At 42.5% G+C, this 72,089-nt stretch overlaps 1 long non-coding RNA gene across 1 annotated transcript; it reads right to left on the bottom strand.

Moving 5' to 3' along the window:
- Positions 1–4,293: 4,293 nt before the first annotated feature.
- On the bottom strand, positions 4,294–26,882 carry LOC128346150 (uncharacterized). Its single transcript, XR_008316808.1, has 2 exons — positions 26,670–26,882; positions 4,294–4,617 (listed from the first exon to the last, which is right to left on the bottom strand). It is a non-coding gene; the product is annotated as an uncharacterized LOC128346150 (long non-coding RNA).
- Positions 26,883–72,089: the final 45,207 nt, after the last annotated feature.

Here is a 72,089-nt window from a genome sequence, read left to right on the forward strand (position 1 = left end):
TCCGGCGCTGGACTTTTCTAAAAGATTCTTGGAGCGGCAGAGTTCCTCCCTGCTGCCCCTGCCCCTGTCGTTGCCACATACATCATTGTGATGTATGCAGTGCACGTGCCGGTGGCAACAACGGGTGCGTGCGCGCTTCTACAGGCACATGCGTGGCACCAGCTTTTTCTGCTTGTTAACTTGGAAGACAACGATGGGGGCAGGGGCGGCAGGGAGGAACTCTGCCACCCCAAGAACGTTTTAGAAAAGTCCAGCGCCAGAGGGGAAAGAGCAGCCTCCGTGGTTCCGTGCACATCCCTATTCTTGCTTTCTGCCCTCTGCTGCAGGCTCCATGTGGCTTCTCTCTCTCCTCTATACTATTAAGACAGAAAGCTCAGGCATACAGACTTTCTATCCAAGAATATAACTTGACAGAATAGGCACAGCTCAGACTCCTGTGGTCCAAATACCTCATTGATAAAAGATTGAATTACCGTACCCATTCAGAGAAATAGTATAGACACTGTGGTCTGGAAGGTATGATTCCTAAAGTATGGTTGGCCTGACTTTGTTGGATGTAGTAAGGGAAATGCATTTTGCATAGGAGCAGAGGCCCTTTCCTGCCTGTAAAGTCCCAAGTAATGCTAATGCAGCTGGTGATTTGGTAGATATGTTCTCTGACATGGGATGGCGTATAGCTCTGTAGCCTGGATATGGCTAGGGGGTACTCGGTCCCACCAAGTGTACATCTTTGCCGACCTAGGAGATTTTTTGAATTGGCTTTGAATTTGTGACATGACAATGACAGCCTCAATTTAAAGAAAGACAGTTTGTTTTGAAGAACAAGAACTGCAGTTAAGAGCATGGCAGATGGTGCCAGTGCTCTCTCCAAAAGTGAAGTAGGAAGAATTCAAATGTCTGCTCACTTAAGATTTCCCCTACTCAGGGTGGATTTTTCATTATTACAGTTACCCTCTGATAATTTAAGCAATTTCTTTTTCCAAAAAACCCTCCCTGTGCTTTTTGTGTATAACCTTGTGTTACAGTTTTAATTGTGTTCTCTACTCAGCAATAGAAAAACATGTTTGCCTGCAATAAGAAGTGAGTAAGAATTTGTTTCTTCTGAAATCATGATTGTGAGTAGACAGAACATGGTCGGGTGTTTCAAGAGTATAATAAAGAGGTAGCTTAAAGTGATCTGGAAAAATCTCTGCCCTAAGTTACCCACTACCTTTTAAAGCCCCCACTATATTCACAATTATAGTGTTTAGAAATTTTTTTCCTGGGAGTTATTCGCATTTGCTTCAGGCTTCGGGGTAAACATTTAGCGAAGCCACTTCGAAGTACACTTGCGGCATTGAGGGAAGCAGCCCCTCCCCTCTGTTCTCGGTTTTCTTTTGAAACAAGTCCACATGGCATGCTCCGTGTTTTTCTTCTAGACAATGGGTGGAGGGGGGTGGAGAAAGCTCCTGCAGAGATAGATCTGCATTTCTGAAGAGAGCATGCCTCTTATCATGCTAATTATTCTACATCAGTGACTCTTCCATTTGCTCCAGCATTTTCAGAAAAAGAAGCTTAAAACCAGCATTTTAAAAACCAGGACATAGTCGAGATAAGCTAGAATTCACATCACAAAGCATGGCTTGTGTGTGGAGTGGGTCCAAAAATCTCAAAGGGACTTCCAGGTAAGTTGGCTGGTGTGTAGACACACACAATGTCTTCTGAAGGAGATTCAGAGCAAAAGCCCTGTGTGTAAAGCCTCCTGGAGAACTTAATGAAGAAAACAGAGCTATAAAATCACTGCTGTGTATGCTATAGTTAGACTGAACTCTGCCTGGTCAGGGCTACAAGCACTCCAGAGCTGCCCCACTTGCCCTATAATTTCTGATTTTTTCTTGAATGTGTACACAGCATCATAAAACATTTTCAGGTTTTGCTTTCCACAATTATTTTCAGGAACTGAAAATTAGTCTTTCTTTTGCATGGCAACCAGTTAAAAAGTTTCCCCTTGTTTGACAGGAAAGACATTTGAAAGAGAAGTCAGAACAAGATTAGAAGGAGGGACCCTCGAGGAGGAGTTAAAACACACCTCAAGGTCTTTATTTCTTTGTTATCTTTCCAGAAAGAAACTATAGTGTATAAGGAGCTCAGTGGTAGAGCAGTTACTTTGCATGCAGAAGGTCCCAGGCTCAATCCCAGCCATCTCCAGGTAGAGCAAGAAGAGACATCTACCTAAAACCTTAGAGATGCCACTGCCAGTCAGTGTCGAAAATACTGAGCTAGATCGACCAGTGGTCTGACTTGGTATAAGGCAGCTTCCTTTGTTCCTATATAGGGTTGCCATGTTTTGGCTTTCCAAATCCGAGTGCCTAATTTGCATATTATGTAAATTGGCTTGAAAATAATTTTTGAGCAGAATAGTGACTGCACATTTTACTCCATAACTCCACTTCTACAAGGGGTAGAGCTTAGCTTTAAAAAAACAAAGCAGAAATCTGGGCAAATCTGGGTGAGCTATCTGGCTGAGATGCTTAAAATCTGGGTGAAATGGCAACTCTGTTTCTATAACAAGAGTGTGATGCAAGTGCAATCCTAAACTAAGATACCTGGTCTACCATCAAAGCCAAACTCGACATCCTTATTTTTTTATTAAACAAGAATATGGCAGTTATTCAATTCCTGGTGTTTATGTTGAATTTCTGTTAACTTGATTTTGACATACTCTGTTATATAAGTTTTATTTATTTATTTAACATGTTTTAATACTGCCCAAAACGCAAGTTCTTTGGGTGGTTTACAAGAGAATAAAAACAACCAATAAAAAGATTAAAATATTTCAACAGTTAAAGTTAAAACTATTAACACACACTTAAAACAGTATCTAATTAAAAGCCTGGGTGAACAAATGTGTCTTGACTGCAGTTTAAAAGGTTGTAAGAGATGGGGAGGCTCTTATTTCAGTAGGAAGTGTGTTACAAAGCCTCGGGGCAGCAATGGAGAAGGCCCATCCCTGAGTAGCCACCAGAAGAGCCAGTGGCAACTGCAGACGAACCTTTCCTGATGATCTCAATGGGAGGTGTGGCTCATAGCAAAGAAGACATTCTCTTAAATCCCCAGGGCCCAAGCTGTTTAGGGCTTTATAGGTTATAAACAAAACTTTGTACTTTGCCCAGAAACCTATCGGCAGCCAGTGTAGATCTTTAAGATAGGAGTGATATGGTCTCTCCAAGATGACCCAGAGACCAACCTGGCTGCTGCATTCTGGACTAACTGCAATTTCCGGATTACGTACAAAGGCAGCCCCACTTAGAGTGCATTGCAATAGTCAAGTCTGGAGGTGACCAGCAGATGTTGTACTACTGTTCTGAGGTCATTTATCTCAAGAAATGGACGCAGCTGGCATATCAGCTGAAGCTGATAAAAGGCACCTCTGGCCACTGCCTCAACCTGGGACACCAGGGAGAGTTTTGTGTCCAGAAGCACCCCTAGACTGCGTACCTGTTCCTTCTGGGGACGTGTGACCCCATCCAGAACAGGCAGATCAAAATCATCTCCAGAGTTCCGACCCCACATAATAAGTACCTCCATCTTATCTGGATGCAGTCTCAGCTTGTTACCTCTCATCCAGCCCATCACTGCCTCCAGGCAGGCATTTAGGGAGGTTATGTCTTCTCCTGATCATGTTGACATGGAGAAATAGATTTGGGTTAATGCATGGAAGAGGAATGAGGGGGAAAGTCCCATTCCCTTCCCCCTCACATGCTGTTCCAGCACTGAGAGAGGAAAAAATTGGCTTGTGCTCTGTGCCAGCAAAATAAAATAAAATAAATTGTGGTTGCCTCACCTAGCAAGGAAAGCTACAGAGCTGAATGGGGATGGCTGTGATTATTCACAGCTGGAGGCTCATGTGTCCAAACATGCACAAGTTCATGAAAAAAGAATGCAAAGATGTGAAGAAGCAGCACATGCGATATGTGCAAACAATACAAGGCACATACAGAACACATGCACCTCACCAACTCCAAAATTAACCAGCCACCACTGGGCCTTGCCTCAGAGGGGTGGAAATTAAAATTAATGCCTTCCCTGTTGATTAATTACACCTTGGATCAATGTGGCAATTCTCCATTTTTCTCCATATTTTTTGTTTGCTGGGAAGCTCACTGTAGCTTTTCTGTCCTAGTTATTAATTACATAATATTGCAAAGAACCTTGCAAGGAAAGGCAGTTTTTATCCTACTAAACTATAGTGAGGTCATATGCTACTAAAAACATTTAATCTGAGCAAATAACAATGAAGCCACATTAGCCGAGTAAACAATCACCACTTTGTAATTGTATTGTAATAATTTTTCATATTAAATTGTATTTCATTCCATGAATAGTTGCAGTTTGTTAATCATGACAATTTCCTCAGACAGTAGGGATCTGAAGGACCGAATTTAACTTCATATTTCTTTTCAGCTGCAAAAATCATAGCGCTAAAAAATTGGCACTGAAGTAATTTACAGGATATTAGGAAGATTTTGTAGGCATTTCCCCCAGAGTCTTTACTCTTTCTTTTCAAGTGCAAAAGTTGTCTCTTCTTCAGATGGTTAGTACTGTAAGTCAGCTAAATGGTTGCCTTGGTAAGACGGCCTGCAGAAATAACACAAAAAAAGAAAGTTACTTTTGACCTTCTGCTTCCAGATTTTCACTTTGCTAGGAGCAAAGTCGTCTTACTGATGAACATTGATCCTTTCGTGTGTGTGTGTGGGTGGGTGGGGGGGGAAATCCGTAAAGTGTTAAAAGCAGAGCTGGAAGTTTCTTTTCATGACACTTATGGTCTACTATTTTATTGCACAACTGAACAATTTCATCTAGGTTGCATATGTCAATTAACTAAAAACAATAATTTTGATTTTATAATTATGTTTATATTTGTGCTACATTTCATTTCAGCTTTAATAAACCACTATTTTTAAGCATCATCTTCTGAGAGGTCTAGCACTTCCAGAGTTTATTGATGATTTGGGGGAGATTGGTCCAATTTCTGCCACACCAGGAGGCTTTACACACAGGGCTTTTACTTTGAATCTCCTCCGACATGGAGTGTGCCAGTCCACATATTAGCTGTATTTTCCCTGAAGTCCCTGCGGGCTATCAGGGATCAGTACAGACAGTACTCTGTTTCCCTCCAATCAAGGCTGCACATTCTGGCTTAGCTTGAAGTATGTCTGGCTTTAAACAATCCTCTAGTTTCAGCAGCTTTGGGGTGGGGAAATCTGATGCTTCTCGTTTGACGTGTGGAGTGGCCATGCCAGTAATTCAGAGTTTTTCAAAATTCAATGAAGGGGAGTTTACATAGGCTTTAGATATGCAGAATGAATGTAACCTGAGCCTTTTTGTCTGAGCTGATTCCATTAACCTGCAATTTTCTTCATGACACAGAGAAAGCAAAGCTCTGATTTCTACTTTAAACTTCCCTCCCTGCCTCTTAAATCATCTGGGGGGTGTGGTGTGTGGGGGAGCATGAGGTGATGAAGACAGTCACTCACAAAGGCAAAGGTTAAGTGTTCTGCTGTTTGATCCAGCTTTTGGCAACTTGTCATGCTGTCTTCCGCACCTCTGTAGCTGTCAAACTAACAGGAACAAAAAAATTCTCTCACTCTCCTTTCTGATGTGATTTGTGATTGGTTGGAGGAAAAACCCGGAGTTAGTCAGTGGGAGCACACAGGAAAAAGATCACGGGCAATGCGGGGAGGAGCCCACAGCTATGTGGACAGTCCATCTAATCCCCTGAATTAAACTGCCTCGAATCAGCTCTGAAGCAGATTTGTTCTTTGGATACCCTGGGGCATAAAGCCATGTGTGAATGACCTCCAGTGATCCCAGAACATGTCAGACAGGAAAACTATATTTTGTAAAACTCATAATTCTTAGTTGCTTTGAATTTTGAGATGAGGGGTGCACTTTTTACAGCTTTCATTACTCTAACAAAACGACGAGCGGTGTCCGATACCATCGACCATGGTATCCTTCCGGACCTCCTCTCGAGTATGGGAATCAGAGGTAAGGCATTGGAGTGGCTCCAGTCCTTTCTTGGAGGAAGGGTCCAGAAGGTGGTGCTGGGGGACTATTGCTCGGCTCCGTGGCCATTGGCCTGTGGGGACCTGCAGGGTTCGGTTTTGTCCCGCATGCTACATGAAACCACTGGGAGAGGTCATTCGGGGACTTGGACTGTTTCCAGCAATATGCAGATGAGACTCAGCTCTATCTCTCCTTGTCACCTGATCCTAGGGAGCCAGTGGATGTCAAGAATCAGGGTCTGGAGGTCATGATGGGTTGGATGTGGGCTAATAAACTGAGAATGAATCTGGACAAGACGGAGGTAATGCTGGTCAGTAGGAGAGCCAATCGGGATGAGATTTTACTGGTTCTGGATGGGGTTGCACTCCCCTTGAAGGAGCAAGTATGCAGCTTGGGGGTACTACTGGACCCAGCTCTGCTTTTGGAAGCTCAGGTGGAGGCAGTGGCCAGGGGTGCCTTTGCACAGCTTTGGCTAGTGCACCTGCTGAGTCCCTTTCTTGAGAAGGCAGATCTGGCCACAGTTACCCATGCCTTAGTCACGTCACTGCTGGATTACTGTAAAGTGCTCTACATGGGGCTGCCCTTGAAGAATATCCAGAAACTGCAACTAGTGCAAAATGCGGCAGCTAGGATTTTATCTAGAGCTGCCCATTGATATCACATCACATCAATTTTGAAAGAGCTGCACTGGCTTCCAGTTTGCTTCCAGGTCCAATTCAAGGTGCTGGTTTTGACCTTAAAAGCCCTTAACTGTTTGGGCCCAAGATACCTGAGGGAATGCCTGCTCCCAAGGGTTGCTGCCTGCTTGACAAGGTCATCTGAGGGGGCTCTGATCAGCAAGCTGACAATGAAGGAAGCTTGGCTGTCAAGCACAAGGGACAGGGCCTTCTCTGTTGCTGCCCCCAGACTCTGGAATGCTCTCCCCGTGGCTTTTCACTCCTCGGTCTCCATCACAGTTTTTAGAAAGTGTGTTAAATCTTGGCTTTTTACCCAGGCTTTTATATGATTGTCTCTACTGCTGCTTCTTTGTATTTTGTATCATTCTTATGCTTGTATTTTAAGTCTTTTCAGTAAAATTTGTTTTATATTTTAGCTTAATATTTTAATTGTGTCATTTTTACAGTCTTGTTTTTAATTTTTGTGTTAACTGCCTGGGGATTGTTTTAATGAAAGATGGTATACGCATTTAACAATAAATAAAATAAAATAAAATAAAATAACAATGGACAAAACAGACATGGAAATGCATAGCCTAATCAAGGATAATATCAAATAATAGTATTTGATTACAACTACACAAACCCAGCACCTATCTGCAGCATGAGGATCTTCCATCTGGCTACCAATAACCTTAAAGCCCAGTTCTATGCATCTTTACTTGAAAGCAAATGCCAATGTGGTCAATGCGGCTTATGGGAAGGTGTGCAGAGGACTGCAGTCTTGATCAGATGTACAACAGGAACTGGTAGAAGTAAATATGAATGTGCATGCACATTTAAGTTCCCTTCCCTTTTCAAGTCAGATTATAGGGATGTGAATGAACCAAGGTTCATGCATTGGTTCAGCACCAAACTGGTTCGGACAAAGTCCAAATCGGTTTGGTGATGCAGGGAAGGGATCAGGGAGTGGGATCTTTCTTTAAAAAGAGAGCTGGTCCTTACCTCCTCTCTGCTGCTGCATGCAGCTTCCTGCTGTGGCAGTACTTGCTCCAAGTACCTGTGTGTAGCGTCAGCACTCACATGGCGTCTGTGCATGCAGGGACACCATGTGTGTGCTGGTGCAGTGAGCGGGTACTTGGAACAAACACCGCCACAGCAGGAAGCTGCATGCAGCGGTGGAGAGAAGATGAGGACCTGCTCTTCTTTGCTTTAAAAATCCCTCCTGTGCTGAACCAGTGCACAAACCTCAGTGCATGACCTCAGTTTGTGCACATCCCTATCAGATGATAGTCCAGTCAGGTGACAAATATTTCATGGTGAAAGAGTAGATTCAGTGTTTTCAAGGTCTACCATATGTGCAGAGAAATATTTCTGAAGCCCCTGATAGTGCGGGTGTTTCATACAGGGCAGGTTTAAACAGCTGCCCAAAAGTAAGTATGGAGGGAACCAGAGATCCCTGGTGAACACACTCTCCTAACATGAGCTGGAAGCACATTTTGTGCTGTGAAGCCGCCCATGTTGGGTGGTGAATGCTGGGACCTCTCCATCAACCTATCATTCATAACCAGCATTTAAAGTTGGTTTGAGAATGTTGGAAGGTGATATTTATGTACAGTATCTGGTTCAGACCTTTGTGGGAAATTTGGGTGTGACAAGGGTGTAGCTTCCATTGAATGACAATTGGTCCCAGGCCCACAGAGGATGGGGGGCCCTCAAGGGGCCCTTTGGCCAGTCCCCCTTGCCAGGGGTGTAGCAAGGTTGGAGTGGACCCAGCTCATGAAGTAAAGAAATCTTAAATGAGGCTGAATAGTGGTAACAAAAACCATAGTAGAACAAAGGTTTTGTAAATTGTGGATGATGCAAGTCATTTAATGGTACTAGAGAAAGACATGCTGTTCTGGTAGCTCCAGGCCTTAACACCCACATCTATTTTGAAGGATGAATACAACTGAAGGAAGCCCGGGCGGATGCGTGGCTGGGGGGGTTAGTCATGTGACTTGCCTCTGGGGGCCCCCCCAAGGCAGTGGGCCCCCAGACAACTGCCTCCCCTTGCCCTATTGTAGTTACACCCCTGCCCCTTGCCCTCTCTAGCACCTGCTCCCGAGTCACCCTCACTGCCTGCCACAAGCTAAGCAGCTTAGGCGCTTCTTTCCAAGCAGCTGCTTCCATGCCTGCAGCCCTGCACTTGCGTATTCCATGGTGCAGGGCATGTGATTGTGACATTTTCTGTCTTTTCTGCACACCCGCCCAAAGAGAGAGTGTGAGGTGTGGGATGGCTGCGTGCATGCCAAACCTAGCAGCAGAGACTAGCAAGAAGCCTCCTCGGCTGATGTGCGCAGAAGAGTTGAGCTGCAGCTGTACCTTCTTGGCCTGGAGAGAGGAGCATGGCAGTGCTGCTTGGAAAAGCAATTGATTGCCTCTTTCCAGCTTCAGATTTGTCTAAAGGCAAGGAGAGGTATTCTTTGCCTTTTTTTCTTCCAGGGAGAGGACTTCAACTCTCCCTGTCCCCTCCCTTCAACTCTTCCCGGCCACACCCTCAACACGAACCCCAAAGATTGGTGGATATAAAGTAGGGATCAAATTCAGAAGCAGCAGCTTCACGGCGATACTGTAAAGGGCAAAAGTAGGCTGCTATCAATCTCCCCCTCGTGGTTTCCCGTCCCCCACACCCCGCTTTTTGTTGTTGTTGCCGTAAGAAGCATCCTCCTCCTCCTCCTCCTCCTCCAAACAGAATTCCTTTTCATCTAGAAACATGAAACCTCACTTCAAAGAAAGTCCTCTCTAGTAGAAAAATGAAGACGTGCATGGAACGGACTGCCTCATGGCAGGGCGAGGGAGTCAGCCGAGCCCAGCTCAGTTTCTCCAACCATGGCATAGTTGTGTGCTGGCCCAGGTTGCTTCCCTGGGCAACACAGACATGCTCAGGATGGCATGGTGGCCAAGGAGAAAGACAAGGGGAAGGTGTAGGAGAAGAAGCAAGAGAAAGAGAGAACAAGTGTGACCCAGCAGGTAGGAGGTGCGCCAGCAACCCCAGCCTGCCTCCCAGTCATCCTTACCCCCGGGGTGGGGAGCAGCTATTGTCTTCTGAGTTTGGTCCCTTCCTAACCTGATACTGAGTTGTTCAGTACTACCATATATTCCCTTGACTCACTCTTCCTAAGTTTCAGCAACTCGTGGGTCTCTTGTTTCATGTTTCACGCAAGGGATGCTCTTGTTTCTCTATTCCCTAAAATCAATCCTCCCTCCCTCCCTTTCTTCTGGGGGGGTTCAGCTCTCTTAAAAACAACAACAACCAAGCACTTAAGAGTGTTCAAAGCTCCACACATAAATTATCTTTTGCAATCCAGCAACCCTCAAATTATATTAGGAGGCAAGAGGTTTCCCAGGCAATTGTATTATGAAGGCTGCAGGGCAGAGGGGAGATTTTGCTGAGAAGGGAGAGCAAGAGGTCCATAAGTTTTTCCCCTCCCCACCTCATAATTCAGACTCTGTTATTATCCTAATAACATCGAAAGAGAATGTACGCCTTACATAAGAGCAGGAAGCTCACTGCCAAGTTCTACCCTCTCCCCACTGATGACGTGAAATATTTATTCTCTCATCCCTAAGGGATGAATGTCCCAAACTAAATGATCCTCAGCTTCTGTCAGCTCCCCACCCCACCCCCGCAAGTCAGTTTAAAAGTCAGCTGCTATGTGGCCTTTTTGATGTTAAGCATCAATAGCCTGGCTAATTAGCAGAGCTAAAGAAGCTATTAAAAATGGGAAGGTTTCCTTTAAATAGGAGAATCCTTGCTCAAGTGAGGGAAATAAAAAGGTGCACAAAATCTGGCCAAAGCGACTATAAGCTGACAATAAGGCAAGTGAAAAAATAATTTGAGAAGAATATTCCTAAAAACATTAAGATAAATTAATTATTTAATCGCATTAAAAACAGATGTAAAAAGATGAATGAAGAGGGCTTGCGGAGAAGATTAATAAATCCTTGTGTTTGTGTTCACTGTGGAATATGTTAAGCAGATACCAGCTCCTCAACCACTATTTTCTGAAGGATGTAGACAAATAGAGGTGGCATGATGAAATTTTAGAGCTTTTTGACAAATTAAAAATTAACTGGTGCCTGGGTTCTGTATTATCCTGGGTAAACTGGTGGAAACCATTATTGAGGTTTGAACGATTAAACATGCAGAACAAGCTATGCTGAGGAAGAATAAGCATGGCTTCTGCAAATGGAAATTCTGCCTCACTTGACTTGTGAAATTCTTTGAGCACGTCAATAAGTATGTAGAGAGGAGTAATCTCATTAACACTGTCAAACAACTTTGATGAAGTCCCTCAACTTCATTTTGTCTGCTGAAAACCCAATGCCCTCTAGGGATGTGCACAAACTAGTCCAGAGGTCATTGTAGAGGCCTCTGAACTGGTTCAGATGTGGCACAGTTTGGCGGTTTGGTGCTGGGGGGTGGTTCTTTAAGGGCGGGGGGTGCACTTACCCCCCCCTGCTGCTTTCCCCCCATTGGTTGCTCCTTTAAAAAAAGCAGTTTTGGGGGTGGCAGCGTACCTCCCTGCCACCCCTACCCGTTTTAGGTCGGAAGTGGCCAGAAGTACCGTGCGCATGTGTGCACGTTGGGCGCGCGGGCGCGCATGATTTGCATGACGTGTCCATACTCGCACTATACTTCTAGCCACTTCCAGCCAAAAACAGGGGCAGGGGTGGCAGGGAGGTATGCTGCTGCCCCCAAAACTGCTTTTAAAAAGGAGCTCTGGAGGGGGGAATGTGGTGGGAGGGGGAAGTGCACCCCCCTGCACTTAAAGAACCTCCATCCTGGCGCTTAACTGTGGAGGCACGGTTCCGTGCACACCACTAGCACTCTCCCCACATACATTCCACCACCCTCTCAGTGCCTCCAGTCTGGCTCTTGTCAAGTTCACATCACCAAAAAAGGGGACATTGGGGTGGGGAATGGTACCAAATAGAGGGCTGCCCTCTATAATAGAGGGCATATGTCCCCCTAGAAGGGAGGGGTGTGCTGAGCAGGGTCCTCCCTGGTTTGCATTTGAATGGGAGACTACATGTGAGCACTGGGTGCAGAAGTGGCAAGCAGGGCCTCCGCCAACCCGCAGCAAGGGATCCATTTTAAAATCTCATCTCCAGGCCCACATCAACCTTGCTATGCCCCTGGGGTGTGAGAAGGCTAATTTTCTGCATATTTGTTAGAACTGTGGCTGTCAGAGGGCGAGGCAAGCATAGTCAAGGGGGTGGAATGCTGGGAGAAGGCGTTTAAGGTGGTTGGAGAGAAAGAGAGAGAAGGAATAAGGGACAGAGGAGAAAGGAGAAAAGCCATCATGTTTGGAAACCATCTGGAGACCAGCATGTGACAATTGTTGAAAAGCTTAAAAATTGAAATATGAACACAATTTGTTCAATCGTCGCCTTCTCTGATACCTTTTAACCAAAAAAAAGGCATCCTTTACCATGGCTTTCAGCTGCCACAAACTGTCCTACGATCAAGAAGTTTCAAAGTCTTGATAGTTTTGAGGAAAAGACTGGATATCAACTACCATTAAATCCATTGATCATATTATTCTGTAACTTTCCCTCAACAATATTTTCTGTAGATTGAGAGTTGCTCACATATTTATTAACTGCTACAAGATTTATTATAACAAGAAAATGGAAACTTGCCCCCCTCCCCCGCCGGGGATGATTGGTTGGTTAAAATAATTTTATTTGAATGTGGGAAGGTAGACAGCAATACGATAACTTTGTGCTGGATTGGAGTCTTTTTATTAATTTCTGGAATAGCAAGATACAGGATCACAATCAATCTTTTCTTTCATTTTGTGTAATTTAATATAGTTGAAATAGAACTATGTTTTTTCTTTTTCTTGGCTAACCAAAGATATTTATGTTTGTATTTATGAGAAAAATTTTTTAAAAATGCAGAGAATGTTGGGAGGTGGAGGGATCCTGACATTTTACACCTGCCATGGGTGGCTTCACACTTCACAAAATGTGTGCTATTTGTTACATCCAGTTCAAGCTGGGGATGTGCGCTTACCGGGAACCTTGGTTTACTTCCGTACTTACTTCTGGACAGTCATCTGAACCCAGCCAAAATTGGCATAACATTTGAAAACTCTTTACGATATGTATTAGTTCTGTCATGAGCTGCTCTCCATGCTATTGCCAGCTGCTGACTGGAATGCTGGTGTGGAGTTGCCCATCTGACTGGGTCAAATAACAGAAGGTACTTTCAGATGAGATGACCACTACACAGAATTCCACCACACAACCGTGCCCACATTTAAATAATCTCTAAGATGCATTTCCGTGATTTCTGCTGTATCAGTCAATGCACTCATGAATTATTTTTCGGGGACAGTGTTTCCTTGCCCAATCAGGTCTTGCTGCCTGTTGAAAATTATTATTATTTAATAGAGTTAAAAATGGGCTTCAGTGTGGTGGTTAGCAGTGACCATGTCTATAGCGAAGGCATATCATATTCTGTATATATCTGCAGCCCTCCGTCAACACACCTGTAAGTATTTAATGCTTTCTCTGCTCAGCATGCCATTTGAATCAACTGTAATTATTGCCATATTACTGATAATTTGTCAACTTTATTACAGCAGGAAATAATTATCCATCATAAATGTTTGATAGTGCAAATATGCCAAAAGGATAAATAAATGTGGTTTTATTACCAAGCAATAAACCTATAATGAAGACTATGCAAATATATAATTTTCTAATATACTTCTGTCATTCTCTAAATGACATCAAATGCAATAAAGCTATCAAAGAGCTCAAAACCTTAAAGCATAATAAACTAGATAAAAATATTTGATATAGTGATAGTTTAGCATTTGTTCTGGCTAATATAGATTTATGTTTTCTATCTAATCTCTGTTCCTATCTGATTTTAATCATATGAGCTACCCCTCAAATGTCACCAGACATTTCTTTCCTTAGAATGGGATGCTCAGAAGATTTGTCATAAAATGTACATTCGGTATGACATTATCTTGCACTATTAATATCCACAAAGTTGCCTTCAGCAGTTTGATGTCTCAGACCCAGAGGACTACATAGCAATAAATCTACTTTGTTTTCTTTATTGGCTTGCTTAATTAAAGATAGATGCATGGTCTAATTTTGGGTTGAAAGTTGATGTTCTCTAAGATAGGTATTTCTGTTGTACAAATTCACTTTGACCATTCAAGAGACAAACACACTTTAATAGGTGGCCACAGTTATTGTTAGCAGTGGGGACATATTATCAGTTTTTATGTAGTATGTACTTGGTAAGCATGATCAATACTAGTATAGTGTACTGGATAAAAGGATAACACTAGATGAAAACATCCTTCTTACATTATGCTGTAAAAATGATGTAATTGTTAGAAGCGCAGTCACACTGGAGACATTTTGTTGGTTTTCAATAGATATATATAAGATATTTTGCTGTATATTTTGCTGTATATTCTGCTTTCCCATTCAGCAGGAAGCTCAAACCTCATTCATGTTTGGGATAATCATTCAAGGTTTGAAACAGGATGCCACTTTTTTGCTCCCCGCTTTTCTACTTGTTCTTTGACTTTGCTACCACCTTGTCTGCTACCATCACTCCTTGTGGGGTGCTACTAGACCTGTTCACAACCATTAAAATCAAGATAGGAGCTGAGTTACCCCATTTTTCATAATTGTGAGAACCCACAAAACTCCCTCTAGCCCAGGCTGCTCAAAGCAGGGTAACCCAGCTTTTGTGCCCTGCTCTTAAACAAGGTTGGAGGAGAGGAAAACTCTCCTACCTTGCTTTTCTGGTGTGGATCCACTTGTACCCAGTCATGGGGACGCAGCAGGCATTGAGACAATAGAGAGCTGTGGCTACAGGGGCTGCCACCCATGGATATGCCACTCTGCAAAGCACAATCTATGATCCTGCAGCTGGAGCAGCTTCAGCAGGGCTGGTTCTGCCTCCTACTCCTTCATGGCTAGTCAGAGGGCAGCTGCTGATGTCATGAGACTTTGCAGTCCGCAGGCAGTGCAAAGCATGCTGGGAAGGCATGGAAGCCTTTCAGCTCCCAATTCAAACAATGGATGCCACACTTGGCTTAATTCTGTTTCCTAGGTTTGCTGATTCAAACAAATGTTCTGCTTGTCTGCTGCTACTGAGCTAAGAGCTCTCCAGGCCTCCAACCCCCTCTCCCCCCGGCTGTGCAAACAGGCCAAATCGAATCTGTGAGCCCTTAGCTCAGTTGCTGTTAGGTCACACAAACTTGAAGGTCAGTACTGTTTGTGGAAGTAAAAACTTTATCTTTGACACCTCAAAAGAGGAAGAAACCATAACAGGTTTCCCATCACTGTACTCCCTGGCTGTGTGAACTGGCCTAGGTCTAATCAGCCTGTGCTTTACTTCAGCATGCTTTTTTAAAAATGAGATTTTTGGCAATTAGGCAGCAACAGTTATTTTGCTAAATCTGTGTACTCTGTAATTTAATTTGACACCACATGCATGTCTGATTGATATTAAAGTTTCCTAAAACAGCATCCACACTGTATGAAGGAGATGGCTGGAATTGTAAACAGGCCTTAGATTTTGTTTAGCACAAAGCAAATAATTTTTTCTATGCTTCATTGTTATGCATTTAGCACATTCTTGCTGGTTTGCATTCCAGTCTCCAATCATCTAAGGAGGAGGTGATTGTGGGCACAAATCAGAACACAGAGAATGCATACTGATGAAAATTTCCATATGATAGCATCTCATTGAAGAGGGACTGTGAGAATCCATGGAGTGATCTTTAATGCAAATCATGAGACTTTTGATATTTATTTATCATACATTATAGCCAGGTGAGGTGTTGGTGCTTTTATTTGTGTCTGACAGCAAAGTCATATGAATGTAAAGTTTGCTCCCACAGTTCCAAGAGATGGGAATGGAAGAGACTAATAAAATAAGGATTCTGTACAAACCTTTTGTTCAAATCTTGATTAAGAAAACAAGTGATTTAGGAGGAAAGAATAATTCACAGTTCAGCTCTGTCAAGTTATCACAAAGGCAGTACAGGCAACTTATGAAAAAATAATAATTCACAATTCAGCTTTGTTTTGGGTTCTGTTTGGGGCTGAATGCACCAGTTCAAATATTTGGTTGAAAGAAAATACAAGATAGCCTGGGGCAATGACCTACATATCACTGACTAATTTATTTGTTTGCATTTATTTTCAAAGCTTCTATCCCATGCATGATCCTAGCACCAGTACATCTAATATTTAAATGCCAAACAATGTGAATTCATGATAAATATGAACTTCTGATAAATAATTAGTTGAGTTTCAAGTGAATTTCCAAATACTTCTTTCAAAATACATTATTATATGGAAGGAATCTCACTATGTCTGATAGACCAAGAAATACTTTAAAAAATCAACTCTGCTGTAAAATTGAGCCAAATACTTGTGAGGGGTTAGGTATCTCTCAGGTGTAGGTTCTGCTACCAAATAAGATCTTTGCTCTGCATCCTCCTGTTGTCTGAAGTCTGGTTGGTATGTATGTGGAATTTTCTTGAGTGATCAGGCTCTGTAATTCCCTTCCTTGGGACAGGGGTGTCATAGGAACATCGGAAGCTGGCATATACTGAATCAGACCAATGGTCTATCTAGCTCAATATTGTCTTCACAGACTGGCAGTGGCTTCTCCAAGGCAGGAATCTCTCTCAGCCCTATCTTGGAGAAGCCAGGGAGAGAACCTGGAACCTTCTGTTCTTCCCAGAGTGGCTCCATCCCCTGAGGGGAATAACTTACAGTGCTCACACTTCTAGTCTCCCATTCATATACAATGAATATGGGCAGACCCTGCTTAGCTAAGGGGACAAGACATACTTGCTACCACAAGACCAGCTCTCCTATCTACCCCTCTCCAAGCAGTTGAGGAATCCCCTTTTCATTTTGCTGAACTGTCACCCTGCCAAACCGAATAACCCATAATCTTCAATCCCCCAAAACACTTCCCCCCACAAACATCTTTCCTCTCCCCTCAAGAAATGTAAGTGATGCTTCCCAAGCTTTCTTGCTGTCTGTACCCTTGCAACGTCCACCTAAGCACCTCCCTATTACTTTTTAAAGACAATAATAAATATGGTCTTGTTTCAAAGGGCCTTCATCATCAGCTCATTTACTCAGTAGTGGCTGGTGCAGGTGCCACTGAGGGAGCAGTGGGAGGCACCTTTAAGCCTAAATTAGAAGATGCTTACCTCCACTCCGGCAGCACCTGCAAGCTGCTCCAAGCTGCAGTGTGCCACCCAGCACTCCTTGCAGTGGCGGATCGGCTCCTCCAATCCCCTGGCTTCTGTGGAGTCGATTCCCCACTGCTGCCAGGTGAGTGGTGGAGCTGATCCCCCACTGCAGGGAATGCTAGGCAGGAAGGTGTCGCTCAGAGCAACTTGCAGGTGCTGCTGGAGCGGAGGTAAGCACCTTCTCCTTTATGCTTAAAGATTCCTCTTGCCACCTCCAAGCCCCATGGCACCTGCAGCCGCTACTGCCCTGACTTGTAGATTCCCATTTGGCTCTCTGCCTGATTGCATTTGTTGTTGTTGTTTTCTTCTTTATATTTATTGTTGGATTTTTAAATTTATGCATTGTATTTTATGGTTGTTGTATGCTAGTTTTGGGACCCTGTACATTTTATGTATCCTATATATTTTAATCTATCATTTTAAAAGTGAAATGGGATGGAGGAGGACAACCGTGCTCTGAGCTGGTTTAAGCACAAGAAGGAGGAGAAGCCTGGGAACTGTCAGCTTCATTCCTGTTGGGATTTTGCCACAGCATTGTCTCAGTTCTTTTACTAGACATGCTTGTATGTTTTGTCTCTATGAACTGGCTTGGGGGTGGAGTCAAAGTTTGTCCACTTCTTACTTACTGTCCTGAATTTGAAACAGAGAGGTTCTTTTCCGCTCTGCATGAGACTGTAGCCTCTTTGCTGTTTTCTTAGCCTATTGTCAGGATGCCATGCTACCTAGTTGACCGCATGGCCCTATGGAGTCTGGTGGGGCATACAGGGAGAGCAGCATCCTTCCTTTGTCTTCCCCTGATGTGATCAGGGGTGAGATGGTTCCAGGCCTGTCAGGTCCAGGTTGGGTTGAGCAGGCAAGTCAGGGAAAGCTTCAGGGAACAATTCCAGTAGAGTTGCCATGTTGGGAGAGTCAGGCAGCAGGAAGTGAGACCAGGGAGGGGTCAGGGCTTGGAGTAGACTTTAAGCCCTGTCAGCTCTGTATTAGAGCTTTTAAAGCCAAGGGAGCTGATGATGAGGGCTACTCTTGAGCATGGGACATGGAGTTCCCTGGAGAGGGAACTGGCTGGATGTAGCAGCAAGCCAGGAGGAGGACTCGGGTGATGAAGGAAACTCCTCCCCTGGCTTACTCTGAAGCTCACCTTGACTGATTTCATCCCAGGATTTTGTAGTCAAAAAGGGCCAGGAACACACTTCCTCACCCTTGGAGTGTGACACCTATGTTTTAGTTAGTAATAAATACTGAACTTTTGTTACTCATTTAAAGTTGGTTTCCTGTGTAATCACTTATACAGGACATGTAATTACTCTGCAACATTGGGTTATGGGCCCAGTTGTGAAGCAATAAGTTGCAAGAAAACAAAGAGTTTGCAGGCAAAAAAGCTAGACAAGATGACTACTTTTGCATCTATGGGGAGGTATCCCACTGTTGAACTGCTCAATGAAACAAACTACATAAAATTGTCCTTCAAGATGAAGATGTTGCTGAATACACTTGGACTATGTTGTATTCTGGAGGAACAAAGATCAACAGAAAATGAAGAGAAGCAGTGATAATGGTATTCTGCAAACAAGCAAGCCATGGAACACATATCTCTGTTTGTAAGTGATCAGTTAATTTATCGTATAGAGGATTTAAAAATACAGTGGTCCCTCGACTTACGAAGATAATCCGATCCGAACGGACGTTCGTAGGTCGGAATTTTCGTAAGTCGAAAAGCGCATCCACGGAGGTCCGGAAACACTCGTAAGTCGAGCAAACCACATCTAAAAATTTGTAGGTCGAGGAAGCCGCATCTAAACCGGCAACGACTTCCGGTATTTTTTGTCGTTCGTATGTCGAAATCTTCGGATGTCGAGTGCTTCGTAAGTCGAGGGACCACTGTACAGCAAGAGATGTGGGAAAGATTAAAGGAGGTCTTTCAGCAAAGAACAATGAATAGTCTTTTTTCTCTTATGCTGCAGTTGTGTAGTAAAAGATTCAAAGAGGGAGAGAGTTTGCAAGGGCACATATGCTCATTTTGGGGATAGTGAGAGAGGACGCTACAAGAGATAAATATACCTGAACCAGCAAAGATTGGACTCTTGCTTAATACCTTGCCTAAATAATATTATGATAATGTCAATTTTCTGCAAATTAAAGAAAATGTGACTTTAAGTTTTGTGAAGGAATGTTTGCACAAGTTTAATTTGAAGAAGATAACAGAAAAGGAGGGATCAGTTAAAAATCAAGCCTACAAAGTAGCTGATAGTAGGCAATGTTTTATATGTGAAAGCATCTTGCATTTGAGAAATGTTTGTCCTAGTAAAAAGCAAGGGAATTATTCTCAACAGAGAAAAGGGAATAAGAGTAAATTCCTGAAAAATGAACTTTCTAACAAATACATTTGTCTATGCAAAAGTGAATGCCATGAAAATAAAGCTGAGAAATGAACAATTGTGTGCTGCAAAAGAACTCATCTGCAGGGTTGATGCAAGTCAAAGTAGAAAATATATTTGGATACTGGAGCTTCGTCACATTTCTACAATATTTGCAAGATTTATCTGAGGTAAACATAAAAGTCCTATATACTTTGCTAAGGGGCAGCAAATTTTTGCAGAAGGAAAAGGGATAGTTTATCTGAAGTGCTGTTTTGGAGCAAATAGAATGAATGAAGTGTGTATCCCAGGGGCAAACTATGATCCAGTTTGCAAAACAGTTTAATTCTTTTCAGAAGGGATCATTGCTTTATTTTCAAAGGAGGAAAGCTTTTCATGAAAGGCATGTTGCAAAATGATGAATTATATGAGATAGATAGCAAGAGAGCAAGCTAATGTTGCCAGTGAGTGTGCACAGAAAGATGTCATGAGTAGACGTAGGCATCCAAGCAATGAATGCATTTCAAAATTAGTAAAATAACAACTGGCAAGAAACCTACAGGTTAAACCATGCAAATCTGAAGTCAAATGCATTGAATGTATTGAAGCAAAAGCAACAAGTGAAACATATCCAGCAACCACAGAAAGGCAATCAAATGAGGTTTTGGATTTGATTCACAGTGATATTGTGGGCCCTTCCCAGTAAAGACTTTCAATTCTTTACACCAGGAAAGGATCTCTATTTCCTGACTTTTATAGATGATTTTTCTCACCATACTTACAGTTACCTTCTCAAAGAGAAAAATGAGGGTTTGCCAAAACTTAAAAAATATGTGGCTAATCAACAAGTTTGGAAGAAAAACTAAGACTCTGTGTACTAATAATGGTGGGGAATATACTGGGAAGGATACTGAGCAATACTGAGCGGCAGAGAAAAGGAACAGAACTTTGATTGAAATATCTAGAAGATATTTTCCATACCTTCTTGACTCAGGTCTGGAAAACAAATACTGGAGAGAAGCTGTAATGACTGCAACTTATTTGCAGAATGGACTTCCAATTAAAACTAAAGGAGTAACACCCTTTGAACTGTGGAATGGGACAAAACCTAACAAAACATATTAGAGTATTTGGATGCAAAGCATATGCATATATACCTAAATAACTAAGAAGAAAATTAGAATGTAGAAGTGAAGAAGGAATATTTATAGGTTATGCATTGAATAGCAAAAGCTACAGAATACTTGATGTGATCACAGAGACTTTTAAACTGTGCTGTGTTGCATATTTTGAGAAGAAGCAAAAGTCAAATTTCAATGTGATGTCTGACTGTGATCTGGATTTTCCAATAAGTGAAAAGGCTGAACAGCAATCACAGCAACAAAAAGAACAAGCAAGCATAGACTATTATATAATAGCTAGACTCAGTCAAGAACGGGAGATTGAGAAAGAACCAGAGAGTTCCAATCAATAAGGGGAGATTGAGATGGAAGAAGTGAGACACTCAAGCAGAGTTAATGAAGAGATTCCACCTGTGTACAAAGGCAGCCCCCACATAGAGCATATTGCAATAGTCAATCCGGGAGGTTACCAGCATTGTTACAGTTCTTGTACTATACATGCTTGTCTCTATATTTTGTTTCTGTGTACTGGCTTGAGGGTGGAGTCACAGTTTTTTTGTCTGCTTCTTACTTGCTGTCTTGAATTTCAAACTGATTCTCTCTCTCTCTTTCTCTCTTTCTACATAAGAGACTGTTAGCATGTTTATTATTTTCTTAGTCTATGTTTTAGTTAGTAATAAACATCAGACTCTTGTTTCTCATTTAAAGTTGCCTTCCTGTATAATCACTTATACAAGATATGTAATTACTCTGCAACATTTCCCTCATTCTGAACCAATTGAGATAGTCTGGAAAGAGAGTCTCAGTGCGTTTGTATGATGGCTTCAGTCCAAAGGATGTTAGTCACACCTAGGTCCCATTGAAATCAGTGGCACTTAAATCAATTGTGAAATCTGTGGCTAATATCCTGACAACATTATTTGATGGATGTCCTTTGAAAATTAAATAGTCCTCCTTTGGAGTAACTCCTGAGTAATATGACTGAGTAACTTAGTCTGGGTGTCAACCTATGTCTGGATCAGTGTTCCCTCGAAGTCAGGCACATGTGTGCGCACTCACATGGTTTTTGATGTCCGCTCAGTTAATGTTATATTCCTCTCAGGTTGAATCAGGAAGGTCCCACTCTGCTTGCATGTGCACACACATACTGCCTTGATACTGTCAGCCATAACAAAACTTATTCCAATCCATACACAGATGGGGGAAAAAAAAATAGAGAGAACACTGGTCTGGATGGCACTCCATAGACTTGGGCCAATAGGAATAGCTGGATCTGCTGTGCAAGCCCCTCTAAAATGGGGTCTTGCTAAACTTCCTTTAGTTATAGCAGGGCTTATGTAGGACCAGTCCCAGTGTATTGTGCCTTACAGCACCTATTGGATACTTCTTTGAGGGTCACTAAACTGGCTTCCTGCATAGTGTTGAACACTCACTTTAATTATATTATTGTGAGTCTTTACATTCTCAAGCAAATGCCTTTTTATCTCTTTCTATAATCTTGTTTCAATAGAGCACACATTGAAGCTTTATCAGATCATGCCATCATGTTAGAGAAGCAGATGGATGGCTGAGAAATGGGCCTGGGAACTGAGTGGGGTGTTGAAAGTCTCAGGCTGCACTTATCTACAATATCAGCTTCAAAATCTTTCACAGCATTGCAATGCACACCACAGCTGCCAAAGCTAATGAATGGATGAAGCATATCTTTGCAGCTGGATGGTAACTGGCATTTGACTGGTCATGGATGCATTCAAACATCCAGTGTCATTTGTACACTGTCATGATATATAAGGCATTTATAACTTGGTAATGTACAGAGAGCTTCTTGGACAATGAGCATAATATTACCAAATGGCAAAACACAAATATCTACTGTGTTTGATATCTTAGGTTTGCCATTGATATCAAACACAGTTTGGGTCCAGGGTACTTGAGGGACCGCCTGCTGCCAAGGGTTGCTGCCCACTTGACAAGGTCATCTGAGGGGGCTCTGCTCCGGGTGCCGACAATGAGGGAGGCTTGGCTGTCGTGCACTCGGGACAGGGCCTTCTCTGTTGCTGCCCCTAGACTCTGGAATGCTCTCCCAGTGGCCATTCGCTCCTCAGACTCCATCTCAGTTTTTAGAAAGCTTGTTAAATCTTGGCTTTTTATCCAGGCCTTTACATGATTGTTTTAATTGCTGCTTCTATGTGTTTTACTCACGTATAGTTTTTATGTTTGTATTTTATAGATTTTAAATTAGATTGGTTTTATATTTTTAGCTTTATATTTGAATATCATTTTCATTGTATGTTTTTAACTTTTGTAAACCGCCTTGAGATTGTTTTTAATGAAAGGCGGTAAATAAATGTAACAATAAAAAAATAATATTGACAGAATGTTAATGCAGCATGCACAGCTAAATACCACAATCCAAAAACAAAGATAGGTAAGCTTCATCCCCTCGATTTCATGGATTTAAACATGCCTTACTGTATTGGGCAGCAGCAATATAGGAAGATGCTGAAAGGCATCATCTCATACTGCACGGGAGGAGGCAATGGTAAACCCCTCCTGTATTCTACCAAAGAAAACTACAGGGCTCTGTGGGTGCCAGGAATCAAAATCGACTTGACGGCCCACTTTACCTTTAACTCTATACTGGGTTGTGGCAAGGCTATTTTGGTATGTTGTGCTTCATCCAAACCTTGCCAGAATTCTGTGTTTTGATCAGACTGGGTTGGTTCAGTTTTCTCATCCTGGAAGTTCAGAGGTAAGAAAGCTTTGATAGCGATTGGGTCAAGCAACAAATGAGATTCTGTGGCATCAAACAATATGAGCTAAACCGATGACTGTAACATCAGCTCTTAAATAATTCTTTCTAGCTGTTGATTAGCTTATACTGTTTTCCCAGCTAGAAGTACTTTGAACTGGTGCAAAATAAGGCAACGAGGCTTTTGGCTGGTGCTGCTCATAGATAATGCATACCAGTTTTGAAAGATATGCCCTAATTATCTACCTATTTCCAGGCCAATTCCAGCTTTTGAGACCCCTTGCTACAATAAAAAAATCAAAAATGACAACACATGAAAACAAAACAAGGCATTAAAAAAGGGTGAGACATAATTTGAATATTTATTGTCTAAATTTGAGGACAAAGCCAAATGGGCCCCCTCAGATTGCCCTGTGGGCCAGAATGTCTCCTTTGGTATAGTGGGAGCCAGCATGGTGTAATGGCTAGAGTGTTGGACTCTAAATTCATGGGCTGACTTTGGTCCAGTTACTCTTGCTTGATCTAACCTACCTCACAGGGTTGTTGTACAAATAAAGCATGGGGGGGGGCATGGGAGGAGAACCATATACACATATATACATGAGCTCTTTGGAGGAAGCGTGGGATATACATGTGGAAATAAATAATTATCCCATGCGTATTTTAATCTTCAGAGGCAGTTCTCTTTATGGTTGCTTTATATAGAGAGGTGCAAATGAGGGCAGTTAGCTATCAGATCTTCTCTTGCACGCAGCCTTTTACAAACTAGCCAAAAGCGTTCAGGAAAGGTTTCCAGGAAGGCTTTTTGTTTGTAAAACTGTGATATTTTCTTTTAAATCTTTAAACATTGATTCGCTTGCTTCTATCTGAATTTCACACATAATTAAATTCTTTTTAAAAATAAGTTGTTTGTTTTGTAAATGTTGCAGGAGTCCCTCTGTGGAATGAGTGCTAGCACGCTTGGACAGACGCACACGTGTGTATGTGCATGCGCACACACACACACACACACACGGTCATTCACACAATCAAAAACTGTGTTCTACCTGGGTTTGGGAGCTGTGTGTGCTCCCAATTATTGGTTGTGCGGAAGCAAGGTAAGAGGAAAACCTGGGTAGAAGTGATTGAGTGAAAGCAAGGTAGAAGGGAAAGCTACCCAGGTTTCCTCCTACCTTGCTTTCATATAATTGAAAATTGGGAGCACACACCGCTCTCAGACCTGGGTAGAACACAGTTTTTGACTGTGTGAATGACCTCAAGATCAACTCTATCTGTATCTAATAGGATTAAGCTGTGAAACAATAGTATTAAATAATTTCATTCCCCTCCCCATGTTTATATACAAATTTAGATTTTCTGTTCTCTTTCCTGAAAAGGGAGTTACAACAGTGTCACCACCTGGGGAAAACAATGGCTACCATTTCCTCTAAACAGACTGTGTAGAAGACAGCTGTTGTTGAGATGACCTGCCTAAAAAATCTCAGGGTTAAAACAGTTGATAAACTGGCCAACCCAGTGTTTCTAACTGTCAAAACAATCTCTCAGCCCCAGCTGCAAAGCAGGGTGTGATCATGACTTCAGGGAAACTGGGTGGGAGAGCGGTGCTTGCCTGGGCATGAAGCCTCTTCTGAAATCAGAGCACAATTCCATTTTTAACAAGGGCTGTCACTTATAGCAGAGCCAGAGGGACTGGAAAGTGTGAATCAATTTATTGTTTTTTCCCCAGTATCGTGGTTTATGTTCTGAATGTTTCACGTTGAGCAAGACACACAATTATCACTGAGCAGCTGAATGCCATAGATCAGGGATTCTCAACGTGTGGGTCCCCAGATGTAATTGGACTTCAACTCCCATAATTCCCAACCAAAGGCCACTGGGGCAGGGGATTATGGGAGCTGAAGTCCAGTAACATCTGGGGACCCACACATTGAGAAACCCTGCCATAGATGAACTTCATGTATGGAAACAGTATCAGAAAGACACGGAGGCCGTTCTCACGTGCAGCCCAACCCGGGCCGGGGACGCCCAGCCCAAGTTAGTCTGCATGTGAGTACTGCCGGATTGGGCCTGATCCCAGCAGGGCAGCGCCACCTAGGTCTGCTTTCAAACCTGGCTGTTAGCTGAGGTTAAGGGAGCAAGCACTCCCTTAACCTGAGCTAACTGCTTGTTTGTTTGCTGGGGCTATTCAGCCTCGCCAGGCACAGAGACAGGCACCTAGGGTGCCCGTCTTCTGGGGCAATACCCCAATGCACCAAGTGTCACACGGTGCATTGTGGGGTTCACAGAGACTGGGATGAGTCCCAGCCTCGGCTCAATCTGCCTGCTCCACACTGCATGGAGCAGGGTGGATCATGTGGGAGCATGCTGAAGCTCCCACCGAGTAGCCAACAGTCATCTGAGGGGAAGGCAAGGTCTGTGATGCCTGCCCGGTAGGTCATGTGAATGGCCCCACTGTTATCTCATCCAACTGGCTCTACCTGGAATTGAGTATACACAGCACAAAGTGTTCTTTTTTCAATCTGATTTTACTATCAGATGCTGGGACTTCACCTTTGAGGGGTGAAATGACTCCCTGCGCTAGGTGAAACACCCAGTTTGGCTTTTGTGGACTTTCAGCCTAGTGCAGCAACCAAAATTTATTTCCTGCTTTGCCTATATAAAAGCCAAAGGAAAAGAGAAAGGTGGAGGCACCACCAAGAAGAGAAAAAACCTGCACGAGTGCAGGTGCATTATGGGAATCCCTCTGGCACTGGCTCGGAGCCCCGCAGTCTCTGGGTCTGCTGCACAAATCCGGCATATGTCTCCCCACATGAGTAGGACCCAATATTAGTCAAGATAGGTTGTTATGATGGCCATGAAGTCCTGAGCTGTACTTATTGTAGGGGGTGGGGTGGGTTTGGTGTAGACATTGGTCCCCCAAGACAATAAGCCTAGGCAAACAAAACACCACAGAGGTGTTTCGTCTTGACCACCCCCGCCAGCTCAGGCAGAGAGACTGAGATGCAGCAGGGTAGTTGGTATACCAACAGAATCCTTATCCTATCTCCTAGGCCAGGGGTGGGGAACCTTGGCACTCCAGCTGTTTTTGAACTACAACTCCCACCATCCCCAGCCACAATAATTGTGGCTGGGGATGATGGGAGTTGTAGTTCAACAACAGCTGGAGTGCCAAGGTTCCCCACCCCTGGCCCACCCTCAAGTATAAACAGTCAAAATTCTGGTATTGCCTAACCAGGCATCCAGAGAGGGGAATGGACTCCTCCTTCCCAACCCTTGAGGCAGGGCTGCTGTAGGATAATGAAATCTGGAGGGCAAAGCTAGAATAGACCCACTTCACCAAGTTCATCCAACCAGGTCTCAGTCACACATACACACATCAGCATGCACATCCACAATTAAATCATGGATGAGAGATATTATTTGCATTCACTGACCTGGCATTCAGCATCATAACCTGATCTTTGAGGGAGTGTTCCCAAAACTCCCTGAAGCTGCAGGATGCGGAGAAGAACTGGAAAAAGCCTCAGTTGCATAGCCAAAGTTGCCTAGACCATTTCCCCCTGTAACAGCCTACCCAACTCCCACTGCCATATCTTCCTCTGCCCACCACCCTCTGTGCCACCCCACCGCAGCACCATCACTCTTTCTCTTGCTGCCACCTCTGGCTGCCTATCTGCACACCTTGTCTCCATGGATCCTGCTACAACTGCTGTTGCTGGCTGTGATGTGGTATTATGATGTAACAAGTGCCAGGTGGTGACATCCTAATACTACACTGCAGTCAGCAACAGCGGCCATAATAGGGGTTGTGGAGGCCAGGCAGTTGTGTGTAGTGGCAACAAGTGGGAGGGGGAAGTGAATGATGTGGGGGGAACAGTCGGGGCCTTTGAGCCCCATGGCCTCTGGGGGCCCTCGGCCTGTGTTCACTGAACACACGTGAGCACCAGAAGTTATGCTTCTGGTTAGCTTACCTGATGTGCAGCATTATGTCTCCATAATACTGTGCTCTGAGCATTATGCTGCAGACACATAAGCAGCCCCAACACTAGTTTGAATGAGTAGTTTCACAAACACTGTACCACTGCTGATCATGCCAGTGGTTATTTCCTTTTTAGTCTGTTACTGAAGGTCACTGGCGATGGCCTCTGGAGTTAGTGCTCTTCTGCCCTCAGACCCAGAGCTGAATTTTTCTTTCCTCTTTTGAACAGTATATTTCTCTTCATCTCAGATGTAGGCTTTGTTGTCAACAGTTATTTTCTTCACTGTTTCATAGTGTGTATGCTGGCTATTATTAAGTATCATCTGAGAGACCCAGGAATTCTGAGGTAAATTGTTCCTTTCCTAGAAGTACTTTCCTCTCTCCTTTAATCAGCTTTCTTTTTCATGACAATTTCTTCCTTAGCCTCTGTTTTACCTCACAGCACACACCATCTTTTTCCTCGAGATCCCTTTTCTCCTCAGCTTCAACTCATTCTCTATCCCATATTTACCATTTCCTCCTCGCATGCAGTATGAGATTATTCCTTTCAGCATCTTATAGTAAAAGCACTCATGTCTTTGACACACTAAAACAATGTTTAAATCTAAATCAATCATCAGTCTATTATATTTGAAGAATTTGCTTGTTTGTATGTTTGTAAATTTGTGCAAAATAAAGTCATACTCCCATATGGCCTACAGATACTAAATTTTGCATACATAATCCTGCCGCTGAAATTAGCTGAATGCATTCTTTTTACATTGGAATATGTTCAGTGAAAATTTAATGTCTTTGCAGGGTTTTTTTGAAGAAATTCTGACTATCATATTTCCCTATTACCTACAGAAATACAAACGTCGTATGAACAATCCTGCCTCTTAAATTAGCTGAATGCACTACTTTTTACACTGCAGTATGCTCAGGGAAAGGTTTAATTTTTTTCTTTTAAGAAGAAATTCTTAATATAATAATAGCATTTTAACTGTTATTGTTCTCTATAGATTTTTAACACTCAATAATCAGATCAAAGATTCCAAAATGACATCATGCCCAAGAAAAGCAGAAGATCTTGCTCAGATTCAAATTTAGTATGATTCAAATTTACCATATAATGTTCAGTAGTCAATAAAATGAATAATGCTTGGAATCCTACAAATGTCAAGCTGTTCTTTTATTTCCCTTTTGCAAGCAGATTAATTAAAAATTCTAATACATATACTTAATCTTTGGAACTTTCCTGTGCAAAATGTCTTTGCATGGTCAATGACGGGCCTCATCTACTAGTGATATAATACTTCAAGGTCTATAAAATGGGATCAACAGAACAGCATACAATTTATTATAATACAATACACACAACATGTACAAATATAATCCTAAGTCTCTTTAATAATACCAACTCCAGAATAATGGGGCCTTTTAAAAAGTGGAGACAGCAATTTTGTAGTGCATCTACCAAACAAGAACTCTGCTGTTCTCATAGCTTTCTCTTTCTTGTACTACATTCAGTCCCTACCACTTCACTTTAATGGAAATATATTGACCTAAAATTGCCACATCCTTCTTTTTTTAAAAAAAAAAAAGCGGGTTGCTAATAAGGTTACTGACTCCCATCAAAATATCAAAAATGTGCAAAATCTGAAAGAGACATTCTCCTTTCCATTCTGTTTTCTGAGACTACCACATTTACTTTCTTCAGAAAATCTGCCTGGCTGTTGTTAACTGCTTGTTAACCCAGATCTTTTTGTGCTGTTTTTGTTCACGGATATTATGCATCATGAGTATTCCAGTACTGCGACTACATAAACATACTTGACATATTTCACTTTTTATACCTACTCAGTGGGTTTATTATGGTGTTATAGCTGTAGAAACTTAGCAGGCTTATGGACGCATATTGGCTGACAAGATGTGCAGCATTATGTTTTTGTCATGCTCCTCCCTGGGGCCACTGCAGACTCATAAGCCGCTCTGACCCTGTTCAGAACCAGGAGCTCCGCAACCAGTACTACTGCGATTTTCTCTATTCACTGTAGTGGGGGAAACTGCGGTAGCTCTACCAGAGCAGCCATGGTTCTGAAGAGCGTTGGGCTGCTTATGAGTCTGCAACAGCCCCAAGGTGAAGCACAATGGAGATGTCATGCTGTGCATCATTTCAGCCATACTGTCTACATCACCTCTGATTTGGCGAGAAGGAGATTATTTTGTATACAGTATTTAAAATATTGTGGGAGTGCAGCTGGTTTGGCTCGGAAGGATTGAATTCTCATTAGAGAAAGATATTTTGAGGAATCATAACAAACAATTGCTGACAGAAGTATAATAATGGAAAACATCAGGATAAATATGTGATGGATCCGACACAACCATGCAGGATGTCAATATGGTTGCCATTGTTCTTGGAATAGAATAGTGCTGAAATCATACTTGTACCTAAATTACATTCTATCTGGAAATTAATAGTTAATTTCGCAAATCTAGGTTGGCTCTTTTTTTTCTCTTTTCTTTTCTTTTTTGGTCCTATTACTTAGATCTTTCACAAATACTGCCATCTCAAAAGAAATATATTCAAGTTACAGGTGAAACTCGGAAAATTAGAATATCGTGCAAAAGTCCATTAATTTCAGTAATGCAAATTAAAAGGTGAAACTGATATATGAGACAGATGCATTACATGCAAAGCGAGATAAGTCAAGCCTTAATTTGAACAGCCTATATTCTGCGACGATATCTATAACCATTGACAATAAAATTCTGGCATCCCAGGTCCTTGGGAAGGACTCGATGTCTGGATAAAACAACAAACCAGTCAATAACACCTGTCTGACTGTGTAAACAAGAAATAATACTGCTACTACTAAAGAAATATTTATATACTGCTTTTCAACAAAAGTTCCCAAAGCAGTTTACATGGAGAAATACAAATAAATAAATAATTCAAACAATCTAAAAAGACAAACACCAGCAACAGCCACTGGAGAGATGCTGTGCTGGAGTTGGTTGGTGTTGCTGGGCTCCTCCACCTCTCCCCCACAAATGTTTTCCCTCCCCTCCTGCTACTTTGCAGTGGACAAGTGGTGGCAAATAGCAGTTTGGGCAACATTTAGCAAAAGACACTACAGTAACTACCAACCAGTGTTCCCTCTAACAGGGATTCCCAGATGTTGTTGACTGCAACTCCCATAATCCCCAAGCAAAGTCTATTGCAGCTTGGGATGCTGGGAGTTGTAGTAAACAACATCCGGGAATCCCTGCTGGAGGGAACACTGCTACAACTACAGGTGAAACTCGGAAAATTAGAATATCGTGCAAAAGTCCATTAATTTCAGTAATGAAAATTAAAAGGTGAAACTGATATATGAGACAGACGCATTACATGCAAAGCGAGATAAGTCAAGCATTAATTTGTTATAATTGTGATGATCATGGCGTACAGCTCATGAAAACCCCAAATCCACAATCCCAGAAAATTAGAATATTACATGGAACCAAGAAGACAAGGATTGTAGAATAGAACAATATCGGACCTCTGAAAAGTATAAGCATGCATATGTATTCAGTACTTGGTTTGGGCCCCTTTTGCAGCAATTACTGCCTCAATGCGGCGTGGCATGGATGCTATCAGCCTGTGGCACTGATAAGGTGTTATGGAAGACCAGGATGCTTCATTAGCAGCCTTCAGCTCTTCTGCATTGTTTGGTCTCATGTCTCTCGTCCTTCTCTTGGCAATGCCCCATAGATTCTCTATGGGGTCAGGTCAGGCGAGTTTGCTGGCCAATCAAGCACAGTACACTGTATACTTTTCAGAGGTCCGATATTGTTCTATTCTTCAATCCTTGTCTTCTTGGTTCCATGTAATATTCTAATTTTCTGAGATTGTGGATTTGGGGTTTTCATGAGCTGTACGCCATGCTAATCACAATTATAACAAATTAAGGCTTGACTTATCTCGCTTTGCATGTAATGCGTCTGTCTCATATATCAGTTTCACCCTTTAATTTGCATTACTGAAATTAATGGACTTTTGCATGATATTCTAATTTTCTGAGTTTCACCTGTATGGAGTCCAGGCAGTTGTGAAGAGAAGTTTGAAAAGAACAGCTTATAAAAATCTGTTAGCAGTTGAAAAACTTCCAAGCTTATTTTCTTTGAAAGAATCTGGCTCTCATTTTCTAATGAGAACAGCATTCCCATTGGAGCCTGATTGATGCAAATCTGTCAATTTAAAGTCTTGGAGCTATAGTGACAACAGAGTCAACAAACAGCAAGTTGATATGGAGAAAGAAAATACACCTGTTCTACACTTGCCATGATAAACTTCTCAGTTGTTCTGGAGTTGACAGGTTATTTCTGATCATAGCAAGGGGGGGTGTAAAAAAAGGGGGTGCACACAAAAATACCAGTGCAAAGACCTGTCAAAGTTTCCAATTATAGCATCACATCCACAAGCTTGGAATGCAACCTTTTGAAAACAAATTGGCTGAGAAATATATTCAGCTGTTTGTAGGAAATCAAAGCAGAAATACTATTTAAAGGGTTTTCAGCCCAATCATTGTTTTCTATACAAAGAGGATGGAAGGGGAAATGAAACCATTAAAGAAGCACTGCTATTTTCAATATGGAGATCTTCTAATTTAATTTTGCAGCACTAGAGAAATGAAGTCTCTAGAACACAGAAGTCATAGGCAGATGTGTTGGTCTATTAGGAATTAAAAACCCAAACACCACAATGTGATAATACTTTTAGCAGGTCCAGTCAAAATGTCACAAAGTATTGAGCAGTAAACATTCCAGTTTCTCAGGACTCTTCATCATGTTGGATGTTCAAAGCAAATAGGGGGAGTAAATACAGCTGTGTATGATGTTATAGTTCTAAAGTCTGCAGGTATTAAAAAATCTTAAGATGGAGAGTAGGAGGGACTATACAAACCCAGCCTTAGCCACACTAGGTGCTAGACACTAAGGACTTTCTCACGAACAGTTTACTTTCTCACAAACAGTGAGAAAGAGCTCAAGGGAGAGAGGGGAGGAAGGCTGCTACCACTTATCTCCCCACAGACAATCCCTCTGTCTTTGGTTTTGTTGTAAACTGCCCAGAGATGTAAGTTTTGGGCAGTATAAAAATATGTTAATAAATAAATAAATAAAATTGGATTGCCTGCCCAGATTATTGCCAGCTGCACCCAGCAGTTGCCCCGCCCCCAGGAACTCCCATAATGCCCTGCATGAGTGCGGGTGCATTATGGGGATCCCTCTGGCACTGGCTAGGAGCCACACAGTCTCCCAGCCCCGGCTGCAGGCAGCTAGGACCAGCAGACAATCAAGAAAAGGGGGCTAGCTCTCTTAACCCTTTTTAGGAAGGTGGCCTTTTTGTGGGGTTTGCCACGCCACTGCCGCCGAGAGCCATGAGGCTCCTGGCAGTTCTTACAATCAGCAAAGACTGGGCTTGGCTTTTCTAGCCCGCTTTAGGCTGAACGTAAGAACAGCTTCACTATTTACAGGGTATTATTATTTTGATCCGATCAGGATAAATAATGATGATCCTGTAATCTCGCACCTCCTGAGGCTCATCAACATGAAAGTCTGTATAGATCCTCCTGCACTCACCTCTGGCACTCTGCTGACCAAATCACATTCACCTCTCATTGCACTGACCAAATCACACCCCTTCTTAAATCTTATTCATCTCCATCTTATTTATTTACTTATTTACTTACTTTATTTTTCTATGTAATTACTTTGGGAACGTACGTTGAAAAGTGTTAAATAAGTAGCAGTAGTGATAGTGATAGTAGTAGTAGCAGTAGTAGTGTTGCAGTAGTTCATGTTTGGACTGTCTGGACACTCCCTTGGACATGTCTACATGAAGTGCCTGGCATTGAGTAGCTTGAGTTCACATGTACTATGATCTGGGAGAAAACAGCTAAGGCAAAAGCATATCCTAGGGAGTCAGGTATAGAGGAAAGCATGGCACAGACTTCATATCCATTTAGGGGTCTGCAAAATACCCCCCCCCCAACATCCAAAACAGACACCTCTGCATGGCCACTCTTAGCCACTTTCGAGACCAACGGGGCCCAAGTCTCCATTACCCGTAAATCCTGCATTAAATCCTGTCTTAATCAATTCCCCTCTCCCCTTCTCAGATCCAAAGCTGGTCAGGTCCACTCTCCTCTAAAGTCCAGATGGGCTTAGCTTGCTTTCACACCCTAGACTCATTCAGGGATGCATTGCATCGTTGGTCCAATCCCTCATATAGTCCTCTAGTCTAACTCTCATCTCCCCTTCCCCCAGTGTTACTCCCTTGTGTGTCTCACTTCCTTCTCTTTGTGGACCGATCTCAGTCTACATAAGAAGAACCCTGCTGGATCAGGCCCAAGGCCTATGTAGTCTGGCATCTTGTTACACACAGTGGCCCAACCAGATGCCTCTGTGAAGCCCACAGGCAAGAAGTGAGGGCATGCCCTCTCTCTTGCTATTGCTCCCTTGAAACTGGTTTTCAGAGGCATCTTGCCACTGAGGCTAGAGGTGGCCTATAGCAACCAGTCTAGTAGTCGTTGATAGACAGGTCCTCCATGAATTTGTCTCTTTTAAAGCCATCCAAGCTGGTGGCCATCACCACATCCCATGGCAGAGAATTCCATAGATTAATTATGCACTGTGTGAAAAGGTACTTTGCTTTGTAGGTCCTAAATTTCCCAGTCTTGAGATTCATGGGATGATCCCTGGTTCTAGTGTTGTGAGAGAGGGAGAAAAATTTACCTCTGTCTACTCACTCTAAAGTAAAGTTGTGCCCTCGAGTCGGTATCAACTCCTGGTGACCACATAGCCATGTGGTTATCTTTGGTAGAATACAGGAAAGGTTTACCATTGCCTCCTCCTGTGCAGTGTGAGATGATGCCTTTCAGCACCTTCCTGTATCACTGCTGCCTGATATAGGTGTTGGGAAGCACCTATATCCAGCAGTGGGGATTCGAACCAGCAACCTCTTGCTCACTAGGCAAATCATTTCCCCGCTGCGCCATTAGGTGGATATTCCATCATAAATTTATACACCTTTGTCATGTCTCCTCATAGTCTCCTCTTTTCCAAACTAAAGAGCCCAGATGCTGAAGCCTTGCCTCATAAAGAAGGTGTTCCAAGCCCCTGATCATCTTGGTTGCCCTCTTCAGCACTTTTTCCGGTTCAACAATGCAGGAGCGTATCTAGGGTGGGGCAGGCAGGGCACGTGCCCTGGGTGCCACTTGAAGGGGGCGCCATTTTTTTAAATTATTATTTTTTAAAATGGCCACCAAAAACAAAATGGCCACCGTGCATGCTCAAATGGCCTTTATGAAGCCCTAGGCCATACCAGGCCTTGTAGAGACCATTTGAGCATGCACAGTGGCCATTTTGTTTTCAGCAGCCTTTTAAAAAAAACAAAATTTATTTTTAAGAATGGCCACCGCACATGCTCAAATGGTCCCTGCAAGGCCCTAAAAGCCAGTGGGGGGAGGGGGAACCTTTGAAGACCCCCCACACACACACACAGAGCCTTTAGGATGCCCCCCAAAGGAGCTACAGGTAAAAATATTTTTTTTAAAAATTAATTAATTAATATGTCACTGTACACATATTTAATTTGGCACTATGTACATAGAATCAGGGCTTGTGAATACTGAACTGAAGCTTACAAACTAGGATTGTATTCATTTGCTCTTACTTTGCTTTTTGTGACAAGTGAGTTAAACATGATGTCTTAATAATATGGCTATTAAGGGTAAGTTTGTCTTTGAATCAATGTGAAATCCTTAGTAATAAGGCCCACTGGGAGCTTCTTGCTCTCTTTCTCTCATTTTAACTGTCTTTCTGAAATACTAGAATATATTCCAAGCAGTGACACAGTTTACTCTACATATCCTTTAGTTAGTTTACTCTACATATCCTTTAGTTTAATTATTTTCAGAGTATCTGGGAAAAGTCAAATTCTCCATATATTTTTAAAACTTATGTAATAGTGATGCTACAGTGCATAGTAGAGAATTAGACAGACACTTCTGTTTAGTTTTCCAAGTACACCTCCACATAGTAATTGGGTATTTCATGAGCCCCAGCATACTGAAATTTGTAGTTTTCCAGCATTTTTTGGTCTGGCTATGTCCACTGCTAAATAGTTTTTGAAATATTAAAAGATTAATGAGCTTGACTGGTATTTTTCAGCTGATATTATGGTAAAGTTATTGGAAAGATGGGTGTCAGATGTTTGGACAGGGGGCGCAATTTCAGTGCTTGCCCTAGGCGCTATTTTTCCTAGATACGCCTCTGCAACAATGTCTTTCTTAAGATACGGTGACCAGAACTGCATGCAGTACTCCAAATGTGGTTGCAATATAAATTTTTATAAGGGCATTATAATATTAGCAGTTTTATTTTCAATCCCCTTCTTAATGATCCCTAGCATGGAATTTGCCTTTTTCACAGCTGCCGTGCACTGAGTTGACACTTTCAACAAGCGGTCCACCACAACCCCAAGATCCCTCTCCTGGTCAGTCACTGACAGCTCAGACCCCATCAGTGTATATGTGAAATTGAGGTTTTTTTTAACCAATATGCATCACTTTACACTTGCTTACATTGAACCGGATTTGCCATTTTGTCGCCCACTCACCCAGTTTGAAGAGATCCTTTTGGAGCTCCTCATAATCTCTTTTGGATTTCACTACCCTAAATAGTTTAGTGACATCTGTAAATCTGGCAACTTTGCTGATTACCACAACTTCTAGATCATTTATGAAAAAATTTAAGAGCACTGGTCCCAGCAGTGATCCCTGGGGGAACCCACTTCTTACTTCCCTCCATTGTGAAAACTGTCCATTTATTCCTACCCTCTGTTTCATGTCCTTCAACCAGTTACCAATCCATGCATGAACCTGTCCCCTTATCCCATGACTGCTAAGTTGATTCATGAGCCTTTGGTGCAGAACTTTGTCAAAAGCTTTCTGGAAGTCCAAGTATACTATGTCAACTGGGTCACCTTTATCCACATGCCTGTTGACATTCTCAAAGAACTCCAAAAGCTTAGTGAGGCAAGACTTGCCCTTGCAGAAGCCATGCTGGTTCTCCTTCAGCAAGGCCTTTTCTTCTATATGTTTAACAATTTTGTCCTTAAGTATGGGACCCTGAACTCATTCAGGTCCACATCTGTCTGCCTTGTCTTCCCCTTGTCATCCCTCCCTTATTCCCTTCTCTACGCTCTTATAGATTACATTCAGTGTAGGAACATATATATCCAACATATCTTTAGAGAGTCATTTAGGTAGCCAAGATAATGACAAGTGAAAGTTAAGCAGTAGGGCCTAAACATGTGTTTCATGTTGCCCCACATGTTCAAATCATTAAAGCCTTACTTTATATTAAATAAAATAGATAATAATTTGGATTCTAAGTTGTGGATGTCAGTTTTTTCCTGGTAAGACTGCTTGTTTTATAGCCACACCTTGGTCCCTCATAACAGCAGTAGTAGTAATGAATCCCTTCATTGATTTCCTATGTACTCTTGGATATTGCTCCGTGCATGTACTTACATGTACTTACCGCCACATATCTTTCAGCTTGCATATGCTGTTACTCTCCTGCTCATGACATTTGCTCCTTCATATCCACCACCCTCAACCCTTCGAAGATCTCATCTGAGGAGCAGGAGATCTTCGAAGAGTTGAGGGTGGTGGAGGTGAAGGAGCAAAAGTCATGGGCAGGAGAGTAACAGAATCATCTGATTGCAGCCATTCTCCCTTGCTGCCCAAGGCCTGAAGCAGCGCACAAAATTCTGGCCCTCCCCTGCTTGCACACACAGTGCACCCACCTCCACCTCTGCCTTCTTTCTGTGTGGCAGCAATAGCCACCACTTCCTGACTTGGTGTGCTCCCTCCTGTACCTCCCTCATGCAGAGGCACTCTTACCCTCAGACCTTGGGGCCTCCAAAAGCAGGGGGGGTGTCCTTGCTGCCACCCTGCACCCGCCGCTGCTGCTCTGCTACGAAGTTGAACCCATGACTTTTTTCCTCCAATAATTCTAGCCATTGGGGGGTGGGAGTGAGCTGAGTAGGCCTCCCCAGCCTCCCCTAATGGTGGCAGCGGGCAAAGCAGGAGCAGCTGCTGGACCTGACTATCCAGCCCAGTGGCCCATGAGAACTGCAAGGTGCTCCAATGCACTTGCACAGTTGGAACAGAGCATTGCAAAGGGCCGCTGGGCCAAACAGGCCCAGGGGCCACTCCCACGCCACCCGCTGCTACTGCCGCCACCTCCACAAGTGGAGGCCATGGAGGCCTGCTTGGCTCACCCCCCACACACAGTGGCTAGAATTATTGAAAAAGATTGGCAGTTTGGCCTCACAGTGGTGGGGGGAAGCTTGTGGCCACAGGGGGGTGGGTAAAGGCAGCAGTGGGGGGCTTTGCGACAGCAGCAGGCATAGGTGGAATGGGGGGCAGGCAGGGCACGTGCCCTAGGTGCCACTGAGGTGGGGGTGCCATGCCAGTTCCTGCCACCCCCACCCCATTGCCCACCTGCCCAGCCCCAGGGCCCCTCAGCCACTTGCCTCCAGCTCCGGCTGATCGGCGAGGCCGAGGATTGGCAAGGCCTGCAAACTGCAGAGCTCTTCTCTCCCCGCCTCCCAGCTGATCGGCGGGTGGGTGGGGCTTCCAGAGAGGCCTCCGAGTAGGCCTCTCTGAAGCCTGTACTCAGCAGGCCAAGCAAGCCAGGAAGGAGGAAGCAGGCAGAGTTCTCTGCAGCAGCAGCAGACCCTCTGCCCAAACCATCCAGCACAGCTTTTGCCAGGTAGGCTGTGAATTTCTTTTTGTGGTCCCCCCACCCCTATAGGAATCTGCTTGCCATAGGGCTTAGATATGGGGGGGGGTGAGACTGAGAAGTCTCTGAATATTTAATTTAAAACAGACTGAAAAATGTGCTGGCTTTAAAAACAAAAACTATCTAAAAAGGCCTGTAAGTGGCTTGTTTCATGTCAGAAAATTACAAAAACTTCTGGAACAAGTATATTTTATTTATTTTCATTCATTCATTTATAAATGCACTTATGTTCAAATTGTTTTGCAACCCAGAAGGTCTGAGTGAGAACTGTGAAGCATGTGTTGTGCTTTTATTTTATTTTATTTTATTTTTCTTGTGTGTGAACTGCTCTCCAATAACTTGCAGGGACTTCAGGGTAAATCTGGCCAACATGTGAATGCAGCACCTCCATTCCAGAGGAGATGTGTGTTAAAGGGCTTTAAAAGCCTCGTGTGAAAAACCTCCTGGAATCAAACTTTACTGAATTTGTTCAGAATTCTGAGAAAACAAACATAAGCTCACCCTGCATGGTTAAAAGTCTCTTTTGCTAATCTGCAGCGAGGGGCCATTTTAATAATTAGCGTTGCTAGTGTGTTCTAGGCATTAAAAGTAGCACAAATATATAGTACTCAATGTATATCACTATATACTGTGAAGTGTGCATGTGTGCATTCAGTGAAATGTATTTCCAGGCAGCATACTTATTTTGAATTATCAGACTTAAATCCTTGGGGGCCTGGGATGTGTGGAGGCCCTGGACTTTGAGGGGCTGGGGGCCCATTTTAAAATCTCATCTTGGCCCATTCCAACCTTGCTATGCCCCTGGCGGTCACTACACATGGGTTTCTGCACAACACCTGCACAGAAGAAACTTCCATGTAGAAAATGTGTCTCTTGTAAATTGACCCTGAATTTTCCATCCATGACTGGGATATCTGAGAGTTAGAGTCAATAATAAAAGAACAGCAGCACACTGCTTGTGACAGGAAGGGGCAAATTACAATGATTTTTCAGTCTGGCAAGGGCTGGTTTTGGCCCTGGCAGAACTTGGCTGTCTGCTCCTGTTGCAAATTCCTCTGTCTAGTGTAGCAAACTAATGTATCCTCCTCCCTCTTGGTGTCAAAGTAAGCACTGGTGTGGTGAATGCACATAGAGTGAGGGAAATAAGTATTTGATCCCCTGCTGATTTTGTCCGTTTGCCCTCTGACACAGAAATGACCAGGCTATAATTGGAATGGTAGGTTTATTGTAGCTGTGAGAGACAGAATAACAACAAACAAACCCTCAAAAGCCCAGTGCCCAAAAGTCAGCGATGGATTTGCACTGTACTGAGGGAAATAAGTATTCGATCCCTTCACAAAAGATGTCTTAGTACTTGGTGGCAAAACCCTTGTTGGCAATCACAGAGGTCAGACGTTTCTTGTAGTTGGCCACCAGGTTTGCACACAACCCAGGAGGGATGTTGTCCCACTCCTCTTTGCAGATCCTCTCCAAGTCAGAAAGGTTTCGAGGCTGATGTTTGGCAACCCGAACCTTCAGCTCCCTCCACAGATTTTCCATGGGATTAAGGTCTGGAGACTGTGCTGGGCCATTCCAGGACCTTCATGTGCTTCTTCTTGAGCCACTCCTTTGTTGCCTTGGCTGTGTGTTTTGGGTCATTGTCATGCTGGAATACCCATCCACGACCCATTCTCAATGCCCTGGCTGAGGGAAGGAGGTGCTCACCCAAGATCTGACGGTACATGGTCCCGTCCATCGTCCCTTCGATGCAGTGAAGGTGTCCTGTCCCCTTAGCAGAAAAACACCCCCAAAGCATAATGTGTCCACCTCCATGTTTGACGGTGGGGATGGTGTTCTTGGGCTCATAGGCAGCATTCCTCCTCCTCCACACATGGCGAGTTGAGTTGATGCCAAAGAGCTCTATTTTGGTCTCATCTGACCACAACACTTTTGCCCAGTTCTCCTCTGGATCATTCAGATGTGCATTGGCAAACTGCAGATGGGCCTGTACATGTGCTGCCTTGAGCAGGGGGACCTTGCGGGCACTGCAAGATTTCAGTCCTTCACAGCGTAGTGTGTTACCAATTGTTTTCTTGGTGACTATGGTTCCAGCTGCCCTGAGATCATTGACAAGTTCCCCCCGTGTAGTTCTGGGCTGCTTTGTCACCGTTCTCATGATCATTGCAACTCCACAAGGTGAGATCTTGCATGGAGCCCCAGACTGAGGGAGATTGACAGTTGTTTTGTGTTTCTTCCATTTGCGAGTTATCGTGCCAGCTGTAGTCACCTTCTCACCAAGCTGCTTGGCGATAGTCTTGTAGCCCAGTCCAGCCTTGTGCAGGTCTACAACCTTGTCCCTGACATCCTTCGACAGCTCTTTGGTCTTGGGCATGGTGGTGAGTTTGGAAGCTGAGTGATTGCTTGCTTCTATGGACAGGTGTCTTTTATACAGGTACTGTAACAAGCTGGGATTAGGAGCACTCCCTTACAGAGGGTGTTCCTTATCTCAGCTCGTTACCTGCATATAGTGAAAAGACACCTGGGAGCCTGAAATCTTGCTGGTTGATAGGGGATCGAATACTTATTTCCCTCACTACAATGCAAATCCATCGCTGACTTTTGGGCACTGGGCTTTTGAGGGTTTGTTTGTTGTTATTCTGTCTCTCACAGCTACAATAAACCTACCATTCCAATTATAGCCTGGTCATTTCTGTGTCAGAGGGCAAACGGACAAAATCAGCAGGGGATCAAATACTTATTTCCCTCAGTGTATACCCCATCATGAGCCAACAGTCATTATAAGACAAAGGCTGGCAGGAATCATTCACTGGTTTATAGACACCCACCACCACCACCACCTTCTTCTTCCCCTATTTTGCTAGTGGCTATTTGGGCAGGTGATCCTCTAGGACAAAGTCATGTTTTTTAAAAAAGAATGAGATGAGACAGAGAAAATGACACTTGGAATCCTCGCATAACTCCTGACTGTTGTTCTAAGTCTTTTACAGAGATGGCTCATGTTTTCAGGATTTGATCAACAACCATGTCTAGATGGTACAGTGTTCCTTTTAACAGGGATTTCCAGATATTGTTGACTACAAGTCCCATCATTCCTGTTTGGACAGGGGCGCAATTTCAGTGCTTGCCCTAGGCGCTATTTTCCCTAGTTACGCCTCTGCCAGCGGGAGGCCTCGCAGTGGGTGCAGTCCAGGTGCCAAAATTACCTAGATGCACCACTGCCCTCACGTACTACTGGTCTAGAAAAGGTCTAGGAGGAGTTGAAAAGAATACTGCTTTTTGATATTTCCACTTTCACTCCACCACCACCCCTTTTAACACCAGCCTGCCTGCCTGCCTGCCTGCCTTCCTTCCTTCCTTCCGGTCCCTTCTTAAAACCCACTGTTTCGATGAAGCTTTTGGCAGAATGCCTTAGTCCCCATTTCCTATTTTAACTAAGCTTAACTATGTGCAACTGAAGTGATTGGATAGTCTTCCCCTCTTTACCCCTTCCTCCATTTTCCTCTCCTACCTTTGTTGTCTTCCACGTGTCATGTGTAGATTGTAAGTCTCCTGGGGCAGAGACCTTTCTTCTTCTTCTTTGTAAAGTACCATACACATGGATGGCACTAAATAAAATTTAAAAACATGCATTAATAAATACATAAATAAATTCAACCATTTTATATAATCATTCAGTAAATGAATGAATGAATGATCATTTCTCCCTGAAATTATTCTGATTTATGAAAACATTGCTTTCCACAAGGAGACATTATACAGGCTGCTCTTACATTTCTGCTTGGTTTATTCTGAAATTGATTCTAAAAACATTTTCCAAATACTTAAAAAGCAATAAAATGGCATTAAACCTGCTTTAAAATTGATTAAAGTACACATGTTAATGTCTTCCGCTGACAGAAACTGTGAATTCTTCTTCATAATGCTATTTTATATAAGAGAATTGACACCTTATATGCTGCATAGCCTTATATATGTTCCTTTAATAGAATTTCCAGTTACAGTGGAGCCTTGCCAATCTGATAACTATTATAAGGAATCGTTTAAAATGTAAAATGTGGTTTTCTTATTCTACATTTCCCCCCTCCACTCAAGGGGAAATGTATAGCATTCCCAGCACTACATCACATATAAATTCACTTGCACTGGGGCCTCATTTGACATGTGACAGAATAAATGCCAAAGTCTCCTTGGAACTTGATGCAGTTTAGACTCAGCTGAAACCAATACCCATCAACACAAACAAATATGCATAATGCAAGGTGACTGAGAGGGTGGTGGCCTCTCAGCTCCAGGCAGTCTTGGAGCAAACAGATTATCTAGACCCATTTTGGGCGGGCTATGGGGTTGAGACTGCTTTGGACGGCCTGATGGATGAACTTCAACTGAGTAATGACAGAGGTAGTGTGACTCTGTTGATTCTTTTGGATCTCTTGGCAGCCATTAATACCATCAACTGTGGTATCCTTCTGGGTCACCTGAGGGAAGTGGGATTGAGTGATACTGTTTTACAGTAGCTTCATTCCTACCTTTCTGACAGATTCCAGATGGCGTCACTTGGAGACTGTTGCTCTGCAAAGCGGGAGTTAATGTATAGAGTTTCACAAGGCTCAATACTGTCTTCAGTGTTTTGTAACAACTACATGAAACCGCCAGGAGACATCACCAGGGGATTTGGTGCAGGGTGATCAATATCCTGATGACACCCAGATCTATTTTTCCATATCAACTTCATCAGGTAAAGGCACAACTTCCTTAAATGCTTGCCTGGAGGCAATAATGGGCTGGATGAGGGGTAACAAGCTGAAATTGAATCCGAATAAGATGGAGGTACTGACCCCTGCTAACTGAGCAAAGAGACACCTTTTAAAGTGGTAATTCTCTGATATTTAGCAGGGGGAGAGCAACTGGCCCTATCCAGCCCTAGCATAGCATCCCTCCAGTGGCTGTTGCTGGTATCTGCCTTCTGTTTCTTTTTAGATTGTGAACCCTTTAGGAACAAGGGACCATCATATTTATGTATTTATTTCTGTATGTAAACCACTTTGAGAACTTTGGTTGAAGAGCAGTACATAAGTAGTAGTAGTAGTAATAGTAGATGGCGGTCAGAACTTGAGAGATGGTTTAGATCTGGGTGCGGTTACATTCCCCCAGAAAGAACAAGAACATAGCTTGGGAATGCTCCTGGATCCAAAACTCTTTCTCATCCCTCTTGGGGTTGAGGCAATGGCTGGGGCATTTTTTATCAGCTTCAGCTGATACATCAGCTACATTCATTTATAGAGCAAAATGGCCTTAAACAGTGGCACATATGCTGGTAGTCTCCAGGCTTGACTACTGTAATGCAATCTACATGGGGCTGCCTTTGTATGTAGTCCGGAAACTACAGTTGGTACAGAATCCAGCGGCCAGACTGGTCTCTGGGATAGAGACCATATAACACCATTCTTAAAGAACTGCACTGGCTGCCAATATTTTCTGAGTGAGAAATCAAGTGCTGGTTATTGCTTGGGTCCAGGATATGTAAGAGAGCACCTACTTTGTCATGAACCATCCCACCTATTGAGATCATTTGGGGAGATCCAGCTATGGCTACCACCAGCTCGTTTGTTGGTTACTCGGGACTGGGCCTTCTCTGTGGCTGCCCCGAGGTTCTGGAATGCACTCTCTATTAAAATCAGAGTTTCTCCATCTCTGGCTGTTTTGACACACCTGTTTTCTCAAGCTTTTAATTAATTTTAATTGGCTTTATATCATAAAATATTTTTAATCATTTTATCCTGTTCTTGTATTTTAACTTCCATACACTGCCTAAGGATGTATAGGTATAGAAATATGATAAACAAATAAACAAACTGAATGGAAAGTGTGAGGAGTAGAGACACAGATTCAAATACCTGCTTATGGAACTCCCTGGGTGGCCTTGGGCAAGACACAAGCCTAACCTAATGTAAAGAATTATGAGAGTAAAAAGGAAATCCCACAGCATTTTTTGCAGTGAGATTTTATAAATCATCATCATCATCATCATCATCATCATCATCATCATCATCCAGTGTTGATTCAAAGTGAAACCTTTCTCCCACTGAATAGTGTATGTGGACACAAGCATGCAGGTTAAACAAAGGAAAAGATTAAGCTCTTCAAAGGTAGGACTCTGTGATTTATTTTGATACGATGGTTCTGTGTCTGTTCGCTGTAAGTAAGTATGCCAAAAGCTGGAGGCATTGCTGTCTTCCAGTGTACTTAGCTTCAGGGTTAGAAAGCCAGAGGTAATGGACACAGCGGATTTTGTCCAGAGTGCTGGAAATCTCATACCAACAAACCGTAAAACTGATGGTATCCACTTCAAATCTTCAGGCTTTGCAGTTAAGATATGCTTCTGCTGTGGAGAGTCAGCAATATTACGAATGGCCCATTTTCATCAAAAAGCCATTGAATTACTGCAAAGAAAAAATTCCAATTTGCCTCACATTTGGAACTGTACTGGCTGTAAATGATCTACACTGATATTTTAAAAAGGATTTTGGAATGATAAAAGGAACTTCTGGGATATAATTATGTTACACAGAAAGCAGCTTCATAGAAATTACTTCTTATTGAACAAGAGTGTCCCAGGGAGGTAGCAGCAATTTCCATCAAAATAAACCACAGCAACATTATAAATTGCATTGGCACAGAACCTAATGGCCAAACAAATAAGGTTTAAACTAACATTGCCTTTGGAGGGATTTTACAGATGCAGATACACTGAGTTCTGGCTGCGAGAACTGATTCCGCCATGCCTACACCTACTGTGCTCAACAGCTGTTGCAGAGTTATAGCAGACATGTTAGACCCAAGGCTGGGTACAGAGCAAGCACATAAATCAGAGGCAGTGATCTTAAATAGCGCTCTCCTTTGAATGAACAGCTGTGTCTTTACTGTTGCCTTGCTAGTATCTATGCATGTCAAGGTCTTGCTTCTACATTTCTTTTGCACCACTCGAGAAAGCTGTGCAAAAAGGGGTAGTTTGCTGACAGAATTACCACATTCCTCCTTTTCCAGCAGTTAGCTCATCTTCTTTCTTTGTGAAAAACATGTGAAAAAACCTTGAAAGACCATCTCATGATCTGCAGGTTTTTCGTTGAAACCTCCATCTGTTGTACTACAATTCCCTTCATCTCTGACTATTGACCACTGTGGTTGGGGAGTGCTCCCACTCCCACTCCCACTCTGGGATTTGCTGCCCAGCAACGGCTGGAGGGCCAAAGTTGATTTAGATCAGAGTTGGTCAGGGTGTGGCCCATAGGCTTCATCTGTGCCCTGAATGATTCTTTTAGACCCTGATCTCTCCTTCTCACTGAGGTAATTGTGTGGTGACCTTTCGTTTCTCAGTAGGAAGGGTGTCCATCAGGTAAGAAGTGGTGCTTAAAACTGACTTTTGGCCTCTGTGGTGCCAATTCCCAAGAGTTTTGTGCAAGAAGCAGATCTGGCCATGCAAATGGAGCATGGGACAGAGTCATATATAGATTTCTAACTAGTAGGTGCCTTTCTATAGACATGTGATGATACAGTGGCCTCTGCGGTGACGTCCCATTTCCTAAAAGGAGAGGCACCTTCCAGGCTCTTCAGACTGATGTGTATTAGGGCATGCACAAAGCTAGTTATTAGTATTCGAATGGCTTACAGCTCCATACTGGTAGCTATTGCATCATGCTGCTGATGCAGGGGTGGGATGCATTGAATTGAGCAGATAGGTCAGTTTGATGCATTGGGGTGGGTGGTTTAGTTGCCAGTAACATCTCAACATTGCATCCTTTACCAGGGCATTGTGGTGCAATACCCAGTGCAAAATGGCAGCTGCTGAGGCTGCCTAGAAGGCCATTGGAAGAGGGAAGGAAGCCAATTCTTCAGTACAGGTAGCCTCACCTCCACCTCCACTCTGATGCAGCTTGACACAATACAATATTATATTGTATATCAAATTTATTTTGTTATTGAAGAAATTTCTCATCTGTATCAGTTCTTGTGAAAATTACTTAGATAAGGCTTGCATCTCATCAGATCTGCTTACTGACCTGATGCAATGCACAGCCCTAGTGTGTATATGTGTGTACTGAAGCATGGATGCTACCTGGGAAAGATGCTCAGAGAAAAGGGGGAGATGGTACCATGGCTGGGATTTGTTCCAACCCTAAAGAAGCTTAGTTGGGGAGTATATACACTGCCCCCCTAACCACTGCCACAGAATGAAAAATATTTCTGCTTCTGGTTAAGATTACAATGGGGAATGGAGGTTTGTCAATTATATATAATATGGAGAGTTAAGTCAGAAAAATTATGCCATCCCTCTCACAATACTAGAACATAGTGTCATCTAATGAAATTGATTGGCAGTTGAAGTACTTTTTCATATAACATATGATGGGAGTCATTTTGTGGATGTCGCTATCATAAAATACATAGTGGGCAACATCCAGACTGTTAGTCATGACTAAGTCCTATTGAAATTAATGGGATTTAAGTTAGTCATAACTATTTTGTCTAGATGTTGTCTTTTACAGTCCTGACATGTAGACATTTCTGATTCAAATGAAATGCCAACATTTCATGATGTAAGACTTGAAACCTCCTATCTAGATGGTTTCTGAAATTTTCCTGATATTCTTGTAATAAAAATGGAAATACGTCTGTAGTATACAAATACAAATAACATGTGGAAATAGATCTTCAGTATGACCAGATCTACAAATTGGGGAATACAAACAAAATGAAATAACCTCACAGTCTTCCTTAAGCACACAGTTTTGGATTTTCAAAATGAAGAAATAGTCAAGAAAGTTTTTTTTAACAAATCCTCTAACATCTGCTGCTCATCAGTTTCAGTCAAATATACCCAATAGTGGCCATATAAAGATCCAGCTGTTAGTATTCATCATGTTTGCAGTCTTGAGTGCAATACATTTAAACAAGAAAGTCGGGGGGATACAGTAATTTTAGGCAGTTTTGTCAAAGTGACTGCTGTTTAATTCACGGCACAGGAGCTTGCTGAAAATCTCTTACTTTTAGCAAGCAAGAAAAGGCCCAGGGGGCATTTTATTAGTGTTGACTTTTCCCTTAAAAAACAAAGAAAAAATAATGTTTTAATCAGGTGCTCATATTCCAGAAACAAAATAGGCATTTAGCAAGCAGTGAACCATGCTTTTTCATTACAAAAAACAATTACATAGAACTAGAACGTGTATTTGTTAGCTGTTGATTGTTTGTGTAGCCATCTTTAAAGATTATCTGAAAAAATGTTAAGAAAAGTCATTTTAAAAAAAACAAAGCAGTCCAGTACACAGACATAATGGAGAGACATGTTGACCAATGGAACCTAAGCATACTTATGTATTGGGTTGCAGTCAAATGTCTTATTGAATCTGCTTAGGAAAATGTGGCATGGCAGGAAGGAGAGAAATCTTGCAGAAAAATTATAAAATAAAAAAGAGATGGGGTATATTGCTTCTTACGATGATCCAGAAGTTGCAATTAAGGTTGTGGTAAAACAGGATTAAATTATCTGGCACCTAGTTATGGCACCTAATTACATAGTTTTCCATCCTGTATCTCTTAATCTGAGACTCAAAATCTTTTGCCCAACCTGGATCCTTCCCTGGATCTGAAGTTCCTAACAGCTTGTTTAAGAACACATAAATTCCCTTACTAGATCCAATCAATGGTTTATCTAGTCTACAAGTCAGAGTGAAGACAGGCACATCAGTAGCCATGATGGCTAATATGAGGAATCCATCTCCAGTGAATTTCTTAATGTATGTTGGGGTCATTTCTATATTTAGGAATATGAGCTTTCCAAAAGCATCTGGTTGGCTGTTCTTTAGTTGCCATTTTCTGATCACTGTTAGAGATGGAATACTAGACTAGATGGTCTGATCCAGCAAGGCAATGTTTATCTTAGTACGTTGCAGGGGGAAGCCAGGAAAGATTATCAATAAACAGTCACATCAAAAATATATTACCACATATTATGCTGTGGCCTACTATTGTTGGAGTGAGTGACAGGAATGTAACAGAGGGTGCTCCATGTCTGAAAAGGCAGTGGCACCTATCAAACTGCTGACCACTGATGCACCAAGCACCTCCAACATGCTGAGACAACTTTTTCTTTCTCAGTCTAAACAAGTCTTTCTCAGTCTTTCTCTGGCAATTTTCAAAAAACACCTGAAAACCCATCTTTTCACTCAAGCTTTCTCAGCTTCCTAAATTTTTGGGGTTTTAATACCTGGTTTTAATCACTGTAATTGTTTAATTGTTGTTTTAAAATGTTTTTAAATTCTTAATTGTTATTTTTTTTTAATTTGTTTTAGCTCTTTAATGTTTTAGTGGTTTGTTTTAATTGTAAACCGCCCTGAGCCATTTTGGAAGGGCGGTATATAGATCAAATAAATAAATAAATAAATAATAAGATCAGATGCTAGTAAATTGAAAGATATGAAAGACAAGAAGCTGAAGAATGAAAATACCAAACAGTATCTGATCCAAAAATACCACCTAGATTCAAGGAAAATTAGAGAAGTCTTGGAAATAATAAAGCAGCAAATAACAGCAGTGTCAAAGAAGATTAGCAGATACGAAGCCAGAACTACGCAACACAGGCAGAATCTCCAATTCCAGGCGAATCAGAGACGTTTCTACCAAAGTATAGAAGGAGAAACTGCAAGAAACATAGAAACGCCAAATAAAGTAGAAACAGTGCAATCAATTCTGGGGAAAATTATGGGACAATCCAATAGATTATAATAAAAAAGAAGGCTGGATGAAAGAGGACAAAAAATGTAACCAACAAATGCAAGATCTAATAATAACACCAGAATTAATAAGTGAAAGAGCAAAGAAAATTAAAAATTGGACTGCTCCAGGCGATGATGAATGGCATGGCTTTTGGCTTAAACACCTAACAAGCCTTCATAAACAACTATCAAAACAGTTCAATCACATTTTGCAAGGAGGTGATATTGAACAATGGCTAACAACTGGGAAAACTCAGCTCATCATGAAAGACCAAGCAAAAGGTGCAGTTCCAAGTAATTATAGACAGATAACCTGTCTGCCAACCATGTTCAAATTATTAACTGGAATAATAGCAGATGAAGTGATGCAACACTTATTAACTAACAAACAGCTTCCAGCTGAACAGAAAGGAAATTGCCTGAACACCAGAGGCACAAAAGACCAGCTGCTAATTGACAAAATGATTTTAGAAAATTGCAAGAGAAGAAAAACCAATCTAAGTGTTGCATGGATTGACTACAAGAAAGCCTTCGATTCATTGCCTCACACATGCATACTAAAATGTTTAGAAACAACTGGGGTCAGCAAAAACATTCAGATATTTATTAAAAAAGCAATGAGCATGTGGAGTACACAGTTAACAATCAGTGGCGAGACACTTGGACAGGTTAGCATTAGAAGAGGCATTTTCCAAGGGGACTCACTATCCCCTCTGTTGTTTGTGATCGCCATGACCCCACTTTCACACATACTCAACAAAACAGGCCTCGGATACCAAACATCTAAAACATCAAGTAAAATCAACCATCTGCTGTACATGGATGATCTGAAGTTGTATGGAAAGTCCCAGTCAGAAATCGAATCACTGCTAAACACTGTCCGTATATGCAGTAGCGATATAGCAATGCAGTTTGGACTAGACAGGTGTGCTGCATTAATAATGAACAGAGGGAAAATAAGAAAAACAGAAGGAATAGAACTGCCCAATGGAAGCAACACCAAGAACCTGGAAGAGAAAGAACATTACAAATACTTGGGCATTCTCCAGGCAGATAACATCGCACACACTGAAGTTAAAAGAAAAATTGGAAGTGAATACATCAGGAGAGTTAGAAAAATCCTCAAGTCCAAACTCAATGGCGGGAACACCATACAAGCCATAAACACCTGGGCTATAACTGTTATCAGATACACTGCAGGAATAATAGACTGGACCCAGGCAGAGCTAGAGACGCTAGATCGTAAGACCAGGAAAATCATGACCATCAATCATGCTCTGCACCCCTGCAGTGATGTAGATAGGCTATACCTCCCTCGCAGCTCAGGTGGAAGAGGAATGCTGCAAGTCCATCAAACAGCAGAGGAGGAGAAAAGAGGCCTTGAAGAATATATAAGGGACAGTGAAGAAGATGCACTTCAAATGGTCAAGAATGAGAAACTATTCAACACCAATGAAACAAAGCAGGCCTACAAGAAAGAACAAGTCAAGAACCGAGCAGAAAAATGAAAAAATAAGCCACTGCATGGTCAATATTTGCACAATATAAGTGAAAAATCAGACATCACCAAGACCTGGCAATGGCTTAAGAATGGCAACTTGAAGAAAGAAACAGAGGGTTTAATACTGGCTGCACAAGAACAGGCACTAAGAACAAATGCAAAAAGAGCAAAAGTCGAAAAATCAACCACAAACAGCAAGTGCCGCCTTTCTAAAGAAGCAGATGAAACCGTGGACCACCTAATCAGCTGTTGTAAAAAGATCGCACAGACTGACTACAAACAAAGGCATGACAAAGTAGCAGGGATGATACACTGGAACATCTGCAAAAAATACAAGCTACCTGTAGCCAAAAATTGGTGGGACCATAAAATTGACAAAGTTGAAGAAAATGAAGATGTAGAAATATTATGGGACTTCCGACTACAAACAGACAAACATCTGCCACACAATACACCAGATATAACTGTAGTCGAGAAGAAAGAAAAACAAGTCAAAATAATCGACAGAGCAATACCAGGGGATAGCAGAATAGAAGAAAAAGAAATAGAAAAAAATCACAAAATACAAAGATCTACAAATTGAAATTGAAAGGCTGTGGCAGAAAAAGACCAAAATAATCCCAGTGGTAAATGGCACCCTGGGTGCAGTTCCAAACGACCTTGAAGAGCACCTCAACACCATAGGGGCCACAGAAATCACCATCAGCCAATTACAAAAAGCAGCTTTACTGGGAACAGCCTATATTCTGCAACGATATCTATAACAACAGCAACAACATTGACAATAAAATTCTGGCATTCCAGGTCCTTGGGAAGGACTCGATGTCTGGATAAAACAAACCAGTCAATAACACCTGTCTGACTGTGTAAACAAGAAATAATAATAAATAAATAAACCTTCTCCAAAATTCGTATATGGTCCCGTTTTTAAAACAATTCAGTGGAAACCTCCTCCTTTCTAGATTCTTTTCAGCCCATGCTATTCACATTCCTCAGCACGTTCCTGCAAATCCATATGTTAACAGGTAGGGATATCAGTAGGAATCAGGGGTAAAATCAAAGACAGTTGGTTGTGATTCACTTGGGAGTAGACTCCTGTCTCATACTAAAAAAAAAGACACACACACCCCAAAACCCCTTTCACTATATCCCGTCCATGGTAGAACTAGGAGGAACATTTTGCTGCATCCTAAAGATCAGGATGAAGAGGGTGATCCTTGCCAAAGGAACAGTTTGCATTGTGGAAAAGAACAGGCAGGAAATTGCCAACTGGATTCCCATTCCTTCATCTTGAGCACTGCTCCAGACCTCTCCATCAGGCCCCATGGGGAGCAAGCAATATACTAAAATTCACAGCAGGAGTTGGACTAGCATCTGCTTAACTGCCTGAAATTCACTCAGCCTCTCTTAAGAAGGATACCATATGGGCTCTTTTCCACATCTGATAAGATCCTAAAGGCTTTACCTATTTATATGTGCAGCTCTCAAAAGTTTTAAATTGACTTTCATGATGACAGATCCAATGGGATATTCTGCACCCTACACAGACACAACAAGCAGTCTCACCCTCATCAGCTGTTTCAATGCCAAAGGACGACCAATGTACTTTACAGACCTTTACATATGTGGGCTGTGGGGATTAAGTATATTATACATCCACAGCAGTTATGCTTTCCTTTAAAAATAATGCAAACCCTCCTGTGCAATGTGCTGTAACAGAAAAAGGAATATGACACAAGTAAAAGAGCTGAGCTCAGCAACCCATCATTCAGTATTGGGGGCATTCTGGGAAATAGAACAAAGTCCTGGGTGGGAGTGACAATGAAAGTCCCTCTCTGCTGTTGGAAACAACCTAGAGAGCAGGCTGTTCCTCTCTTCTGCTTAATTGATTTGGTGTGGCTCTGTCTCCACTGTGTGTGGCCTAGCTGACCACATCTCTGGCATGCCCACCTGTTCTTTTTCAGTTGTGCATTCCAGAGATCCACCGCAAAGGACTTAGGAATGCACATGAGGCAACGTGTCCTACAAGATGTAATCAACAAAATCAAGGTTACAAAATCAAGGATACAACAAAAACAAAATCAAGGATACAGATCCCAGCTTAGAGTTGCTGCAGGCTATTCACATATTCCAACTGTTAAGAAAAAGGAACCTGCAGGAAACACATATAAAGCCAGCCTATGGGGTGTGTTCTGCAATATTCCATAATACAGAATTCTATTATGATGAGTAGTAGGATATGCAATACTAAAATGTTGCATTCCCTAAACTCCTGTTATCCACATTCACTCTCAGTCATAGATACTCATGCTAGTTTAACTGTATTTAAATAGCACTCCTGTTTATCTGAGCATCTGATTATTTCATTCGTGCCAAAGTCCTCTGGGCCATTTAGATAGATGCAGTTTTAATATATTTTGCTTTGTGCTGAAATGTAAAGATAGAAGTAATTGGATATGTGAGAACAGCAGCACACAGCAAACCTCTTCTGATAACTCAGGTATTGATTGCTATCAAGTCATTGGAAAAGCTCAGTGCATAAAACGTAAGAGTGGTGTGGAAGGGAAAACAAGCACATCTTATTTGTCGACTGTCTCTTGTTTCTAGCCCTGAAGGACTCTTCAGACCCTGGAAGATTTTCACATCGGGCTTTTAGTTGGCATCTCCTCCAGAATGGAGGGGGTGCATCCAAATATCAGCCAAATTTCCCCTGTATGCACTTCACACACAATTTGGGTTTTTCATCAGGTGTTAGAGTGTAGCTTGATTTATATCCAGGGTTTTAAAAAAAATCCACTTTTTGCATCAGTTTATTGGGGCAACTTCAAACTTGCAATAAAGTCTCAAAGAAAACCCATTATTTTGTCACAGCAAAGCCTGCTGTCTGGGAAAGCTTCTGGAGAAGATCATACAGACCCAACCACTCATACAGGTTTCTCCTACAAAACAAACTCCCCACTTCAATATAGTGAATATTATAAAGTATAGAGTATCTCTCTCCAGCAGTTAAAAAAATGTGTTGGAGCGTAAAAATGAATTAATTTGGAATTTTTTTCTGGTATGTGGGCTTTTAAAAAGTTTTACAGTAGTAATTATATAAACACAAGCATGCCCCAAACCCAAAAGATTATTGTTCTTAGAATAGCCTTTTAAAAAAATCCAAAATATACATTAAAAATTAGTCAGTATATGATTGTCCATTTGTAGTATTGTTCCGTTGTTTAAAAGCTCTGGTACAGATAAGCAGCAGGTACTTACTGTAAATTTGTTAGTAGGAGAAAAGCTTATAAACAGCAAAACACTGGAAAACTGGAAAGAGGTCTCCATTGTGAATCAAATTGGTTAAAGACAGTGGCTGACATACAGAACAAAGATGCACTGGAGGTTTTACAGACATGGCTTTCCTTCCAAATCCACTCCTGATTGGAGTGTGTCAGTCCACATATTCGCTGGATTTAACCTGACCTCCCTGTGGGCTATCAGAGACCAGGACAGACAGGGCTTTGTTTTTCTCCGAAGGGAGGCTGCAAATTCTGGCTTAGCCCAAGTTATGTCCAGGGTTAAAAAATCCTCTATTTCCAGCAGCTTTTGAAAAAAGACCTGGGGCTTCTGCTTTCTCTAAGTGTTGATGGAGGTGCTGAGGGACTATTTTTTGACACCTTCCCTGTGCCCAAGAAGCCCTCTGTGCCACTGGAAAATATGGGTGGCACAGAGGGCTTCCTGTGCAAGGGGAGGGCCTTCCCTGCTGCACTGCAACAGTTTATTTGCAAGTTCTGTTAAGCTGCTCTATCAATGCACCAGTGTATCTTTGCTCTGTATATCAGCCAGCATTACTAGTTGGAGAAATGAATATTCTGACATAATTTGACTTTGGGAAGCGAGTGGGAATTCTAATATAATATTGGTTAGGTGGACCCCTTTTGTGGCACACTGCAATAATTTTAATTTTCTACATTTGGAAGAACATAGCTCCTCTGTTGTTTTGAGTTATCATTTTAATATACTTCTTCTGTGTGCATATGTATATGTCTATTTTATTAATTTTAAACCAATCTGGGATTTAAAAACTGCAGGGATTCTGTGGCAGACAAGTTGGGCTTATTTAACAGACCAAATGATGTGGAAGGAATTCCCTGTAATATTTTTTTCAGGTTAAAAAAAAGGGCAGAAAGAAAGTGTGGATGTAAGCAATTGATATGGTGTTAATGCTAGTTCCTATAACCAGGGTGGTGGTGGTGGTGGACCTGCTTAACCCCCAGCATAGCATTCCTCTGATGGCTGTTGCTAGTATTTCCCATGTTTCTTTTTAGATTGCAAGGCTTTTTTAGTCAGAGAACCTTCTTCTCATTCATTTGACTGTGTAAACTACTTTTAGAATTGTTTTGTTGAGAAGAAGTGTGTTATTAATAGTAATAACAATAACAATATGACATTCTTCAGCCCTGTAGATCTTGGCCCATTGGCATATGTCTCCTTTTGAGCTCTTCTCTCCCGTTTTCCTTCTCTCAGATTCAGCTAGAGTGGCCAGATCCAGATCACCAAAATAGAGGATATGCATCACTGAGGAAGAGGACATAGAAGACATTTATCACCCAACTAGAGGTCAAATGAGGATGAAAAGGGTGCACTAATTTGCATTAAAATTGCCTATGTTTATATGTATAGATGTAAATTTATTATTATTATTCCTGGTGACTGCCAGCAAGATATTAAGTCACTTTTCAGAATTAAAAATATGCTGCACTCCCAACATCTAAATACCAAACAATAAAATCAGATGAAATATTAAACTATTAGATTCTTATGGAGAACAGGTTCTTATCTGAATAGATTCTTATCTTTTGTTCTTATCTGAACAAAAACATACCTGTGAATCAGCAAAAGGAAGGGGTTTTTTTTGTTCTGTGTATTGGATACTTTCCTATTCCAAGAAGATAAGCAAAGAGATGGGGGAGAGACTTGTGGATATGTATTTATAAAGCAATTTGCTCTCCCCTCCAAGAAGAATTCAGTTCCTCATGGAGAGGCAGTTTTCTCCCTTCCCTAGTCAGGAAAAGATGCTAAGGAGGATCACATCAGCAAAACAGTATGTTTCTGCTTGGCCTGCTGTCAGGCATAGCTATTGATAGTCGCATAATTCTCCTCCTGCTCTCAGAAGCAGGATGATGTGACAATCAACAACTATGCTTGGCAGTCGCTGACCATTAAAAACATAATCAAGCCAGATGCCCCATCCCAGACAAATATCAAAAATATCGGACAACACATAAAAATTCTGGACAACCCTTCAAAATCACAGACTATTTGAGATTTTAAAAAGGGACCTGTCCACATTAGATTCTTCCCTGTGCTCTTCTCTTCCCTTCTTCCTCTGGACCGCTCCTGCGTCATGTCTCCACTTTATTCCCTTGTTTTCCTTACTTTGGGCTTAGTTTCCTTTCCTCTTAGTTTTCTTCAGCTTGGGCTTTCTCAGTCCCTGGTTTCCTTCTTTCTGAGGCCCATCCTTCTTCTATCTGTCTTTTTCTAGGCCCCCTTTCTCAGTGGGCTTTCTCAAGGCTGGTCTAGGATAAATGATGTCCTGAGTAATCCATGCCTCCCCACCAGTTAATTTATCAGCATTGCCAAGCTGTGTTGCTTATGTAGGATTGTGTAGGATTGTAAAACCTGGTACTGTAACGCTACTTTTGCCAGGCTTCCTGAGCAATACCTATGAAAAGGGCCAGAGCTCCCTCTCAGTAATTTGCTCCTCTGCTGACAGTGCTCTCCTGCTCCAGTTAGCTGGATCCAGCTAACTTTCACAGGCCATAAACTCAACAAAGAGAGAGTCACCAAATTCAATTCAGTGCCCCCTTCAGGTAGGTGTCCTGGATGACTGCCTATCTCTTCCACTCTTAATCCTGGTGCAATGCCTCTCTCTAGGGTCAGAACAGTCCAGCTAAGGGTAGTCACAGACCCAGCTTCTGCCTTGTTTACCACCCATTTGGCAGTTTAGCCAATTATTGCCTGAAGCTTCATCACCGCCAATGTGGTGCTAGCTGTATAAATGCAAGGGCCGCTAGGTGGCACTATGCAAGGAATCTAGTTGTGGGAGGGGAGAAGTAAACATTTTACTTTTACCTCATCATCATGTGCAGACTCTCAGTTAATGCTTCATGGGGCGGATTCAGACATAACGGGGAACCAGAGGCAGAGCAGCCAGAGGTCTCCAAACCTGAACATCCGAATGCAGGAAACTGCAGTTCAGACACTAACCCTAGGGTTCACTCACCAAACTCCAATTTGAACCTTCAGTTTAATGTGAGATTCGCTGCTCGGGCCTCAGGTTTGCAGCTGCCTCCATTATGTCCAAATTCAGTAATGGAGACAGCCTTCCCTGGGACTGGAGTAGGAAGCTCCTCCCTCTCTCTATCCTGATCAGTTGCCATGGCTGTCCATCAATCAAAGGAGGAAGCCCGGCAGCCAGTTCCCCCTCCTTTCTGTAGTCCCTACTGCAGAGAGGAGGCCAGCACTTATGTTTGAATTACCAGACAGGTAATCGCATGGGGGCGGCAGGGGGAACCGCAGATCCATTGGAACCTCACTTCTGTGTGATGTCCGAATGCGGCCATGGTGGAGTTTAATTGGCATTACTGCAGGGTTCAGCAGGCCTTACAAGACAGCCAGGGGGGCACAGATAAAAGCAGAAGGAGCCTTTGGAAGCTTAGCTGCTTTAGCCAGAATCTGCATATCACTGCTATGAAGCCAGACAAAGGAAAGGCCTAGACCTGAGAAAACACAGTTTTCAGGGTAGTGAGGGTGAGCCAAACCAGCTTCAACTACATTGCACTGCAGTCACCACAAAGTCCTTCAATAACTACAATAACATAGAACTAGAGAACTGAAGGTCATCTAATTATTAATTTATTTATTTATTTATTTATTTATTTATTTATTTATTTGATTTATATACCGCCCTTCCAAAATGGCTCAGGGCGGTTCACAATTAAAACAACTTATAAAACAGTAAAAAGCTAAAACAAATTAAAACAATAAAACAACAGCTAACAATTTAAAACATTTTAAAACAAAAATAAAACATTATCCCCAGACCCCAGCTCAAGAAAACGTAGACTCAGTATAGAGGAAAAGGGCCACAACTTTGTTAACTATTACACACAGCATGGCAGACTGGAACACCAGGTGATTAATCACCCTTAAAGAACAGTGCGGGACAATAGAAGCAGGTCAGAACTCTGAAATCCTACCCAGCACCCTACTGGGGGGGACACACCCTGGCTCGGGAATGGGCAGGTACATCCCACCCAATTCCTTCAAAGCCAACCCCCCCTTCTGTAAGAGAGGGTCTGGATACTTCTAGGCATTCGTCCACCCCGGACCGCACAGCCCAAAGGTTAGAGAAGTCCTGAAGCAGGGTTCATGGCAATCATTCTCCCCGTGCCGCACAGGCTACAAAGGAGCGATTAACCAATCACCCCTTTTACATATCCAAGGGTGCTCAACTAATTAAACTCAGTTCCTCAAAGCAATTCCATCCTCCTGCATTTCCACAATCTAGAGACTTGTACATGACACAAGCAGACAAGAGGAACATTGCAGTAAAATGCTCACAAGCAATCGCTCCAGATAACTCATGCAAGAGCATCAATCCACATACCACAGGGAAAAGTGAGAAAAGATTGAGACAGGCCATTGCAGGCATAGCATACCAGCAGCTTCTGCTCACAGCAAATGGCAGAATCATGTGCTGTTCACCATGGACATACCACACATTGGAAGAAGAAGTAGACCTCAAAAAGAGGTACAACAAGAATACTTTATAACAGTGGAAGGCTAGATTTGAGTTGAGATCAGCTATGGAGTTACAGCAAACATTTCCAGGGAGATAGCTATAGCCATGTTGGTCTGCTGCAGAAAAACAACAGAGTGTTATTACGATGGTTACAGTATGAAAACCATGTTCATGAGCATGGCCGTGCCTGCTCATTGCCTGTTGGCACAACTGGTTCCCGAAAGATGTGCATATCCTCATCTGTACTGCATTTTAGCCCTAGATGGAACACAAGAGTTTTGGTTATTTGCATTAAAGCTTTTTGTTTTGTTAAAATGAGCAGAACACTGTACATCATATTTGTAACACCCACCTGGACAAGTTGGTAATATTTACTAGAGAATCGTCATGTGGCTAGCTTTCTTAAGTGAGTAATTTTGTCCGCTGAAATGGATTGATCCTAATTTAATGTTCCAAAAGTTCCAACATCAGGGAAGCTGAGTACGCAGCATGGAAGTATAAATGCTTTGGCATTTCTTCCATCTGGACTCGCAATACTGTGGAAAATAAGGTCATGCAGGTTCCTTGCTAGCTGTATGGTGCACAGAGTCCTTTGATGGCAAAAGAAAAAGGAGTCATTACCACTGGCCAGCAGAGGACCACCCACACAGCCTCAAGACACACAGACCACTGACTGATGTGTTTAATAAGTACACAGTAAATTTCTGAGCCGTACAGTTACGTGGGCAGGTTTCTGAAAAGAGCCCTGTGTTAAGAGCTTTTTCATATACTCCTCTCTTCAGCCTTTTCCTTAAGAAGGACACTTGCGTGTGTTGGGATGGAAATGAAACCAGGACCAGGTAAAGAGAAACTGAGGACAGAGATTTCGGAGGACAGAGAAATCTATAGCCAAAATGCAGATAATATAGTTCTGTGGATTTAACAGCACTTCTTGTCTCAGTGATTTCAGCTCCCTGAACTGCATATGGCACAGACATTGGTTCAATTTTAATAGAGATGGCTTGGTTTAGAAACTAAGAGATGCTACATAAACCCTTTAGAGAATCTACAGATCAGCTGACATCTGTAATCTCGTCCTCTCTTTAGGCTTAGTACACCAAATCTAGAAAGGTAATTATTCTGTTTCCTGGCACATCCAAAGTGTTCTGATATAAGGAAAAATAGCATTTCAGTCCCAGAATGCACTCTTGTGTAAACAAACATCATTGTAAATGTGAGGCTGGGGAATGATATTAACAGGTAAAGTGCAGTTTGGATTGCTTTTCAATTTAAGATAGCCATCACAATTTGGATTAAATTTAGACAGGACAAAGATAAAATGACCCTTGCTGGAATTCACCCCGGTATAATTAGAAGTGGTTGCATTTTTTAGATATTTACTATTGGTTGCAACTTTTAAAAAGAATTTTGAAACTCCTCCAAAATAAGCCATTACACCTCATGGCATGATGCTAGGCTCCACTGTTTGGATAGAAACTCATGTTGGCAGAACCTGAAAGTTAATTTCAGAATAAACATTTAGTTTAGTTGAGAAATGCATTCTTAGTTTATCAACATATATATGATTCCCAAATGAAGGAAAGCATGGAGAAATAAGTCAAATGATCAGTTTGGAGATAAAATGAAATCACAAATACATTTTCTCCTTTTCTTCATGCACTCGCTTCTGCCAAAAGCTGTTTTTCCTTTAAAAAAAGTTATCTGTTTCTTCACATGTCTCTTCTTTATATCTTTGATTAACATCTTCATCCTGATTCCCCAGACCATTCTCTTTCTTTCTAGCTCTCTCCCATATAGAGATTGACTCTATACATTAATTAATGTTTTACTGGGGAGCTATTATCTGACACTCTGCCCTCCTCTTGCTTCTCTGCCTGCTTTATTTTCACACATAGTTCAAGGGGAACATTTAGATAATCTAATCCAAGGGTAGGCAACTAGTGGCTGAACTAAAACTCCCATCATTCCCATCTGTAATAAATTGTGGCTGAGGCTGATGGTAGTTGTAGTTTAGCAACATCTGGAGAGCCGTATGTTAACTACCCCTGATCTAGTCCAACCCAATGCAGAAATCCAGAGCTAGAAAATCCCCATTTAGGTGTTTCTTTTAATGCTTAGCTGTAAGGAGCATTAACAGTAGGGTTGCCATATTCTGGCTTTCCAAATCCAGGTCCATAATTTGCATATTATGTAAATTGGCTTGAAAATAATTATGCATATGCAAATTAGCAGCTGCACCTTCTATATGATTTGTTTTTGCTCTGGATATCTACCAACAATAGTTGAGGAAGATATCTTTGCCTGACCATTTTTCTTTACATATTAACAGCAACAATAGAACAACAACAATAAAAGCACAGCTTTTTAATTAAGTCTGCAATTCTGTATATTCTTATTTGAGAGAAGATCTGATTGAAACCAATGGTGCTAACTTCTAAGTAGGCATGCATTGAATGTAAAGCCAAGAAAGTCCTTAAATATTACAATACACAGCCTGGCAGGCAGGTACTGATTCACATCAAAAGCAAGCTCAACTGCCCGATCCCCTGCTGATAACAAACAAGGCAACATTCCTCAGGGGACTACTGTACTTGTAAAAGTGAAACCTTCCCAGCTAGCTTCCTGTGCTCTTCCTCTCTTAATCCAAGTCCATTCTGCACATTTTGCTCCAGAACTCCACTTCTACAAGGGCTAGAGCTTAGGTTTTTTTATAAGAAAGAAAGAAAAAGAAAGAAAGAAAGAAAGAAAGAAAGAAAGAAAGAAAGAAAGAAAGAAAGAAAGAAAGAAAGCAAGCAAGCTGAAATCCAGGTGAATCTGGGTGGGCTCAGCAATCCAGGTGAGATGCTTGAAATCCGGGTGAAACCTGGATTCCGGGGGGCATGGCAACTCTAATTAACAGGAGGTATCCTCCTGCAACTTAAACCGAGTAGATCTAGTCTGCTCTCTGGAGCAGTGTCCAAATAGCCCTTTAGGGTGTTTTTCACATAGCAGGGCTTACCATGAGTTTACTAAGAGGCTTTGCGATAAGTTTGAAGTTGCCTCAAAAAACCGATGCAAAAAGTAAATCGGGCAGCAATGAGAAACCCAAATCATGTGTGAAGTGCTCCCCAATAGCTCGCAGGGACTTTGGGGTCAATCTGGCTCATATGTGAACACATACCCTCCATTCCAGAGGAGATGCAAGCTAAAAGCCCTGTGTGGAAAATGCCCAGGTATTTGAAGAGTGCTGTAATTCAGCACTCTGGTTCAGAATGAGGCAGCCAGGTTGGTCTCTGCATCATCTAGGAGAGACCAGAAGAAGAAAGAAGAGGGGAACAGCTTAGGTGGGGCACTGACTGTCTTTTGCTTCTGCCCCACCTCTTCTCCAGGTATGTAACATCTCCTGGGCTGCTGCTGAGCTGGGGCTTCTGCCATTATATAGGGCAGGCTGGACCAAGAGCTCTCGTCCTTGTGGCTCTCAGCCGTGGGGCGAGCTGCCTGGGGGCCCAGAAGATCTCTCTCCTCTGCCTGAAGATCTGTCTTCCCTTAATCGAGAAGCTAGCAGGAGTTTACATCAGCCTGGTTCTGGTTTTTATTAAGCCAAGTGGCTGTGGTGGGTTAGTCTGGGGAGATGTGTCTGGGAGAGCGAAAAAGTGGGTCTGGAGTGGGGGCGGCAATATCATGGGTAGCAGGCAGAGGGAGGTATGGCGGTGGGAGTTGGGCAGGCTGTTACAGGGGAAATTGGTCCAGGCAATTGAGGCCTGTTCCTTTTTCTGGCCCTTCTCCCAACCCTCTGACCCTAGGGAGCTCTGAGAACACTCCCTCGAGGATTAGGGTGCTGCTGCTGAATGCCAGGTCAGTTAACGCAAAAACATCTCTCATCCACGATCTGATTGTGGATGAGCGTGCTGACCTGGTATGTGTGATGGAGACCTGGTTGGATGCGCTGGGCGGGGTCGGTCTCTCTCAGCTTTGTCCTCCAGGTTTCCAGATCGTGCAGCAGCCCCGCCTCGAGGGTCGCGGAGGAGGCGTTGCAGTCATCTTTTGTAAGACTCTCCCCGTTTCCAGGTGCCCGGTCAGGCAATCTCAGAATTTCGAGTGTTTGTCCTTGAGGGTGGGCCTCCGAGATAGGCTGGGGATTCTGCTGGTGTACCGACCACCCCGCTGCACTTCAGTCTCCCTACCTGAGCTGGCGGGGGTGGTCTCGGAGGTGGCCTTGGGTTCCCCCAGGCTTATTGTCTTGGGGGATTTCAATGTCCACGCTGAGGCCCCCCTAGTGGGTGCGGCTCAGGATTTCATGGCCTCCATGGCAACCATGGGCCTGTCTCAATTGGTATCGGGCCCTACCCACGTGGCGGGACACACTCTGGATCTGGTTTTTGCTGACCGGGAAATAAATGATCTGGAGGTGGGGGAATTTGAGACCACTCCCTTGTCATGGACAGATCATCACCTGGTGGGGTTTAGTTTGACTGCTCCGTCTGCCCTCTGCAGGGGTAGTGGGCCGATTAAGATGGTCCGCCCCCAGAGGCTTATGGATCCGCTTGGATTTCAGACGGCCCTCGGGGAGTTTCCAGTGTCCAGAGCAGGTGACCCTGTCGAGGCCTTGGTTGATCTCTGGAATGGAAAGATGGCCCGGGCTGTTGACATGGTTGCTCCTAAACGCCCTCTCTGGCTTGGTGGAGCCCGTTCGGCTCCTTGGTTTTCCTCAGAGCTTAGGGCGATGAAGCAACTCGGGCGATGGCTGGAGCGACGCTGGAGGAAGAGTCGTCACGAATCCAACCGAACACGGGCTAGAGCCCATTTTAGGGACTATGCCGTGGTGGTGGGGGCGGTGAAGAAATGCTTTTTCTCCGCCTCCATTGCGTCTGCTCAGTGCAGACAAACAGAGCTGTTTCGTGTGGTGAAAACCTTGCTCCACACATCCCCCCGGACAATGGGGGAGGAGTCATCTACAGCTCTTTGTGATCGGTTTGCCTGTTGCTTTGCAGATAAAGTAGCTTGCATCCATGCTGACCTGGACTCCAGAGTTTTGGCAGTTCCGGCAGACGTGCCTTTGGTGCCATCTGGTCCCGTTGTGTTGGATTCTTTTCGGTTGGTGCGGCCTGAGGATGTGGACAAGATCCTGGGCAGTGTGTGGGTGACTTCATGTGCTCTTGACCCTTGCCCTTCATGGCTAATAAAAGCTGCCAGGGAGGGGACAGGCAGATGGGTGGAGGTGATCGTTAATGCTTCATTAAGGGAGGGCAGGATGCCATCGTGCCTCAAGGATGCGGTGGTAAGACCACTATTAAAAAAGCCCTCCCTTGATCCCGCCAACCTGGACAACTATAGACCTGTGTCTAACCTTCCCTTTTTGGGCAAGGTGATGGAGCGTGTGGTGGCGTCCCAGCTGCAGAGGGTCTTGGATGATACGGATTATCTGGACCCTTTTCAATCTGGCTTCCGCCCCGGGTATGGGACTGAGACTGCCTTGGTCGCTCTAGTGGATGACCTACGCCGGGAACTAGACAGGGGGAGTGCGTCCCTGTTGGTTCTGCTGGACCTCTCGGCGGTGTTCGATACCATCGACCATGGTATCCTTCTGGGCCGCATCTCGAGTATGGGAATCGGAGGCACTGCGTTGCGGTGGTTCTGGTCCTTTCTTGAGGGGAGGGTCCAGAAGGTGGTGCTGGGGGACTACTGCTCGGCCCCGTGGCCGTTGGCCTGTGGGGTCCTGCAGGGATCGGTCTTGTCCCCCATGCTGTTTAACATCTACATGAAGCCGCTGGGAGAGGTCATCCAGGGATTTGGACTGAGTTGTCAGCAATATGCGGATGACACTCAGCTCTATCTCTCCTTGTCATCTGATCCTAGGGAGGCGGTGGATGTCCTGAATCGGGGGCTGGAGGCCGTGATGGAGTGGATGTGGGCTAACAAACTGAAATTGAATCCGGATAAGATGGAGATACTGTTGGTCAGTAGGAAAGCCAATCGGGATGAGGAGATTTTACTGGTTCTGGATGGGGTTGCACTCCCGTTGAAGGAGCAAGTACGCAGCTTGGGGGTACTACTGGACCCGGCTCTGCTTTTGGAAGCTCAGGTGGAGGCAGTGGCCAGGGGTGCCTTTGCACGGCTTCGACTGGTGCGCCAGCTGCGTCCCTTTCTCGAGAAGGCAGATCTGGTCACGGTTACCCACGCCTTAGTCACGTCGCGGCTGGATTACTGTAATGCACTCTACGTGGGGCTGCCCTTGAAGAATATCCGGAAACTGCAGCTAGTGCAAAACGCGGCAGTGAGGGTGTTATCTGGAGCTGCCCATTGGGAACATATCACCCCCATTTTGAAAGAGCTACACTGGCTGCCGGTTCGTTTCCGGGTCCAATTCAAGGTGCTGGTTTTGACCTTCAAAGCCGTTAACGGTTTGGGCCCGGGGTATTTGAGGGGACCGCCTGCTCCCAGGGGTTGCTGCCCGCTTGACGAGGACATCTGAGGGGGCCCTGCTCCGGGTGCCGACAATGAGGGAGGCCCGGCTTTCGTGCACTCAGTACAGGGCCTTCTCTGTTGCTGCCCCTAGACTCTGGAATGCTCTCCCGGTGGCCATTCGTTCCTCAGACTCCATCACGGCTTTTAGAAAGCTTTTAAAGACTTGGCTTTTTACCCAGGCTTTTACATGATCGTTTTTACTGCGGCTTCTCTGTGTTTTTATCTGTTATCTGTTGTCGTGTTTTTATGCTTGTTTATATGTTTTTAGCTTGATGTTTTTATTGCTTGATGTTTTTACTGCTTTTATTGTATGTTTTAATTTTTGTAAACCGCCTTGGGGTTTTCTTTTAACGAAAGGCGGTATAGAAATTTAAAAATAAATAAATAAAATAAAAAATAAAATATTACTCCTGTACTGAAAGAGCTAGACTGGCTGCTGATACGTTTCCGGGCAAAATACAAGGTGCTGGTTATAACCTATAAAGCCCTAAACAGCCTGGGCCCTGGGTATTTAAGAGAACGTCTTCTTCATCATGAGCCCCATCGCCCGTTAAGATCATCCGGAGAGGTCCATCTGCACTTGCCACCAGTTCGTCTGGTGGCTACTTGGGGACGGCCCTTCTCTGCTGCTGCCCTGAAGCTTTGGAATGCACTCGTGGCTGAAATAAGAGCCTCCCCATCTTTGGCAATTTTTAAAAAATCTTTAAAGACGCATCTGGGTGATTTAATTAAATCACTCAGGCTTTTAATTAAATACTGTTTTAATAGTTTTTGCATTGTTTTATAACATTGTTTTAAAATTTTAAATTGTTGTAATGTTTTAACATTTTGCTGCCATTTATTTTAACTAATGTTTTAATTTTTTCTTTTGTCATTTAATTTGTTTTGTTGTAAACCACCCAGAAAAATAGGTTTGGGGTGGAATAAAAATATGTTAAATAAATAAATAAATAAATAAATAAATAAATAATCCACCCACCCACCTCGGTCTTCTGTTCTCCAGGTTAAACATATTTCTTTCTTTCAACCTTTCCTTATAGGGCATGTTCTCCAGATTCCTCATCATTGTTGTCCTCCTCTGAACCTGTTCCAATCTGCCTTCATCCTTCTTAAAGTGCAGTAATCCAAAATATATACTGTATTCCACATGAGGTCTACTAGGGTGGAACAAAGTGGAACGATTACTTCTTGTGACTTGTAAAGTATGGTTCTATTAATGCAGCCTAGAGGTTGCTGGTTTGAATCCCTGCTGGTATGTTTCCCAGACTATGGGAAACACCTGTATTGGGCAGCAGTGATATGCTGAAGGGCATCATATCATACTGCGTGGGAGATGGCAATGGTAAACTGCCCCCCCCCCCGCGTATTCTACCAAAGACAACCACAGGGCTCTGTGGGCACCAGGAGTCGACACCGACTCGACAGCACTTTACCTTTAAAATAGTTTTAACCTTTTTTTGCAGCGGCATCTCCCGGAAGCACTGCCCATACTTCAAACAAATTAAACTACATCTTTCACCCCAGTTTCTCTCTCTGCTTGTTTCCTGTAATCCCTCAACCTGCTATCTGGACCCTCTTCCTTCTCTTGCTGTCATGGTCTTTGTGTCTTTAATTTATATCATTAATCTTGCTCTGCCTATTATTCTTTTTCACCTGCTTCTAAACACTTCAGTGGATGATATTATGGCCACAATACATTTCAGTAGCTGCTTCCTGGGAAAACAAAAGAAGAAAGGTGAGACAAATAGCCAAGCAATAAGAATAATCTTATTGAAACATATGTATGTAAACTTCATAGGCCTCTAAGCACCATTACCTTACATCCCAAATGTTTCTCTTGTTGTAATGCCTTCTGCACTCAAGTAATGATACCTATATGGTTTAGGAGGAACCAAAGTTGCCCAGCCTATGACAGCCATTAAGTGGATCTCATCTGGCAAATAAAGACGTCGTCCTTTGGTTCCTAAATATAAAGTTGGGGTAAAACATAAAATTGGGGTAGTGGAGGAAGACTGCCCTTTTGGTCTAAGTTAGTGAGGTCATTCACACAACCAAAAACTGGGTAGGACAAGTGTCCTACCCAGGTTTGGGAGCTGTGAGTTTTCCCAGTTTTCAGTTGTGTGGGTACAAATAGGTAGTGGGAGGGATTGTTTGGAATTAAGGTAGGAGGAAACACTGGTTAGAACAGCACTGTCCTACCCAGCTTTTACATCCAGCATTTGACCAAGGTAGGAGGAAAGCTGTCCCACCCAGCTTTTCCTCCTACCTTGATTCCACACAATCACCTCCCTCCTCCTATCTAATTGTTTGCTTCCACACAACCAAAAATTGGGAGCATACACTGCTCCCAAACCTAGGTAGAACAATTGTCCTACCCAGTTTTTGGTTGTGTGAATGATCTTTATGTGTCTTACTGTACATCCACACAGTTGTGCTTATCAGTTGGTGACTGCAACATCAAATGGTGACTTATAGGTGTGTAATTGCTCTCACACATCAAGCAATACAGACAGAGCTTTTATACTAGTGAATATTACTACAAATACAATTTGGTACATTCCGTTGTGCATTGCCTTGTTGTAAGTCTTCCAATAATGAAATATCATGATCTAGGTCTCTATGAAAATCATATCTTAGATTGCCTAGCATTGATTTTCCAGCCTCTTATGATGACATCATCCCATCTGTACATGATACATCTATTCCACGTGGACCTAGGAATCAGCTCTCCAACTTCAAGACCTCAGTAAGGTCATTGTTAAGAATGCTCTAAAGTGGTAAAGAATAGACTCATTTTAGGGGAGCCAAGAACCTGCCATGAGTCATGGCCCAGTGTCTGGAATTTTACTCTTCTTCACCCTCTAAAGGCTTTCCACACTGTGTTGATTGCATATGGTTCCATAAAATGATTTGTTTTCCTAAAGAGGGTAAGAGCTACCAAATATTTTAAAGGAACTAGGCCTCATTAAGGAACCCATACTTCTTAATACATAATTCAGTTTTTGGTATCCTAGATTAAAAACATATGCCATCTAAAATTGAATTGCACCCACATGTTTGTGCATCCAAATATACATAAATAACGGAATCATTAACTCAGGGCAATTGAATTTAAAGAGACTTGAGTAATGCCCAATTCACATGGCTGAACCAGCTTGCTAAACAGATGAATAACCGGACTGGTGCAGAATCTGATATGCACTGAAGTTGCTCCATGCCATATAGATTCATTTTATATCCATTTTTTTGCTTTCTAACCAGAAGGATGAGATATCCCTAAATGTCACTAAGTTTTGTTTGATCACTAGTAAAATCAGGCAACAAATACTAACAACTGCATAGCAGGCTGAGGTATCAAAAGGGGTATGAATTTATTGTGTATAGTATAGATATAGATCCAGTCGTGCATTATGCTTGCTCACTTGCTTTCTTTGGCTAGACCTGTTCTGTTTGCTGATCTGTGACAATATCAGTAAAGATTGGTTGAATGATTGAGCACAATGTGCCCCTGCTAACTTGGCAAAGAGGCACCTTTTAATGTGGTGATTCTTTTTATTTAGCAGGGGGAGAGTAACTGGCCCTATCCACTCCCAGGACAGTACCTCTAGTGACTTTGCTGGTGTCTATCTTTGCTGGTGTCTCAGCAAACTGGTGTCTACAATTAAGGTCTACCACTTTGCTGGTGTTTAACTTTTTAGATTGTGATCCATCTTATTTATTTATTATTTCTCTGTGTAAACCACCCTGAGCCATTTTTGGAAGGGTGGTATAGAAACTGAATAATAATAATAATAATAATAATAATAATAATAATAATAATAATAATAAAAATAGCCCCCAGTGAGGCACTACCTTGGCGTGGTTGTGGGGCTTGTGTGCTGCATTAATAATGAATGACAAGTATGCTGCATTAATAATGAACAGAGGGAAAATAAGAAAAACAGAAGGAATAGAACTGCCCAATGGAAGCAACACCAAGAACCTGGAAGAGAAAGAACATTACAAATACTTGGGCATTCTCCAGGCGGATAACATTGCACACACTGAAGTTAAAAGAAAAATGGGAAGTGAATACATCAGGAGAGTTAGAAAAATCCTCAAGTCCAAACTCAATGGCGGGAACACCATACAAGCCATAAACACCTGGGCTATGCCTGTTGTCAGATACAGTGCAGGAATAATAGACTGGACCCAGGCAGAGCTAGAGACGCTAGATCGTAAGACCAGGAAAATCATGACCATCAATCATGCTCTGCACCCCCGCAGTGATGTAGATAGGCTATACATCCCTCGCAGCTCAGGTGGAAGAGGAATGCGACGATATCTATAACAACAGCAACAGCATTGACCATAAAATTCTGGCATCCCAGGTCCTTGGGAAGGACTCGATGTCTGGATAAAACAAACCAGTCAATAACACCTGTCTGACTGTGTAAACAAGAAATAATAATAGAAATTGAATAATAATAATTGTTGTCATTGTTAAATTATTATAAATTATTATTATTATTTATTTACACAGTCAGACAGGTGTTATTGAATGGTTTGTTTTATCCAGACATCGAGTCCTTCCCAAGGACCTGGGATGGCTGAATTTTATTGTCAATGTTGTTGCTGTTGTTATAGATACCGTCGCAGAATATAGGCTGTTCCTAGTAAAGCTGCTTTTTGTAATTGGCTGATGGTGATTTCTGTGGCCCCTATGGTGTTGAGGTGCTCTTCAAGGTCGTTTGGAACTGCACCCCGGGTGCCAATTACCACTGAGATTATTTTGGTCTTTTTCTGCCACAGCCTTTCAATTTCAATTTGTAGATCTTTGTATTTGGTTCCCCCCCCCCCTATTTCTTTTTCTTCTATTCTGCTATCCCCTGGTATTGCTATGTTGATTATTTTGACTTGTTTTTCTTTCTTCTCGACTACAGTTATATCTGGTGTATTGTGTGGCAGATGTTTGTCTGTTTGTAGTCGGAAGTCCCATAATATTTTTGCATCTTCATTTTCTAGCAATTTTTCAGTTGTATGGTCCCACCAATGTTTGGCTACAGGTAGCTTGTATTTTTTGCAGATGTTCCAGTGTATCATCCCTGCTACCTTGTCATTCCTTTGTTTGTAGTCAGTCTGTGCGATCTTTTTACAACAGCTGATTAGGTAGTCCACTGTTTCATCTGCTTCTTTACAAAGGCGGCACTTGCTGTTTGTAGTTGACTTTTCAACTTTTGCTCTTATTGCATTTGTTCTTAGTACCTGTTCTTGTGCAGCCAGTATTAAACCCTCTGTTTCTTTCTTCAAGTTGCCATTCTTAAGCCATTGCCAGGTCTTGGTGATGTCTGATTTTCCACTTATATTGTGCAAACATTGACCATGCAGGGGCTTATTATTCCATTTTTCTGCTCAGTTCTTGACTTGTTCTTTCTTGTAGGCCTGCTTTGTTTCATTGGTGTTGAATAGTTTTTCATTCTTGACCATATGAAGTGCATCTTCTTCACTGTCCCTTATATATTCTTCAAGGCCTCTTTTCTCCTCCTCTGCTGTTTGATGGACTTGCAGCATTCCTCTTCCACCTGAGCTGCGAGGGAGGTATAGCCTATCTACATCACTGCAGGGGTGCAGAGCATGATTGATGGTCATGATTTTCCTGGTCTTACGATCTAGCATCTCTAGCTCTGCCTGGGTCCAGTCTATTCCTGCACTGTATCTGATAACAGGTATAGCCCAGGTGTTTATGGCTTGTATGCTGTTCCCGCCATTGAGTTTGGACTTGAGGATTTTTCTAACTCTCCTGATGTATTCACTTCCCATTTTTCTTTTAACTTCAGTGTGTGCAATGTTATCAGCCTAGAGAATGCCCAAGTATTTGTAATGTTCTTTCTCTTCCAGGTTCTTGGTGTTGCTTCCATTGGGCAGTTCTATTCCTTCTGTTTTTCTTATTTTCCCTCTGTTCATTATTAATGCAGCACACTTGTCTAGTCTAAAGTCCATTGCTATATCGCTACTGCATATACGGACAGTGTTTAGCAGTGATTCAATTTCTGACTGGGACTTTCCATACAACTTCAGATCGTCCATGTACAGCAGATGGTTGATTTTACTTGATGTTTTAGATGTTTGGTATCCGAGGCCTGTTTTGTTGAGTATGTGTGAAAGTGGGGTCATGGCGATCACAAACAACAGAGGGGATAGTGAGTCCCCTTGGAAAATGCCTCTTCTAATGCTAACCTGTCCAAGTGTCTCGCCACTGATTGTTAACTGTGTACTCCACATGCTCATTGCTTTTTTAATAAATATCTGAATGTTTTTGCTGACCCCAGTTGTTTCTAAACATTTTAGTATGCATGTGTGAGGCAATGAGTCGAAGGCTTTCTTGTAGTCAATCCATACAACACTTAGATTTGTTTTTCTTCTCTTGCAATTTTCTAAAATCATTTTGTCAATTAGCAGCTAGTCTTTTGTGCCTCTGGTGTTCAGGCAATTTCCTTTCTGTTCAGCTGGAAGCTGTTTGTTAGTTAATAAGTGTTGCATTACTTCATCTGCTATTATTCCAGTCAGTAATTTGAACATGGTTGGCAGGCAGGTTATCGATCTATAATTACTTGGAACTGCACCTTTTGCTTGGTCTTTCATGATGAGCTGAGTTTTCCCAGTTGTTAGCCATTGTTCAATATCACCTCCTTGCAAAATGTGATTGAACTGTTTTGATAGTTGTTCATGAAGGCTTGTTAGGTGTTTAAGCCAAAAGCCCCTAACGAACCTTCATAAATTACTATCAAAAAATGTTCAGTCACATTTTGCAAGGAGGTGATATTGAACAATGGCTAACAACTAGGAAAACTCATCTCATAATGAAAGACCCAGCAAAAGGTGCAGTAATTATAGACCGATAACCTGTCTGCCTACCATGTTCAAATTATTAACTGGAATAATAGCAGATGAAGTGATGCAACACTTATTAACTAACAAACAGCTTCCAGTTGAACAGAAAGGAAATAATAATAATAATAATAATAATGAAAGACCCAGCAAAGACCCATTATTATTATTATTATACTGACATATTATTATAAAACTGACCTGCTTAGTGCATGGGTGAAATAAAATGCAGTCGGGGACTATAGAAATATACTCATATTTTGAATAGCAAATAATTATTATAATTATTATAAATTATTATTATTATTTTAACTATATTATTATATAGTTAAAATATCTAATAATAATGTTTATGATTAATTAATAATAATTATTAGTATTAATATTAATTACTAGTTATTATTAATTAGAACTAATAATAATAATGTGATTTGTTCATTTACTTATATTAAGTGAGAAGGTGACTGACATACTGTGCAAAGTTCCATGTGCACTGCACTGAAACGTTGCACTTGCTCAAGTGCATTATTTTGTGCATTATTTTCAACGGCCATCCATTGTACAACTCCATTGTACAACTCAATTCATGCAATTTTTATGTTTGCACAAAGAGCACTCTCGAGCAACAATGTGCACATTCCACCGAAATGCACACAGAACTTT

Source organism: Hemicordylus capensis, chromosome 2 (assembly GCF_027244095.1).
Source record: "Hemicordylus capensis ecotype Gifberg chromosome 2, rHemCap1.1.pri, whole genome shotgun sequence".
In the NCBI taxonomy this organism is placed as follows: Eukaryota; Metazoa; Chordata; class Lepidosauria; order Squamata; family Cordylidae; genus Hemicordylus; species Hemicordylus capensis.